Here is a 72,089-nt window from a genome sequence, read left to right on the forward strand (position 1 = left end):
GGTTCAAACTCGAAATCACAGCTAAATCCAGCTGCCTGCTGGGGTCCAGACTGCGTCTGACCACGGCCTGGAACCTCTAAAAATGTTTGAGAAACATTTTGAGTTCCCACAATTTCTATAGCTGTATGCTCCTTCTCTTCCAAATCTCTTCTAGCTATGTCTTCTCTTGTGCGGATGGGTTGTTTCTGGTTCAGTAAATACTTGTTGACTTGCATAAGGACAAATTATTTTGGAGCATTTTTGCCCTACAGGAAGTAATGCCTATCTAGTGAGAATAGAATGGAAACACCCTCAGGATATCCAGATGCTTTGCTTTAGCCAATTATATCTGAACATCAAGTGTCATCTGAACAAAAGAGGTACATAATTTTTTCAAGAATTTCACATAAACTAGATTACACACTGAGGAGGAAATGTTAGAAATTTCCTAATGTTCCTACAGAAACATTATTAACACTACCAATTGTTTTGATCTCCAATACAAAATCCTACCAATGCCAGTTTGCAAATTGTACTCAAACTGTAGTAGAAGGCTGTCATGGGAATTACCAGAGACCTCAGATTAAACTCTTGAACAGCAGATCTAGGAGTTGATGAATCTTGCCAAATCAGAAGCTCTTCTGAGCATATGCAGAAACTTGGGTTTGGTGCCCAGGAGATCCCTTCTTGTCAAGGCTAGAGGATGTGAGTGCTTAACAGAGTCAGTTTTCCACACCTGGACTTGGCATCTAAACTCTATTTAAATCCCACTTCAGAACTAAGAAAGGACATTATATACTTGGTCTGCAGTCTTCTCTTTTTTGCTGTTGGAAAACAGGGAAACTGTTTCACAGTGCTCCTCGAGATATACTGCTAGTACCCGCTTTAGGAAAGGTAGGGATTGTTACCTGTGAGCAGAGATCACACATCAGTGAAGGAAGGGGAGCTGTTCTAGGGACTATGAAGTATTTGTACACTGTGACAAAGGGGACAATGACAAGGACCTCAGACTTACATGGATCTGCTCTTATCTTCTTCTCACACATAACAACCTGAACTTGAGGAGTTGAACTTGAAGAGGAGTAGACAAACACCTAGAGGGCAAATAGAAGGTTTCCTTGTATCCTTAAAGATAGACCAGTGATGATTCTGAATGAGAATTTTGACTGCTTAGGAGCAAATTTGCTTTAAAGTAGGAGGTACACAAACATAGAAAGACCATTTTATAGACAGAAGTCCTTGAAAAGCTATACCTTAAAACAACAGACTGTAGGAGATGAGAAGCTGTAGTATTTTCATTAGACACAGAGGAATCTGAAATACTGTGAGATCAAATGACAAAGAGAGAAACATAAGAACATGGCATGGATAAACTGAGTGGAACAGCAGTCCCTGGAGACTTTGAGTAGGCAGCTGGACTGCTCTTATCTTGCAAACTTATTCAAGTGCTGATTGGAGATGTGTGCATCTCTTCATGAGATGGCTGCAAACTAGGACATCACTCTGGCTTGTAGAAATTTAATGAACAATATTCTCTTGTTGTTGTGTAATGGTTTTTGGCAGATGAACCAACATATAACCCATGGATATGGTTAATTACAATGACTCTGAAAAAATGAAAACTAGTCAGGATTGAATTGCTAGAACACTGCAATCTGTAACATGGTGAAATCAGAAAATGTCTTTAGGAAGCAAAAAAATGTTGCTAAGAGTTAACACCATCAGAAGGGATGTATTTCAGGGAGCTAAAATAAACCCACTGAAGTAGTTTGGTGACCCCAGCAGAAGGCAGTCGGGGCTATGTCTTGGTGGACCCACTTAACTGTGGAACATGTCACTCCATCAGCACAAGCATCTGTTTCAAAAGTGTATGTCATCAAAGAGGCTGCTGAGATGAAATTGCAACGATTAGCCAAACACATACGTCATAAAATATGCATTCAGAGCACAGAACTCAAACTGAAAAAAACCCCAAGTTGTCACTATTGCTCTATAATGTTCCTTAAATAGCAGCTGGGAAAATCAGTTGCATGCAAATCTTAATGAATGAAATCTAAACTTGCTATCTCCAAGTTTCTGAGTGAATGCCACTGATGGGTCATTTACCAATGATACTGTTCAGTTTATTGGCCTTTTTATTCCAGACTTGTGTGTATAAAGCAGTCATTTGTTGTTGGAGGGATGCCGCGGGAGACAAGACTCATGATATCATGATCATCAAGTCTCAGTTTATTGTAAAAGATTACACAGTTTATATACGTTCATTAATTAGCTCATACATATTGCAAAAGCCAAGCTCATGATTGGTTGCTATGTGACTTGTACTATTATCTTAAAAGTATCTTTGTGAATGATACTTGCCTGTCCAGCTGGCCTTGCAGTTTGAACAGCTTAGCACTTCTTTGTTCTTCTCTATCTATTTCTACATACCAAGCAGTTTCAATATCCTGCTTTCTGCACACCATCTACTCTTCAGGGCCATGCGAACTTTGCAGCAGTCACGTAGCCCTCCCTATTTGGATTAATTTTACAGTATCATGTCCCTTGTTGTTCAACCATTCCTCTGTCAGGCTCTCTTCAATTTATGACAATGGCCTCATTTTCACAGCAAGTGTTCCCATATGCTTCTGCTGAAATGGTAGTTTTCAGAGTCTCTAAAACAAGCCTGATTTTCTGAGTGGTTAAAGATGGTTTTTAGTTGTGTAACTTTCAGGCATCCCATATCAGAGAGTTTAGGCTAAGTGGAGAAAGTTAGATAAGATCTCAGGCAGTTACTAAGTCCTGCCAAACCCCAGGGGACAGCTTATTCATCACATTTTATATACTGAAAACTTGGTGTCTTTGCTATCTGGGAGTCCCACAGCCAGTCACAAATCTTGTCAGGAATGAACACTGCAAGCAGCACAAAAAACAATGTGGGGGTTTTCTGTTTGGTTGGTTTGGGTTTTTTTAAGTCTCCAATCAGCTGGACTAAACATCCTGGGCAGCCCTAATGGGGACTGGTCTCCCTGATAACCACAGAAACTGCTGATACTCAAGCAGAGCACTGAGAAATAACCTGCTGAATGATAAATTGCTGACCAATGCAATCACTGAGCAACTGGTTCTTAATTAATATTTTGCCAGTCAATGTTAATTGATCAAGTTTTAGTACTACTTCACTTTGGACAGTCTTTTCTTGCTTTGATTTTATCTTTTGGCTTTGTAGAGCTGTCTTGTCATATTAATGAAAAGCTATTCAGGGCATTCAGGTGGTATTCACATTATTTGAGATTTCTATGGTAAGTGGCATAAATTTCAACCTGCTTCTTTTGTCCTTAACCAGGAATTTTTCTTTGCACTTTATCTTCCTTCTTTTGTCAAGGAGGGCAAGACAGATGTGCTGGTACCTGAGTTTTAGAAACAGTCATTTGACTGACCTGACTAAGATCAACCTGTCACAGGCTAATGGACATCCATTTGGGAGTAGGTAGTGAAGATGAGATTTACTGTTTTCAGACTTTTTTGGGTAGCATGTTTTTGCCAGGTTGTCAAAGTTTTTGCATGCTGAGCTTACTGTAAAGGGACTAACTCCTATATAGCCTGAGAGCAATCACATTTTTAAAGTAACATCTCTGATTTATTGGGCCTACATGTAGAGATGTCACTTTGGAGTTGGTGTCACAGTTCTGGGATATGAGCTCCTATTACTGCCAATTTGCTTCTAATTGGATAAACACCTTACTTACCTTACCTTCTCACACTGTTCTGTCACAGTCTGTAATGGTGAGTGCCTATCCATGGATACTCCTGGGCTGAGCAATAACAGCTCCAATAGGCCACCAAAATCCTGTACACACTATCCCAAATTTAATGGAACACGAGCTGAAACCTGGCAAGCTCTGTTTGATGTATTTGACAGATATCATGTGTTCTGTCCCTTAAAATGCATTGAATTGTACAATTCAATATATGGCTCTGATGCCATTGGGGGAAGCCAAAGGGAAAGGAAGTTACTCTTTTCACAGAAACACAAAGACTTTGTGATTTCACTCCCTTATGAAAATGAGGTCAAAGAGATCGTGTCAGTGAAGAAAGTGCAGAAGCTGTCTTGAATCCACTGGGTGAGCACCCACTGACAGCAATGATTCAAATCCCAAACATTTCACTATTTTCAGCAGACTGGGGTTCCTATAATCCCCTGACAATACTGTAATGGATGAATGCCCAGTTTTAAAATCCAGAGAACAACAGTATACAAGAAATGGGATGTATGGGAAGTACTACATGCCTTCCTTACAATTTACCTGCACTATCTTTATGATGATTAGGCAACATTTCCCTGAGGGCCAACTGGGTTGTATGAGGTAAATAATGTATTGAGCAGGGTGTTTTGATTTTTTTTTTTTCACCAGACATTGGCAGCAATAATTGAATCTGACGTGTTTTACTAGACATTAGTCTCTGGTTCTCTGGCTCTGGCTCGCAAATGTGTCGCCAAGAAGCTTTGCCATTCCTTTATAACTAATATTATTCAGAGTTATAATTTATTGGAGCTTCTGTGCTCTTCTTGTCTTGACTAGAATGTAATAAAATCCAGAAATGTTCATTTCTGTTTATGACCAAGAAAAATATTGTAATGTAGAGAGGTAGAGAGGACAAAATACCTAGAAATAACAGGAGGAAGTTTTAGGAAATTAAATTTATTTGAATAGCTTACACAGGAGTCTTTTTGAAAAGGTCATTTTAAAAAGAGGGGTCTCATATGCTTGAAAGGGCAGGACAAAGTGATGTTAATAATAATGAAACAGATTTGATTTTTGACTCTGTGCTTGAATGTATTTTGTGAGCAGTTAATTCCATTGACGGAGTGTGTCCACAGATTGAAAGGTGAGGGTTTATTGGAAACCTGTGTTTCTACAAAAATTGGTTCAACACTGATTAAAAAAATTATCTATGTACCCTGTCCTTTACCTTTACTTTCTCAGTGGAAATAGATTTAAATTTGAAAAAACTTGTCTTTTATCTAGTTTGCTATTAGTGTACTACTCTCATTTTTCTTTTGGTGGTATCATTAAAAAAATTTGTCATACCTTCTTAATCAATATTCCTAGTTGTAGGACTGCTTCTGAGCTCACTCTCTGGTAATCAGGTGCATGATTCTAAAGCAGTTTTCAGTACAAGTTGTGCACATTGCTGTTCACATGATTCTGTCTATCCTTAATAAAACCTCCTTGTAGACAATCTGGAATTGTTAACTTTTCCACATTGTGTAGAGGACTGACTAAAAGCATGGCACAAACAAGAGTTTTACTTCTATTTGTTCCAGGTCTTTTCAAGTATCATCAGAGACAATCACTAAAAGGCAGTTCTTTGAATCCAGGTTTGTCAGCATTTCAGTCAAAATGCCTTGATTATTGCAAACTCTTTGTCAGTCTCTCAATAAATGTTTTGAAGGCACACTCTTCAAAAAGCAAGAAGCTTTTTGCAAAGGGATGTGTATGTTTTTCTCCACATGTTCTCCAGTGCACTGCAGCCGGAAAAAAATACAGAGATTCAGGAAAAACATCAGAAAACATTTCAAAGCATCAAGTCATTTCAGCCTGGGATAAATGGCAAGTAAAAGCAGCAGAGTTTCTATGGCACATGTCTAGTATCAAGCTGGATTTTTTTCCCATCAGCCACAGCTAGAGGAATTACAGTACAGTGTAGTTCATCCTGTACATGATAATGGGTAGGCTAAGCAACCTTCTACAGTCCCTTTCTATTTCTGTGAGTGTGCAATTGCAAAGACCAAGAAGGTCTACACATTACAATTCAATCTTTTGAATTCAGCACTAGATTTGAAAATATTGCCATGTGACTCTAGGAAGTGGGGATCACTCAATCTCATAGACATTTCTATGTGTATTCAATGATTCCTCAACCAAACGCTATGTATTGAAAAGAATTCTGTTAGCTCAGACAAAATATGATAGACATTGATCAGCCATTGTTATTATTCCAAAGACTTTGGATTAGACTCCTGGTCAATACTCAAACCAAATGTTATATACATAACTGTAAATTATAGAATAATTTTGCACACAAACAACACACCCAGCATACCATTAAAACCAGTTTTTGATAGGCCTAATTATGGAAAATTAGCAGAACATCTGTGAAGTCATATATCAGGACAAGAATTATGCTTAATAAAAGACTGCAGAGTAACATCTATAAATCTCCACCTAATATACTTTACATGAGCAAATATGAGGAGGGGAAACAAGGAACATACAGCTCTTCACCAGTGTTCTTGGTATTTTTAGTGGGTACCATGGTTAATACATGCCCTATCTGTTCTACAGCTTCTGAGGAAGAGATTAGCAAAAAGTTTGTGTCATACCTCAATACAATTCTAGAGAAAACTTACTGATGTTAATTGTGTGTGATGGACTAAATTTGGTGCAAAATCAAACTTTGGCTCTGTATCTGCACTAAAAATATAGCTGTAGAGGGAAAATAGGACATTTTTAACAACTTAGCATTTATTGGACTGAAGAGAGCTTGACAGAGGAATGGTTGTACAACAGGGGACATGATACTGTAAAATTAATCCAAATAGGGAGGGCTACGTGACTGCTGCAAAGTTCGCATGGCCCTGAAGAGTAGATGGTGTGCAGAAAGCAGGATATTGAAACTGCTTGGTATGTAGAAATAGATAGAGAAGAACAAAGAAGTGCTAAGCTGTTCAAACTGCAAGGCCAGCTGGACAGGCAAGTATCATTCACAAAGATACTTTTAAGATAATAGTACAAGTCACATAGCAACCAATCATGAGCTCGGCTTTTGCAATATGTATGAGCTAATCAACAAACATATATAAACTGTGTAATCTGTCACAATAAACTGAGACTTGATGATCATGATATCATGAGTCTTGTCTCCTGCGGCATCCCTCTAACATTGGACAAGGAAAGGTCTAAATAGTGCAGAATGGAAAAATGGTAAACATCTTTCACAAAAATAAGAATTACCCCTCCTTCATAGACCCAGATAGCTTGCATGTGTGTTACAAAAATGTGTAATGGAAACCTGGGAAACAAAAGTCTTTTCAGGCTGAGGATTCCAGCTGTTCGCACACTGTGGAAGAGAAAACAGAGTTTATTCAATGTCTTCAGATGTTTCCAAACTTTCATAGTTCTAAAATTTAAAATCAGTTACCTAATCAATATTAAAGATCTGAGGGAAAATATGTTGACTATTGGATACAATTTAGGTGGTGAGGAATACAAAGGATTCAAACATTCTCAGGCAGAAAGATCTGGTGGCTTAGAGGCAGCAGCAGTTGAAAACAATGCTGGGAGACAGCTCATGTTGGAATGATACATGAATGTTCATTTCTCAGCTGCCCTGATGCAACCTCGCTGGCTTTACTTGGAATGTGGTGTAACTCAAGTGTAGTTTACCTACTAGGCGTGATCATCTGGAAATGAGGACAAATTCCAACTTCAGTGGTGCTAAGATGTAATTCTGTGTCTACAGGATTCACAGCTGACAAAATACCATCAACAATGTGTTTTACAAATTTGGCAACAAAATCATGTGCAGCCTGAGATTAAAACATATGGATTTTATGCTGTCCACTCAAACAGGCATTACGTTTGACATTTTACAGGCAGTAACTTGACATTTTCATATTACATCAGTAATACAAACTTGTTTTACTGAAAAAGCACACATGGAAGCAGTGAGGCCTCTTTTCATCTGACAAGTAAAGGTATTTTTGCCTGGTGTGCACAACATCCCATTGCCACGTATCTGACTTAGATTTTCTGCCATGACTGTGCTGGATATTGTTATCACTGTTCATCCCTCAAACATTTGGTTTTTGAAACACTCCATTTTATAGAAACAATTAAAGCAAATCCCTTTGCTAAATTATTCCCAAGTGCAGATGGTGGTCCATTAATAAAAGGGGCCTAAATATATATCTCACATCAACCCCAACACACTAGGCTGCATTACAGGATAGAAAAAATTCTTTCCTCTCTGCCAGCTCACATGAACAGTCTCTGTTCTGATAAACAAAAGATGGTAACTGGTGCCCTTAGCAATTTCTGAGATTTTTGGTTGATAGTATCATGGAAACTAAAGAAACTTCAGCTTCATTGGTTCTGAAAAGGACCAAGTACTACATGAGTTAAAGCCTCTGGATAATAGCAGTGCAGCTAAGTAGATGTTCTTTGGAAAGCCAAATTCATATGAGAATGAATCCAGAAGTTTTAACATAATCTAGATGAAGTGGTTCAGTAAAACACTACAGGCTCACTTGGTCTATTGTCAGTTTATTGTCAGTTTAAACATTTTTAATTTTCTTCACGTGTAAGAAAAATTAGTTCAAATCACCCATATCTGGATTCAGTATTCAAATCAATACTATATTGCTGAAGATCAGAATTTTAAAAATATTTGTTATAAAATAACAGAAAAAAAAATGACAATGCAGAAGTATAATGCTGGGGATTCAGGGGAGATTAAATGAGGAGAGAAATCAGAGTGTGCTGTTCTGTACATGGATAGGCAGATAGTTTTACATGCCTGGCTTTTAATGATGGTATGAAGCATCTTTCTGCCACATCACTATGTAAGAAGGGAGGGAGGTAGGGGAAATTTACTTTATTCTCTGTCCAAGATTGATTTAGCAAACACTAGCTGCTAAGCCTGTGAGGAACAGACTTCAGCTTGTCTGACTTCAAATGTGTTAAAACAAGTTCTGTATTATAACTGGACAAACCCCAAAGCTGTAGTGCTTTTTGGAGAAGGAAATTTTTCTTCTCTGTGTTTGTATAAAACCTAGTGTGCCCAGAAGTAGCACTTCCTTCTAATAATGAACATGGAAACATGTAACCAGTCTTAAACCAAATCCTGAATTACGCGACCTCAGTCCAAGACCTCTTCCTGCAGTCTTCCCTGTGTCCATGTATGTATTACTCTCTAAAAGTTGCACTCAAAATTGTACTTTTTTAGAGCAATCAATAAGAAAGCCACCACAACAAAATCCTTGTCCTGCAGAGGTCATTAATGGCTTTGTATGGCACGTGACCTTTTGACGGAATAACCTCTGTCCAGCTGCCAAAAGTATCTGATGAGTAAATTTCTTTTGTTTCTAGTGGGCTCCTTATGGATGAAGGTAGCTGGGAACTGAAAATCCTGCCGTGGTTAAGATAGCAACATACTTTACTTATTGTATCTTCCCAGATCTTAGAAACATGTTGATTTGCTTCTCACATCAGATGGCTTGTCTTACATCTCATCTTCTGACAAATTCTCCAATTCCTAGGCATTTTTGGGCCTTTGTTTAATATATTTTTATAGTGTGACTAGCTCAAGACCTTCCCCTCCTCACAAATCTAAATTTTCTTACTGCTTCACAGTCCAAGGTTGGCACGATTATTTCAAATGATCTGCTTTTCAGATGATTCCCACATCATTCCCAGACTGTGAGACAGCCTGTTTATATGATGGAAGATACCAGAGGGAACCTTATACTGATAGGCTAATTGTTTACATGAATGAAAAAAAAAAAAAAATCAAAGTAATTTGACTTTCATACTCTGCATGTTCCCATGCTTCTGTCTGATTGTATCATCCTTGGTTTCCTGTGCTGAGCATCTCTCTGCCAAGTTCACTTCTTCCCCTTCACCTCTTCACTGTGGCCTATACTCCCTGTACAGGACCACCTTAGTTTCTGGAAGATCTCTTGCTTTCTAAGACTTACTATCTCAGTATTCTTGTGGGCAAGACAGGATAACCATAAGGAAGTAGCAGAGTGATGACTCTGAATGGAGAACGGATGATGCAAGCAAAAAAAAAAAAAAAAAATTACTGAACCATGTTAGGAAGCTAAAGGATAGTGCATTTATGCAGCTAGAAACAAGAAGTCATTGTTAGCCAGCCAGTCTAAAAGTCAGGTACCTGTATGTGCCCCAGTTCCTTTATTGGATATCATGGATTTCTCTGCCTCATCCTTTGTTTTTTCAGACTGTTAAGTTCCATGTGAGAGGGATAATTCCTCTGCTTGTGAAAAGCACCTTTTTACACTGCTGTGATATTCTGCCCAGGATATTGGGCTCTGAAACTATTACAGTTTAAGCAAACTGGGAATCTCCCACTCGTGTTGCTTGAAGTTTGTGTTACAGAGTGTCTGAAGGAAAAAATTCCCAGTCTTCCTTTGTAGTCTGGCACGTACGTTTCACTCTTCACTTGGAACTGTTCCTTTCTTATTTACCTACTTCCTTCATTCTCAGAGCTAAATTTAGTTTATTCAGATGTTTCTTTTCTGAGACTACTAGCCTATCTCTACTTAATCTGTCACTCATTGCTTATGGAGTTGGCAAGGAACATCTAGAAAGTGAGGTACTGCTGAAGAGGATAAGAAAGATAAAGCTAGACAATAAAAATAGCAGAAACCTGTCCTGCAGTGGAACAAAATGAGTATCAGTTTAAGTTCTATATTAAATATATGTTTCTGTGAATGTTTAAAAACAAAAATGCAATTGATAGTACATTAATTCTTTTATTTTATAGAATTTTAGGACATTTTGAGAAAACGTGCCCAAAAAATACTGTTGACACTCACCTTATATGTTTCTCTGTGTGGACTCAGCTGTTGGTAATCTTTGTTTGGTTTACATGTTTGTTCTTATTTTTTCAGCACTTACATAATTTTAGACTAAGCTTTATAAATTACATGAGTGCTGAAAAGGTAGAGGAAACAAAGTTGTCTTGGTATGGGGGGAAGAACCATTTCAAAAGTTCTAGTCCAGCTGGCTTCAGCCCTGCAGTGCCTTTTGCATTAATCAGCTTCTCTGTGGTAAGGGGAGAGAGAAAAGCAAAGGAGAGAACAAACATATTTCAGCTGAATTAGTCACAACAGCTGAATATGCACCCGGTTCAGTGAAACTTAAATTGCGTGATTCCATTCCATGTACGACTGGAATCCTCAAAAATGCTCAACCTCCCAAGGCTTGCATAAACTTCTACTGTTCAGGTGCTAATAAACAGAATTGCACCTTGTTGACATACACTTTCACAGGAAAAATTTTAGCAAAATGGGTTTCATTGATCAGTTTTAATGCCCCTTGGTGAGGCTGGATTTTTGTCCCATGCCTGGAGCACAAAGCAATATGTAGCAGCAATGCTGTAGTGGCACAGCAATTACTTTCTGGGGTTCCTCTTGCTCTTTATAAGTAATAACCACAAGTTGCCCCACTGATTCAGTAAGCACTGTCATATTAAAAAGAAACAAAAGGAAAAAAACTGGCCAATGAAATTGTCTGACTTTCTAAGTTTCACAAGTAAAGAGTATTTTCAGTTGCCAGGAGGGCATTAGTCTTCCTGAGCTCTAGCAGCAAGAAGTCTCTAAGTTCTCCATATGGAGCCACACAGCCAGGCAGGCTGGAATGGTTCCTGTGGCAGGGCAAGTAACATCTTCTATAGTAGACAAATGGATCTTAGAGAAGACCCTTTTGTATCATTCCTAGCAATTATTGCTTTCTGAGTCTCTGCAAAATGCACACTTACATGACTTTGGAAAATATTCTTTAAAGTTATTATTTCTTCACATATTCCTGATGCCAAGTCTTTGGTCCAATGACTTGTCACATGTCTGTCTGCTTAGACTTTCATTACTCATGACTGTTCATTTTAGCATTTGTGTAATTCTAATTGCTGGTACTATGTAAGCAGTGCGGCACACTGACAAATCAGCCCAATGGAGCGTGTAAAAGAAACTTAAACCATGATGGAGTATCAGCAGGATTTATTATCCAAAATCACAATAAATTTACATGCTGATAATCAGAGACATAACTTCTCTACTGTAACTAGAATTCCACTATTCTCTCAACATTAAGCCTGTAATACATACCACTCCTGTGGATGTAAGCTGAATGAGGATTTTCTTCCAAGGAATGCTACTAGTCTAAAGAGATTTTTTTGGATATGAGACCCACTACCATTAGACTTTTATATAGCACATCATTAACCTTAACATGCTGTCCCAATTTTAGTGGATTAGCTGTTCAGCAACTCAGAGAAGCTGTTGCAGGTCTTTTCATGAAGAAGAAGAAGAAGAAGAATGAGGAGTCCTATAGTATTACAAATTATAGGACATAATTGGCAAAATATTCAAGTGTCCTCCTGAAAAAAATCTGTGTTCAGCTAAGAACTTACAATAAAGGAAAATGTTTGTTTTCCATTTGGATTTGTTTCTTGTTCGTATTTGTTGTTTTCAATCATTTTTAGATAATGACTTAAACATTGAGCATACAGCATTTGATCCTGGTGTCTTTTGGAAGCATGGCTAATAGGTAGATGTGGCAAAAGGGAAAATACTTCTGAGTTAGGTGACACCAGAGCATTCATGCTATTCTCTACTCTGGCCAACTAGCAGGAATAGGCACTGTTGCTTCTCTTTCGACCGCCACTTTGCTCTCGGGGGTTTCTCGCCGCTGTCCCCCGCCCCTCCCCGGCCCCCCGGGACCCTCCGGCTAGCTGTCCCCTCTCGGGGCCGGGGTTTTCCGCGGTCCCGCTGCCCTGGGCTCACCAGGCAGCGTCTGGGTTAGCACGGTCCGAGCGGCGGCGCTGCCTCAGTCGCCGCTAGGATTCGAGATAAAGAGACCAAGAGAGACCAATGGTATGCTTGTCCAGATAGATTGTATTGCCTGAAGCGTTGCAGGGACCAAAGGCCCTGGGCTATTGCCCAGATACAGTTTTATACAGCAAAATTAAGAGATAAGGTCTTAAACAATAGAGACAGTGTTCAGCTAAGGCACATCAGAACCACCCCAGGGGCCAGGTCCAATGGGAACTGCTCAGGGGTGGGGAGAAGGGGGTCTACAGAGGAATGCTGAAGCGGGACTTTCCCGAAACAGTGGAGCATACATAAATGTATCTTTTACCTCAGTTTACCATTCCCAAGGCCTTTCTAATACAATGGGGCATACATGAATGTATCCTTTTCCTCAGTTTACCATTCCCAAGGCCTTTCTAAAACCTTCCTCCACGCTACCATGCCAGCATGACAGCAACAGGCACTTTGCAAAGTAACTCACAAAATTATATGAACTGTAGAATGAACTGCAGAATGAATTAAACAGAAAGCAATATTGCATCCAAGGAAATGAATGTACCTGTAATGTATTTGCACTAGACAGAGGTTCAGCGACTCCTTATATTCTCTTTTTCCTGACAGAACTTAAACACAGTATCATCTCTGCTTCAGATAGTCTTGGAATTGCAGATAGATGATGACATGTATAATCGGAAGTTGCCCTCTTCTGATGTTCTTATCCAGACATCTCTTTCTAGTAACTTTTTGGTTGTAAGATCCTGGATCAGCTAGAGTTCAACTCAATTTGATATGATACTGCCATTTACTTTTCCATAGATAATTAGTCCCAAAATGCAAAATATCAAGATAGAGGTAAATTAAAAATTACCTCCTTCAAGACAGAAAAGAAGGCTGCAGCTGTTCAAATTACAGTGAATAAAAATGACACAGTTTGTTATAGTAACAATTATTTTGCCTTGAATGCCTCACTTATCCCTATCTTTAAAGGATGCATTGGGGTCAACTTCTTTTTAGAAGTGAAAAAAGGATGTTTTGTGCACCTTCAGTAAGAGTTGTTTAAGGCCTTCACAGGTCTTTCTCTCTTAAGCATTTTGAAACCTTCTGTTGATACTTCACTGAGCCTCCAGGCTTTCCATATTAGTGAAGATTTTGTCTACTTTGCAGCCAGGAGAAAAAACCCAAGGCACTCTGAAATTAACCATCTGCCTTCTTGGAAGCAGGTTAACAACTAAAGAGACAAGTCTTGACTGACTATTTACACAAGAAGATTATGGCTCTGTAAGTAAGCCATAATGCTGGTATAACAGGTTTGGTATATTATCTCTAAGTGTGGAGAGCCTAACAGCCTGCAGAACACCTACTTCATCACAAACTGGAGTTTACAAGAGGTTTTCAGCTGCAGAGATGTAACCGTGTGGGACTTGCTCATGGCGAGTAACACAGGTTCCCTAATAATAGATGCTGCTACAAAGATGATGTACTAAGGTCAGCGTTTCTTTAAAAATTCATAATCTAGAACTTTGCTCCCTCTGACTACAGTAGCAGAACTGTGGCTGACTGGAGGGAGACCAGACTGCTTCCCCAGAATGCACCCCAAAGAAATTGCCCAGGTTGTTTGGCACTCTCAGACAATGGTGTCAGCGCCCTTGCAGGGCCAGCCTGGCTTTCTGCTCTGTGCAAAGGCTTGAGCCCACAAAGTCTCAAATCCTGGTCCCAGCTCTGCTGATAGAATTTGAGGCAATCCTTTGCTGGCAGTTTACAATCAGTATCTCAGTTATTCCATCTGCAAAATGGAGATGAAGACTTCATCTGTGGAACACTCTGAGACCAACTGAAAAAATTGCCAAATAAGAACTAGATTTTATTACTGTAAATAATAGTATCTCCAGGTCTACAGGGATGCCATATTACAGAGCCTCTTTCTTTCCAGAATTATATAACTTTATTAGTTCTTTCACTGTTTTCTTTAAGGATACTTTTGGCAAACCTCTCAGGAATTAAAAAGTTCCAGGTCCCATGCCATATTGATAACACAATGCAAAAGCCTGAACAAATACTTTTCTTTCTATTCCCTCTCCACCCTCCTGTTGCTGAAACAATATGAGGTTGTGTGATAAAAGAAGATCATATTTGCTGTTCCAGAAAGACAGAGTTTTGTCCCTGTGCTACAGCTAGACTGTACAGAAAAGGTCATTTCCAGGCAAAAGACACAATTTTAAACTAATTGAGTTCACACTGGAAAAGTCTTCAACATGGAGAAGTTTGATAATGCAATTTGAGAAAGACCAAGCTCATTTCTAAGGACAGAAAAGAGGCTGACTGAGACAGCACAGTTTGGTTTCTGTTTTATTTTAGGGCCTGATCTCTGTTTAAGTATTTGAGGCAATTGTAATGGTCCATGTTCAACACAGCAAAGAGCCAGGTGCTGCAGCAAGCACTAAATTGTTAATGTCACGAATTATCAATATAGTTTTAAGTTCAATATCTGTCTGTGAAATTCCCATTCCATGGTTATATGCATTGATGGGTGCACTAAGGAATTATGAAGAGCAAGGTAGGACTTCTTAGCTTCAAAAAGTCCAGATGAATGTCATTTTAAAACCCTTTACACTGCTTACATTTATGTCCCTTATATTACTTATGTATGTCTGTAGGGAGCGCTGTGCTCCTGGACGGTTTAGATGAATGGAGACGAGTGATCTCTGAAGGCTGCTCTTAGGATATAAGATTTATTAGGGATGGAGAAAGGTCTTGCTTGGAGCTGCCAGACGCAGCACGTGACAAGGCTTAAGGGGATGGGGGAGGGGAAAGACAAGAGGATGCTCTAGGAGATGGTGGAGGTCCTAAGAAGGGGGAAGATCCAAGAGGGGGGGAAGTTCCAAGAGAGGGGAAGTTCCAAGAGGGGGGAAGTTCCAAGAGAGGAGAGGGGAAGTTCCAAGATGGGGGAAGTTCCAAGAGAGGGGAAGATCCAAGAGGGCATCTGGCCCCTCGGAGACCCCTTATCAGGGGGCTTCAAGGTGGGCTGGAGCAAGACTTGGGCCAGTGGGGTCACAGACACTTGATGTTTCAGGGGAGGGTTACAGGTGTAGGATGAACCATACATTTTAGGGATTGAGATGGAACAGTCCATTTGACTTTTGGACTTATCTGTAGGTAAGGGTATTGTCCAGCCAGTATGGAGGATTGTTTTCATCCTGGCTGTATTATTATGAATAATTATATTTATCCATCCTTCCCAACATCTGTCCTTATGTCAATAATAGAAAATTGAATCTCTAATACTGATCATACTGGTTTTTATCCAGAAAAAGCTCTAATTGGGATTTCAGTTCAGAGACAGAGGAGAAAAGGGGCCGCAGTAAAGAATTATGCTGAGATTGTTAAAGTTCAGTGAATTAGCATCTTAATAGCTTCTGTATGGTCAGTTTTGAACAATCTCTATGCTTTAGGCCTGACCACATTCCTCAGCCTCTTTCCTCCTCTCCCTCTGATCCCTCAGACACCTTTTCTTTAAAAGAGTTATGGCCTATGCAGCATTAGCTGTTCTTAGGACTGCAGAATAGTCCCTGCATATCTCTTGGTACTGCTTGGAGAAGCACTGTAGGCAACTGGAAGAGTCTTTCACTTGAATTTTGTCATGCCTTGAAAAAACATGAAGGTGGCTACCAAGTCTTAGATATTACCAAACAGTCTCACTAGAAACAGACATTGTTGTGGTTACTGAAAGCACTACTTTCAAATATTTCTTTTAAAAAAACCCAACCATGTAAATACAAAGGACAAAATGAATAAAAAATAAACCAGCACACATCCTACAGGAAAATCCTGACATAGTAATATTTTTGACTCCAGATAACTTGCATTTTGAAAAAAAAAAAAAAAAGAAAAAACCAAAAAACTCAAGGAAACAAAAATAACTACTCAATAAGAATTGAATGAGTATTTTCATATTATAATTTCACAAATAAAATAGATGTAAATTACTACAGGATGCTTATGCCTGCCTCACAGAGATATTAGATGGAAAGGAGGGAAGTGTCTTTTTAGGATCTTTTTAAAACAGCAGCAACTTTTCACTTGATGTTTAGCTCTTAGAAATTACAGAAATTACACCGCTAAGAAAAGTTGTTAGAACAAAATGGCAACATCAAACAGGTATAGAGAAAAGAAAGAGATAAAAAAAAAAGGCTGTCCAAAAAACAGGTTTGAATGGAATTGTCTACTTTGATGTTCTTTTAAAGGGAACCCCTTTTCAGAAGTTGTATTTCCTGAAAATCAGGTTAATTTATGGTATCTAATGATATTATCCTTCCTCTCAAACTGAGAGATTCAGCATCAGCAGAGGTTTAGATTTCTGATACATCCCTATGACATATGGTCATCCCTATGGTTTAGCCTTTATTTTTGTGGGTTTTTATTTTGTGAACACATGCCAGACAGAACAAATAACCCCATAAACCTTTTGTCCACTGAGAGGAAGCCATTTTGCTATCAGTCAGCACAAAGAACAAGCAGAGAAGCCAGTGCAAATAAGGCAGGACAGAGCCTACAGGCAGGCTAAACCGAAAATTTGTGTTGTTCCTAATATATGTATAAATAAAAAAAATAAAATCATTATTTCTTCAACTTTGGAGATGAAAACGGTAATATATTTGAAACACTGACCAAGTCATGAGCATTGCTTTTCTAATAACTGTGAGATAAAAAAAACAACCAACTCTATAAAATTATTAAGATCATTCCTTGCTGGAATAGCAAAGGCCAAAGAAAAACAGTCAGAAAGGTTGACTTCCAGAAAGACTAGCAAAAAGATATCATTTAGAATCTGGTCTCTGTTAAAAAGCTGGAAATAAAAATGCTGTTTTGAACTGAGTACAACTTTTCCCAAGCTTTTAACAGACACGACTGGTTTGTTACTGTAGCATAGCTATTATTTAGAGGCTTGTCAAAGGCTGTTTTATCTAGTAGATTCTACAGACGAGTTTTGTGATAAACAGGAGGAGGTATAGAAGTGGCTCTGACTGATGGACACTGAGTTCAGTGTCTCGCAGGTCTGACTGTGTGGTGACATCCCCTGGGAAATGCTCATCTGTTTGCAAATCTGCCTGCATGCCTGCCTGCCTGCAGACAACAGAGATGTGGATGGAAATTACTGCCAGAGACTGATGAATTCCCAGTTAACACAAGGCCCTTGATTTTTCTTGACATAGTGAAGGGACGGCTCTGCTGGCATGCTGACCTCCCTCTCTGGTGATTCAGACTCATATATTCATAATGATGGGCAAACCTCCCATGCTTCTGTTTTGAGCTTAGAGACACATCAGACTACTTTGAATTGGTAAACTTTTTCTTCCTGATTTAAACATGTTTGTTTGCTTTTCCCTGAAGGGAGGTTCAATGTGAAATAGAACATGTTCTTTTTCTAGCTAATCAGAAACATATTCCTGGTGGTGTTGAATGAAGAACATACCCAAAAGGTAAGCAGGTACAAGTGGTCCTTTTGTGCACAGACACAGAGATGCACTCTCAGCAGGCTTCCTCTGGTTTGGAGTCAGATGGAGTGGAGATTAGCAGGAGGAAAGAAATGAGACTTTGGATAACTCTCAGTTTATCATGTGGACTCTGAGTAGGAGAGCTATATAGGGTAAATACCCTACATTTACATTGGGGAATTACCGTTTCCTTGTCATCTCCCTCCTCTTTCTCCTCCCCACACTGAGTTTGATTCTCTTCTCCCTTTCTCTACTTGTTTGCTTCATTCACATGCTTGAAGTATTTCTTGTTTGGTCCCATGTCCATCAGATGACCTTTACAACACACAATGTGAGTTAAGAGCTGCGTGAAAATCTCTGCATGGTCGTTGCTTTCATACAGTTGCATAGCATGTAGGTAGCATCTATTAGTATTTTAAACATGCTGAAAGGATTATGCTGGCTTCATTGCACACAGAGCGTTTCACTACATTTATCCTCTGTTTTTCCAATAAGAGATATGAACCCAGTGATTTCAAAAACCTGTCTTAAAGGATCATTTCTTAGACCCCAGAGTTCACTTACTCAGTGGGGCTGTTTCCCAGAGAGGCACTAATCCTGAAAGAACCCTGATGGGAACAGTGGATGATAAATTTCTACAGCTGTACTGTAATATAAATTCAGGACAAGAAAGTTAAATGCACTTCTGTCCTGTTTTTGCAGAGGTACCTCATCACAGAGCAAGGGAAAAATAGCCCAAATTCTTCTTGGCTCCCATACATGTGGGCTTTGAAGGCAATTCTTAGTTCCACATGCCCGGTGATCAAAAAGATGACAAGACTTCAGAGAAGCAAAAAATGGCTGGGAAGAGCAATACCCAGAGGAAAATGAAGGTGATAACATATAAACTGGTAAAAGAATGAGAAATGTTTAAACACAAAGAGTAAGATGGGTAATATTAATATAATACGCAAGATAGAATAGAATCACCAGGAAAAAAAAAAAGACAAGAAAAAGGTTGGTATTAGGGAAAACTTCATTAAACCGAGCTCTGTTGTTTAATAAGTAGATGGGCAAATGCAGTAGTGGAAACCCTGGGAGATTTAAAATGAGACAAGGAGAAGTACCATCAGCATGCAGAAGGGAAGATTATTCTACTGCTGGGAGGTGGAATGAACCATTCATTAGAACATTCATCTGTAATATCTTAATTGGCAAAGTGACAGCAAAAAAAAAGAAGTGGGAGGTAGAGGCTGATGCTTTATTTTAATTGAAAAGAAAAAGGAGTTACACCAATTAGCTAGGAAAAGACAATGGGGACCTCCCTGATACTAATTCTAATGAATTCAGTCTATGACAACTCAATGAAATATCTTCTGTCATTGTGTTATTCAGAGAGAATATTTGCTATTAAAATTTTATTGCTATCCTTTAAAATTTTAGATTTTATTATTAGTATGCTAGAACTTTCTTCACAAAATATTGACAAAAGAGCAGAATTTTCTGAGAATCTGAGAATTATTTAAGTTGAAAAGAACCTCTGAAGGCCATCTAATACAAGTCCCTGCTAAACGCAGATCCTTCTTTGAAGCTAGAACAGGTTGCTCAAGGTAGTACACAGCCAAATCTAGAATATTTCCAACAATTAAAATGGTAATATTTCCTTGAGCCTCCTGCTTCAGTGTTTGATCTCCTTTGCTGTGAATTTCTTTTTCTGGAATCAAATCAGATTTTCACTTGCTATGTGTCTTCTCTTGTGCCATTAAATTGTCCCTTAAAATGACACCGTAACTATAAGATATATAAAATGAAAGTTAGAAAACAATAAGGACAGATTAAGGCATATTTTAAGATTAGGAAGTCTTTACAAGAATTTGAATTCTTCAGAAATCTCTCAGCCATTCTAGAAACACTTTTCTAGAATGAAAATTTCTTTCTGTCTGCCTGTAGTTCTGTAATAATTTGTGAAAAATTTCTTTTAGTGGCTTTCTCTGACCCCAAGCTCATAGTAGTAAATTAAAACCCCAAGTAAAATACCAGTAAACAGATCCTTGAATAACACTGATCAAGTAATGCATGTCTAAACATTAACTGAAAATAAATTAAGAAAAAAAATGGTGTATTTAAGATGACTAAGAGGGTAGCACAGTGTGGCATGGTGACATACAGGTAGTAAACCTAATCAATTTGTAAGTCAGGTTGATTTACAAAAAAATATAATGAGACTGAAAGCAGGCAGTGAACAGTGGTAATAATTATGAAATTCCCTATTGAGACAAGTCCTATTTCTTGGCACACTGGTCTTGGTTAAATTGGTCCATGGACAACCTAAACAAGAATCACCAGACAAATGTCAATATTTGAAGTGAGAGAACAACAGGCATTTTGGATAGCAAGCACATTTTCTTTGGGTCACCCACCTTTACAGCTCCATGTTGTTCAAATATCAACAATATATATTTTAAGAGAATATGTATGTGTCAGACTAGGAGCACAGGTCTGTCAGAAGGATCATCCAGCAGTTTAGAAGAAGTTGCGAGTCTTTTCTCCAGCCTAAAAACTGAGGCATCCTAAAACCAGATTCTTTCTTTTTTTGTTTCTTTCTTTATTTTTTTTTTTTCAACTGTACTGAAATACTGTGTTTGTTCTTTCTAAACTACCTTATGACATTTCTATATGAGCTATAATACAATAGGTTTTGGACACATTGATGTAAGCTTACTCTGGTTAAGAATATATCAAATTCTACATTTACCTCCACTATTCATGTCTGTGCCTCAGAATTTTTCAGGGGCTTCACTCATATGTTACTGATAATTTTCTCCACTTTCGTTTGCAGGGAGACAGCCCAAGGAGCTTGGCCAGAGAAGTGTCTCAGGGATATTTACAGGGGTGCTCACAGGGAAGAGACACGGGGTAAATGTATGGAGATGGTACTGAAAACATCTTTGTCATTTTAATAAGGAATAAAGGAGTGCTCATGCTCATCTCTCACTGACTTTCCCCACATTCAGTGACTGAATTCAGATTTTGTTCGTATCAGTCTGGGGATTTAATAATCTGTCACTGCCTAATGGCTCTGCATGCAATCAAACACAGATATTGTGCTATATAGAATTCACCATAACATTTTATGCTGGTTATTGTTACCACTGTGTCTGTCAGCTTGAACACGTGCTGTTTGGGGAAGCAACTGCCAGTTCTGACATCTGAATGCAATCCGCAAAATTATAACCATGCATCACTCAAAACATCCATTTCCAAGACACAGTCCAAGCATCATCATTTCCTTGGTTGGTTGCCTGTTAGTATCATTTGTACTAAGATCTTGGGGATAAGTAGAAAAAGTTTCCAGATCTACAGCCATATACCCTAACTCTCAGACCACAAGAAAAAACATTACAAGTGAGGGGGTGAGGGGGGGAAATTACATTTTTTAAGCTATGAAATGATTCTAAAGGTAGGAAAAACAAAGCCTTAGTTTTAGGGAGTTTGTCCATATGTTGGGTAGAACAAAGCAGAGAACTATCTTGATTATCTTTTTGTTAAGCAGCCAGCTAAAATTTTGCATGAAAAATCATAAAGCCAATTTTGCAATATTTTCTCAGTTTTGTGTGAGGGGAAAAAAAGAAAATTCTCATTTAAAAAAACCAACAAATCTTAGATTTGTTAAAAAGTTTTCTTTCTCTTTTAAGGACACATGAACAACACACTACTTTGAATAGACCTTCAAATCAATACCTAAATAAGAACATTTAAGTGATTTTGAGAGTAAAAGTGAGCACCATGGATTTACTTGGGGAAGGTAACAAGAAAGGATTTAGCACCCATTTGAAATGTGGACAATCCTCCATCATGTGACATGGCAACAGGGGAAAATAACTTTCAACCCAAAAGAGACGTATTTGGCCTGTGAAGTTTCCTACCTTGTCTAAAAGCAGCCCTTGTCCTAAAGCCACCCCTGTGTATCTGCTAATACAAATAATGGAGATAGCTTTGTACAGAAAAGAGGTTTAGAGGGTTAAAGGTTTTGAGCAACAAGGAAGAGCCTTCTTATTTGTAATCATAAAAGTAAAAAGCTCATGTTCTTAATCCTGCTTTGGTTGAAGCTTTAAAATACTTTCATGCTGGTTTTAAGGCTTCATTGCTACAACTTATTGTTGCAGTTCTGCCCAACCTGTTAAATACAGGCTTAACTGCAGCTGCTAAAATATTTGTAAAGTCTTACCTCACAGCAAAATGGACTTGCACAGATGAAGACCAGGAGGAAGGCTATTAGTGATTCAAATTACAGGTCTCCAGTCCCAAATTCACTAGTGAATAAACAATTTGGTAAACATCAGAACTACATAGGCTGCTGAAAATCCTCTCTTTTTACTAGCACTAGGATGAATGAAGGTTTGTTAACTGCACCCTTGGTATGGATCTGGGTACTCCAATTACTCTGGCATTGAGTTAAATTACCTTAAGTGAATTGAATCTGCTAAGTAGAAACTCAGCATCTTAGCTTGGGTAACTAATCTAGTCTTCTGCTTTCTGGACAAACTGAACATTGATGTCATTCTTCTGAAATTAATGGCCTCAATTATTTGGGGTGGCTGCTGGCCCAGTGATTCAGCTGGACTTCATCTGAAATGTCTGTGAAAATGAAGTTTTCAAAAAGCATTTATTTTAAGATAGACATCATTATGTCACCTAGTAAAACTAAAAAAAAAGCACCCACACATCTCTGCAAGAATTAACAATGAGATCGTCCTTTCAAGCCATCACATTGTAAGAAAAACTTCCTGCCAGGAAAGTCAGGAAACATTTGGCCAGAAAGACATATCTTATGCTGAAGTCTGGGAGCTTCTTTCCAAGTGGAATTAATTCCACTACTCAAACCTTTCAGCTACTCAAGAGTGAATATGTAAGCTAAATCATCATCATCATGTTTCCCAGCTGCCCAATACATTGAAATCTCTCCAGCATTTCATGGAAGAATGTTTTCTCTTGTCCATACTGAATAAAGTTCTCAATAGTTAAAAAAAAAATCCCTTTCTGAAAATATTCTGCCTGAATAATTTTAAAAGCTTTTTTACACAAGTTATGGGTTTCACCAGAAAGCCCACAGCAATAATTTTTCACTACTTCAACACAGAGAATTTCAAATGTTTTGTTCTTTCACTGAGACTAGGAGGACACAGGTTCAGAAAATTGATTTCATTATATTTTTCAGCCATTGCAACAAAAATGGTTAAAAATCCAGAACAGGTTAAATGTTCATTCTCAAATAAATGAGAAACAAGATAATAAAATACCTCAGACTAAACATTTACATGTTGTCTGCTTGGGCTGGAGTGCACGGACATTTGAGTTCTTTGGATTTCTGGTGGAGTCTTATGCTACAGCAAAGCATTTGGCTGAACTGCCAATGGCACCAGTTTACTCAGGAGGTTGCAGGCATCATTCCATCATTTCAAGATTCATATTGTCTGAACAAACATAAAAAATGTGGAAAAGAAGCTGAAGAATGTCAATGCAGCAGAGAATGAAACTGGACTTTGTGCTAGCTGGATGCCAATGCAGCATATTTCCCATCACACCCACACCTACTACTCAGATTGTGCAACATGCATTTTCTAGGAAGTGCATGTTCATCTGCTGAACATTTCAGCCTGAAGCATTTGGATTAGGAGGTTATAATGCCTATCAAAAAGGTTGAACTGCTTCCTCACATTTTAGCTGGACTAACAGCAAAATAATTTTAATATCAGGGAGTATTCATCTGAATTTCAGGCTACAAACTAAGTCAGCTTTTTTTTCCTGAGAAGTAAACAACATCAGAGACTTAAAAAGTCATAAAGCTCAGTGCTACTGATAGTTCCAGACTTCCTAGCAACATATGAAAAAATCCAATTCTGTTGTACTAATGATGGAGGAGACAAAGAAAGGTAAAAATCTTTTTTCTGTCTGCAGGTTGGATGTAGCAAAATTAAATTCTGCATAAACAGTAGAGCTGCTCCTTTCTTCTTCTCTGTCCCCTGGCCAGGTCTTGAGCCCTTCCTCCAGCTTTCAGAGATAATGCCAGCCCAGGAGACAGGAGAAGGAGAGAAACTTGCTGTAAGAATTGGTGATATTCCCCCTATAACAGGGTGCCTACCAGGATCCCCCTCAAAAAAGAGGCAGGTGGGAACTGGACATTACTGGGAAGCAGATCTTCCTGAGGCTGTGACTTCATTTTGGCTTAGTGCCCTGAGCATCTCAGTGAAAAGTGCTTGGTATATTGATCTGTTTCTAATGCTGAACCAGACCTAGGCTGAGATGGGTGTGCAGCCCTAGGGTGTCTTATCTCAACGCAACGTCTAGACTTTGCTGTTCATGTCATCATTTAGCTGCCATTACCATCTTCCTTGACCAGCGTGGGACATTTATTGTGTCCACTGGAATTGACCAACTGGCCAAAAGGGCCTGTAAGCTGGATGTTTGTACAGGGACTGTCTCCATGGGCCACTGTACCAGGGGCTGCTGTGTGTTACCTCAAAAATGCAAAAAGTGAATAAAGAAAAATTGCCAAGAAAAGGTTAGTAACACAACTGGGTCTACATTGTCCAAAGCCCAATATTACCTTGCTGTAAGAAATTGAAACCAATGCGCTTCTATGAGGCAGTTGAGCAAATGGGAGTTTTCATAGGCTGGATAGAGACTTCTTGATGCTGCTCAAGAGGAATTGCAGGAAAATCCCAAGTGGATATAAGAAAATATAGACAAGGCAGAATTTACTGAGAGACACCTTAGCTCCAGGACCTCTTCCAATGATACCCACAAATTAAACTATGGGTGATTGGATATCTCATTTTCCTTGTAGAATCCTGAGGGATAATACACAAAGCCAGCAAAATACTTTATGCCCTGGTGTCAATAAGTGACACATCCCTCTGTGGATAAGGTGTGATGGAGTAGAAGTGCCAGAACACAGAGAGATCCTTGGCTTAAACACAGTGGATCCTCCCAACATCTATTTCTCTTCCTGGGTAGCTAATTATTTTGACTAGAATAGCTCTCACTAGTAACAATAGTTATATTTCCTACTAATATTTGTAGTGTGAAACAAAAACGGTCAAACATTTCAATTGCTTTTATCACACAATCAGCATGCTTGGCAACAAGCTGCATGTAGATTCATAAGAGCATTCAGCTACTAACCCTCCTCTGAAATACTTATTTTAGTGTTAGTTTTAAATTCAGTATGTACTGACCAAATTCTTGTTTTGTATTTTTGCATTCCCTCTGAATTTTCTCTTGCATATATTGTTACTCCTTCTGTTCTCTCCTAACCTATTTTGAAATGTTATTGTTTGTCATTTTATAGCTGCTGTATTTCACCTCAAAATTGGCTGCATTTCAGTTGTGGTCACTCATTACATCTAGTTTATCAGTCTCTGAAAGACTATGGGGGAAAAAGTGTTGAAAAGGAATAAAAATCACTATTATTATTTTGGATGAATAGATCTTTCCCTATAACGACATGCCATAAAGAAGACTAGGATAATTAAGTTTAATGAAGACTATTCACCATTTCTACCCACACTGAAAATAATAGAAACATTTATTTTCTGAGAATGTGAGAATGTTTGCTGTCTCTGGACATTAGGCCCAAGAGATGCATGGCTGCAGCTAAGAAAAGTGCTGGTTAATAACTTGAGTCTTGAAAACATGATGTGCCTGATTAATAAGCCATGAGATTTTTGCTGTGACTGTTTGAATCTTCAGCAACTCACATATTTGCTACACACAGCCCCCAAAGAAGAGTGTTAGAGGCTAAAACATAGAAAAATCAGTCAAATTTAGTGCAGAAAAGCCAAGAAGATCTGGCAAGAGATCCCACACTTCTCACATCCCTCTGCTGCTAAAACATTCAGCCTATGTTCTACTTCCTGCAGCTTCCTTCAGGCTGCAGAAAGGACCATTTTTTAAGTGCTGAAAATGTAGGTCCCTGAAGAAAATTTAGATGCCAACGAGTTAGCAAATTTGTTGAAAAATCCCAAAATGGGATTGGACAGCTGATCACGAACAGCAGGAATAACAATGCCCTTTGCCTCAATTAATTTAAACAACTAATTTAAACTCCTGTCTGCTTTGGATCATATTTTTTGTTCAGAATGAACCCATGGTCTATGAATGTATCCTTTTCTATCCTATTCTGCCAATAATTTGTTGACTGCCCCTCCTGGGGGCAGGGGACAGTTGCATCTCATTTCCTTGGCCAGGGAATTTCCTCTTTTCCAGCAGTGCATCTGCCAGCAGCCATCACATGAGTATTTCAGTAGTCTGAAAGATTGCATGTCACAAGAGTTAGCTGGCCTGGATTTATTACCCATCAAAATCCTGATTAATTATTATGTAAGCCTGAACTAACATGAATACTGGCCTCCATTATGCATTAGATATGGATAAAACCCATTAGAAATAACCCTAACAGTTCTCAGGTAATCAAATTTTAAGGATGATCTCATTACCAACACACAGACTGTTTCATCACTTATTAGTGATTTTGTTTTAGATAGTGTTTGGGGAGAGTGTTTTGGGGATCCATTTGGGCTATGGAATTCTTTACGGGGGAGCAAACCAAGTTTTAAGATCATGTAGGTCAAAGGAATAAAAAGGCCACTTCTTCAGCCGAGTTATCTTCAAAACCAAACCAAACCAAAAGCAAAAGAAAGCAAAACAAAACTGTCCTTTTGCCTCCCATATATTAACAATGACCATTTCATCTATCCACAGGGGAAAACAGATACTGCTTATTAGTACTTTATATATGTCCTAACACCTGCTGAATACACTTCAGTATTTACAGTGAATCATAGACACTTTCTTTATCATTTTTGCAAACCAGATTATTTTCTTTGATGCTATCAGCAGCTTTGTCATAATATAATACTTCTCTATTCTCATTTTTCAACATACTAAAAATAAACACGCAAGCCAGAACTAATAAAAAATCCAATAGAAGTATAAATAGGAATACATTTTTCAGAAACTTCTTCCATTCTTTATAGAAAATAATTCTGTATGCATCTGGTCAGAGAAAGAGCATGTTGGTGGTCTTGGACTCCCCCATTGCCTACCTCAAAGTACAAATAACAAGAGAAACTTGAGAAGCACCTATTCACAAAGAAATGGCTCAAACCGAAACAGAGTTGTGGCAGATGGCTTGCACATTTCAGAGGAAGCACAATGAATGATTTCAGTTTGGAAATTCTGCATGGGACTGGATGTGTGCTGATATGTACAAAGCGGTGAGAGGAAGGGATTCAGACAAAGTCCCTGTATCTCTGACTTCTCTGGTGGTTGGTAATGTGTGTGGTATTCAGTAGAACATCAGCAATCATTCCAGGCTACAATGCTTTCTGGTGCCCCCAAGCAGTGCTTTGCAAACCCTGGGAAGATTTCCTCATACATCTGTTCATGGTTGTCACACGAATGAGCTATTTTTGTCATACCTGTGGACAGTAGTTATTTTCATTCTAGTTTATTTACTGTGTAAGTGGAAAAGGAATCCTTTTTTAGTCACTATTCAGAGCAACATTCTAAATTTTTTTCCACACAAGCCCTCTGCCTATCTTGGTATCTGGACATTTTAGTTCTCTTTTAGGTTAAAGGCAATTACATTGCTCATAACTTCAGCATCACTACCATACATACCATACCATACATAGATCTTCATAAGCAGAAAAAAGAACTTATTTTCAAAGGTGAAGAGCTACAATGCAGACCCCACAACACACTCACACATGCAGACGCGCATACACACACTTGCCTTTAAATAGAAGGCTTAAAATATTTTTCATGAAGCATTATTGGGATTTGGAACTTCAAGCAAACGTTTCTGAAGACAGGCCAGCTTTTAGAATTCTTATTAGATATTCCTCATCAAAATCTAGGAAATCTGCTTCTATTGTCTTTGCTGCTTTTTCTTCCTCAACTTTAATCTAGTCTCTCCCACTTTTACATCTCGTGAACTGTGGAACAGACCTTCCTAAGTCATGGGATTCATGATATAGGAGAGCCAATATAACTGAAACATGCTGGGATTTCTCCTGTTTTGCAGGCTTTGTAACAGTCTGCAAATTCAGCTATAGTTTCAAGCCGACTTTATTTCCTTACTCCTCCTGCCAAGTGTCTCCTGTGAGACAGCACACTGTCTTTCATAATAATGGTATGTTTTCCCCAGTGAGCATCTTATAATATTCTGGAAGCTGTATATCACGTTCCGAAGTGCTGACAATTAGTTTGTGTGAAGGAGAACACCATGCAGAGAAAATCAGGAGGCAGTAGTCCTGTGAACAACCACTCTTTCACAGAGATTTTCTTTTCATTTTTGGAAGAAAACAAGTTCTGAAGCAGAATTCATTGGCTCCTATCACAAATTGGATTCAGAATTCCAGGGTGATGTGAGGTGAAGTATAAAAGCTTTGCCATTTTTAGGCTATAGGAAGCATTTACACATCAGAATTAGGCAACTGGCATACGCATGTTGTTAGAGGAAAATGCCGCGGGAGACAAGACTCATGATATCATGATCATCAAGTCTCAGTTTATTGTGACAGATTACACAGTTTATATATGTTCGTTAATTAGCTCATACATATTGCAAAAGCCAAGCTCATGATTGGTTGCTATGTGACTTGTACTATTATCTTAAAAGTATCGTTATGATCGATACATGCCTGTCCGGCTGGCCTTGCAGTTAGAACAGCTTAGTACCCCCTTTGTTCTTCTCTATCTACTTCTACATACTAAGCAATTTCAATATCCTGCTTTCTGCACATCATCTATTCTTCAGGGCCATGCGAACTTTGCAGCAGTCACGTAGCCCTCCCTATTTGGATTAACTTTACAGTATCATGTCCCTTGTCGTTCAACCATTCCTCTCTCAGGCTCTCTTCATCTCCCCCGTTTTCCTTTTGGACAAGAAGGTGTGCATTCAACATTTTCTGCAAAAGCTGCTGCATCAAGCCTTGTAAGCAAGTAAACACACAGGGCAAAACAAGCAAAAGTATCACAATTATGCTTAGAACTATTATGCCATATTTGATGATGTCCCTCAACCATGGTCCAATCCCCAATCCTTTCAGCCAGCCTTCCAAGCCCAATCCGTCCTCCACCTTCAACTGTTGAGTTAGCTCGGTCAATTTTCGTATTTGCTTATGGATGGATGTAGAGTGATCAGATAAGTTCATACAGCACATTCCTTCAAATTCCTCACAACCATGACCTTGGGCTAGCAATAGGAAATCTATAGCCGCCCTATTCTGCAGTGTGGCATGTCTTACTGAGTCTACATCCAAAAGCATGTCACTTAAGGCCTTCGATGTAGCATTCGTCTGTTTAGCTAGCCAGCATCCCAGCTTGTTGAGTTGAGCTAATGCTCCTGCTGAGGCAACACCAGACGCTAGGAAAGAGGCAGCAATAATCGCCTCAGGGGACCAAAATCTAACATTATCTTGACAGTTACTGGCAAAGTTATGTACACTGCGTCGCAATCTGCTGCCATGATGACGCCGAGCCATGTCTAATATCATTGATGTGTTGGGTGTCAGCAATGACAATCTTCCTAACGAACAAGGGCCTCCCTTTATTCTGGAAGGTATGCCAGCCCAAGCTCTGTCACCACAAATAAAGAATATTCCTCGGGGCAAAGAAAGCGGATTATTTGTTGACTTTGAAACCTTTTTGGCCGTGTACTGACACCAGATACTACTGTTTCTGTAAATTGGCAAAGTGGAATTAACGACAATTGCAGACTCATTGATTCTCTGTTGCTTGCTTGTCCAGTTAAAGTACAAACAGCAATCCATGCCAACTGCCCCCAGTAGCTCTAGCTCCTGGGGTTCTGCCGGGGCAATCGGTAAGTAGGGCACCCACCTGTCCCAATTATCTACAGTAGTATTCAAATTTAAATTATCGCAAGTTGGAACACGTGTAGGACATGGCCATGTATCCAATGGTAGACCGACTAGGCAGGTGGAGAACGGATTGCCTGGAGAAGATAAAGCAAGACAGATGGACTCTTGCCCTGTTAGATTTGCCATTGTGACCCATACATTTGTTTTAGGTTGAGGTGGGACGTATGCCTGCACACTTAGCAGCACGGCTGCGATGACGAAACCTCCTACACTGCGTGTCCCATTCCTCTGGGTCAACTTGCCACTGAATGGGGATGCCAATACCATTCTGACAACAGGAATCTATAATCCCTGTCCTTTTAACACCTAGAATTTTCTCTACTAAGTGCTGTACCCTCCAAGCTAGCCTTCTTAATTCCAGGTCTTCTGTATTTTCTATTAATCTCAGGCTCTCCCTGATAGGCTGACCTGTTAGTCGTGTTAAAGCGCGCTGTGGTGAGTCAAAGCTCCACTGGCGCTGACAGGTAAGACACCAGAATGCAGAGGTAAGGTGGTGCTGATGAATCCACCAACGATGAGAGCACCCTCCACAATATATTTTTACCCAAGATTGGTGGTCATAACTATTGCAAGTCAAGCAAGCAAGCGGACAAAAGCGGTCAAAGTCTCTAGCTAACTGAGGCAAGAGGCAGTCTTCAACTTCTCTCTCCGAGTCAAACAGGAATTTAATCTGAAACTCTTCTTCTAGTTCATACAGGATCCTGGAGATCGTCCTCTGTAGGCGCTGCCTCCTTCTCTGCTCCGGGCTGGTCATTGGTGGGCCGCACCCACTTAGCTGGGACCCACACAGTACCTGTTGGCGTAGAAACACACAGATAGCCCCTGCCCCAGTATAATACTTTGGCTGGACCTTGCCAAATCCCTGTTTTTGGATCTCTATACCTGACTACCATTTGCGGAGGGGTAGGGGCTTTAGAGGCAAAATGAGTAATTGCTGCGGGTAACCCCCCATCTCCAAAAATACATAAGTGATTAAGCACAAACAGGCATTTCAATAACCTATCCTGCACGCTGACTGTATCAATGTATTTTTCCAGATATTGTTTAAGAGTTCCATTGGCTCTCTCTACTATTGCCTGTCCAGTAGGGGAATTTGCAATCCCTGTAACGTGTGTGATGTTCCATGTTTGCATAAAGCGGGCAACACGTTTACTGCAATAAGCAGGGCCATTATCAGTCTTGATCTTCTGAGGCACTCCCATAACTGCGATACAGCTGCTGAGATGTCGCTCCACATGAAGGGCCCGTTCTCCTGTCTGAGCAGTAGCCCATATGTAATGGCTGTAAGTATCAATAGTCACATGGACGTACTTCAAACGACCAAAACTAGGTACATGGGTGACATCCATCTGCCAAAGTTCATTAGCTTGCAGGCCTCGCGGATTTACTCCTATTCCCAGGCCCACTCCTCTGTTGTGATGGCTACATATGGGGCAAGCCTTAACAATAGCTCTAGCTTCTTGTAGTGGAATACGGAACTCCTGTGATAGGCCTTTGGCATTCTGATGAAAGATAGCATGGTTCTCTCGGGCCATTGTTTGCCGTGGAAGTACTACTTGATGAGCAATTGACACTGACACTAATTTGTCGGCTCTGGCATTGCCTGCTCCCAGTCCTTCATTCCATTTGTGGCTGCGGACATGTATGATAGAATATGCCTCCCTTCTGTTCCTTAAGGCGCGCTTTAATTGAAGAAAGAGCTCGTAAAGGCGCTGATTTTGGACCTCCTTGATGGCAGCATCTTCAATCCTTGATGCCACTCCTACGACATAGAGTGAGTCAGAAACAACGTTCAGCGGCCCCAACAAGTGAGACACTGCCCAAATAACTGCCCTTAACTCCAATGTCTGTAAGTTGTCCTGAAATGTTGCTTCCAGTATCTGGTAATGCCATTGTTGTTCTGTCTTCCAGACCACAGCCGCTCTGCGTGATTTGCGGCCTGCGTCTGTGAAAGCTGTAATGGCATTTGAGATAGGCTTCTCCTTTCTGAGGGGTTTCTGTATCCATGTCCATTTTCCTACCCATTGTAATTGTTTGGGTGTAAGGGGTCCTGTACTAACAGTAGCTGCAGATGAAAGCAATGCTTCGGCAAGGGGTGCAGAGTTTAGAAGGTACCAGTCCAAAGTGGGTTTTTCCATGGGTATATTGATTTTTACTGGTTCTGAACCACTTATCTCTAAAATACGAGTACGTCCCTTCTTGATAAGTGTTGCCAGGCTGTCGACCTTGGAGGTTACTGTTCTTTTTTGCTGTAATGGGGGTGAGATCCATTCTAGCACCACTGTCTCCCCCGTTTTCTTTTCATGCTGGGTGACAGCCCCTAATAGGTGGTCCTCAGTGTTCCAAATGGTCAAATGTAAAGGAAGATCAGGATCAAGACGTCTCACAAAACCAGTAGAGATGCAGTGTGTAATGTCGTGTAAAGCACGACGTTGATCTGACGTCAGATGAACTGGAGTGCAGGGATCGGTTCCTTTGAGGAGTGGGCGCAGTTTGTCTAAAAGGATATTAGGAATTCCAGTAACTGGCTTGAGCCATTGTAGGTCGCCCAAAAGCCTTTGCGCTTCATGCAAGGTGTTGACTGATGACTGGATAGATAGCTTCTGTGGTGTAATTCGCTGTTGAGTGATCGTCCATCCCAAGTATTTCCATGGAGCAGAAAATTGAATTTTGTTGGCTGCAATGACGAGAGAAGACTTCTCTAAGGTATGCAGGATATCATGGATTTGAGAGTCTAAAAAGGGGGTTGCTTGTGCGAACAGAATATCATCCATGTAGTGATAGATGATGGTATCGGGCATGCGTTGTCGCAGTGGCTGAAGTGCTGCATCCACATATAGCTGACAAATTGTAGGCGAATTACGCATTCCTTGTGGCAAAACCGTCCATTCAAATCTCCTGGCTGGCTCGCCATGATTGAGGGCAGGGAGAGTAAAGGCAAACCTTTTAGTATCTGCAGGGTGCAGAGCAATAGTAAAGAAGCAGTCTTTCAAATCTATAACTAAAATGGGCCATTCTTGTGGTAACATAGCAGGATTCGGCATCCCAGGTTGCAGTGCTCCCATAGGTTCCATCTGATCATTTACTGCTCTGAGATCATGCAAGAGCCGGTAATTGCCCGACTTTTTCTTGATAACAAAGATCGGAGTGTTCCAAGGGCTTGTGGATGGTCTAAGATGTCCCTGCTTGTATTGTTCATCAACCAACAAATGTGCCTGCTCCAGACTTTCCCGTTTCAAAGGCCATTGCTTAACTACCACAGGCTCGTTAGTAGTCCATGTAAGTGGTAGTGGGAAGATCCAAGCAATGGCCATCACTGAAAAGAATGATCGTTGGTAAGGACGAGGCCCAGCTGTGCCAGAACATCACGGCCAATCAAGCATTGAACAGCAGGTGGTAAGGTTGTTATAGAGAGCGCTGCAGACGCCTGTCTCCCTTCAATTTCAACAGTCAGTACTGGGGTGCGGCTTGCGAGTGTCATTCCGCCGATGCCGCTCACCGTGGTTGCTGTGGGCTGGGTGGGCCAAGACGCAGGCCAATGACCTGGGTCAATAATGCTGGTATCTGCGCCCGTATCCAGAAGTCCTTTAAGCACAATGCTGTGTCCCTGATGGATCAAGCGACAGGATTTCCTGGGGCGGGTGTTGAGATCCAAGGTAAGCAATGCGAGACCTCCTGTTGAGCCAAATCCCTCTGGAGTCCTGGGGACTTGGGATATAGGTTCCAATCCTTTGGTCATTTGTGGCAGTGGGATTAACTGAGCAATCCTTTGACCTTTTGGTACTGTCACGGGGGGATATGGCGTATGAGCAATGATCATGATTTCGCCGCAGCAGTCGGCATCGATGATCCCTGGTTCCACAAAGAGGCCTAAAATAGAGGCTGAAGAGCGGCCAATAATGAGTCCTCCCATAGCTTGTCCGTGTATTCGTAAGGGGCCATGGATTCCAGTTGGAATTTTATGTGGTCTTGAAGTTAGGAGATCAGTGTCTACTGCGGCTGCCAAGTCCAGGCCGAGGCTCCCACAGGTGGCAGGCTGGAATTGCTGAGTGGCTTCATTTCTGCAGCTGCTATTTGTGTCCCGGCGCGGCCGCTGATCGCGCTGCTCCTGAAGTTTCCCTGCTTCCTTTTGCATGCGTTAGAGTTGTGGGTGTTTGATTGGCATCTGCCACACCAGACTCCTGTTGCTCCGCATTCCCTTAGAGTGTGACCTAAGTTTCCACAGCGGTAGCATTTTACACGTGCCCCCCCGGTAGTATTAGAATGGGGGCGCCCAGCCGTAGCCTGAAGGGGAGCAAGGGCTGCTAAGACCTGATTTTGAGAGGCTAAAACCTGATTTTGAGAGCTTGCCTGTTCTCGTAATCCCTGTCCTATCTCTTGCAAAGCATTAACCAATAGTGCCTGAGTTCCAACTGGTACTGAAGCAGCCTTTTCTAGCAATGCTTGGACAGTCCAATCCCCAGGGATAGAAGTAATCAAATTTCTAGTTGTGGGATTGCTATTCTGGAGTATGCACTGCTTAAGTAGGGCATCCTGCATATGATCAGCCACCCCTGCTTTGGACAACGCCTCCATTATTTTATCTACGAATGTGCCAAGAGGCTCCTCCCTGCCTTGTTTAATCCCCATATACATTGGAATTCCACCCGGGGTCTTGACTTTGTCTATGGCTCTTCTTGCCACCACTGTGGCTTCTCTTAATTTGTCAGGTCCTAGTGCCGCCTGTTGTTCTAAGCGTACATGATTACCCTGTCCCATGAGTTCGGCTACAGTAAGCCCTGCCAAAGGATCCCCCTGAGCCCTTGGTAAATTGGCACTTCTCTCCACTTCCTCTCTCCAGCGTGCCTCAAAAAGTAAGCGTTGATGCGGCGTGAAGATCAATTTGGCCATTCCCCTAACATCGGAAGGCAATAAAGTGTGAGCATTAAAAATAAAATCAAGCATTTGCCTGGCAGGCTCACTGGCAATACCATAGCTCCCCACAGTGGCGCGCAGCTGTGTCAACAGTTTCCAGTCCATGCTCTGGACCTGCGCAGTGTACCCCCCGTCGCCATTCGGCGAAAATATCACCGGAAACGCAAGGGTTTCCTGTGCTGCCGTGAAGAGCTCAGCGTCCCCCGTCTGCATGCCCTCCTGTGCAATAGCAGCCCATAACTCACGTCTTCCCTTAGCCATGGCCTCCACAAGGTCAGAATCTGCCCTAGGGACAGGCGCCTGGCCGGGAGACGGCGGATGCCGCGAGGAGGGTGCTACGGTAACATTTTGAATTGCCAGAGGGGGACGCGATGGTGGGGGTAGAGGGGGAGCTGATGGCAGCACCTCAATGCCACTAGTATCTGTGGGCGGTGCAGGCATTTCAGGAGCAGAGATGGGGACAGGGAAATTTGTAAGGACCGGAGGGTTAGGCTCACTAGAAGAAAGCGAGGGTTCATATTCCTTATTTTTCTCCCGGGCTGTCCGTATCCCTTCCACCGCCTTCTTTTCTGCCTGACACATTAGCAATTCACTATGAACTACCCGCCAAAGCTTACCCATCTTCTTACCCGTTTTATCCTCATCTAACACTAACTCCACCAACTTATCCCCATATTTCCTCCATTCGGAAAGATCATGAACACTATGGGGGTTAACGAAAAAGCCGTAAGACTCAGCATGATGCAATAGCGAAGGGAGATCCTTATCTAAGTCAATCCCCCTAATCTGCCTTTTTCTAAGAGAAGCACTAAATAAATCATATGCTGCTTGCCTTTCCATGGTTACGTCGGTACCGTTGCTGGCTCCTTCAGGCTTCGGCAGCACGTATCGGCTGAGCCCGCTTCTACGGTCACTCAGGGCGCGGAGCAGAGCGTTTCACCTCTTCTCTTTATTTTCGCCGTCCTTCCAGCCGCAGGACCCGCACTCCAACGCAGCACCCCTCTCGCCTTAGGCTCGGATCAGGTCCCTGCTTTCGGGCGCCAGTTGTTAGAGGAAAATGCCGCGGGAGACAAGACTCATGATATCATGATCATCAAGTCTCAGTTTATTGTGACAGATTACACAGTTTATATATCTTCGTTAATTAGCTCATACATATTGCAAAAGCCAAGCTCATGATTGGTTGCTATGTGACTTGTACTATTATCTTAAAAGTATCGTTATGATCGATACATGCCTGTCCGGCTGGCCTTGCAGTTAGAACAGCTTAGTACCCCCTTTGTTCTTCTCTATCTACTTCTACATACTAAGCAATTTCAATATCCTGCTTTCTGCACATCTTCTATTCTTCAGGGCCATGCGAACTTTGCAGCAGTCACGTAGCCCTCCCTATTTGGATTAACTTTACAGTATCATGTCCCTTGTCGTTCAACCATTCCTCTGTCAGGCTCTCTTCATCATGTAAGCAGAAGCACACCTTGCATGCTTTCTTCCAGATTTATTTAAACATGTCACCATGCAGAAAAGCTGCAGCCTTTCTTGACCACATTAGAGTTTTACAGTGTCTGTGGTCAGAAGATAAATGGGCAGAAGACCGTGTCCTTAGTTTGATTTACAGGGACATTTTACACTATTCCCTTACCAAAGCAGGGTTTAAAAGGGGTCTATATCTGCTGGTGTGTTTTTCTTTCATTTGATATTTGTTTAATATCTGTTCACCCCCCCCATCCCTAACCCCCTCATCTCCAAGTTGCCAATCCTCCCTTTCCCTGCCCCTTTCCCTGGAACCTTCCCTGTCATTCATCCTAGCCACCTCCTCAGCTTCCAGATGTTAGTTCTGCCCTAAACTCCTCCCCTGCTATTCCCTTATTGGTTACTGTTCCTACACCCGTCCTCCTGAGTTCTGTATAAAACCTCTGCTCCTGCCCCCTAGGGGGTCTTGGGGCTCACTGAATAAAACCATCCTGTTCACCCCCATGTCCCGTGTCGCCTTCGTCTGTCCCCGCGCGCCACGAACTGAGACTGCAGAGCTTGCAGGGGGAAGCGGCCGCCCGTTCTCTTCCCTCACCGCCCAGCATGGCACGGCTCGGAGTGCCGCGGCGAGAGGAGCGCATGCCGCACCACAACACTCCTCCTCCTCGTCCTAGTCCTTGTCCTCATCCTCCTCATCCTCATCCTTATCCTCCGCATTCTCATCCTCCTCCTCCTCCACCTCCTTCTCCCCCTCCGCGCCCTCATCTTCGTACTCGTCATCATCCTTCTCATCTTCGTCCTACTCCTCCTCCTCCTTCTCATCATCCTCCTGCTTCTCCTCCTCATCCTTTGCCTCCTCCTCCTTCTCCTCCTCATCCTCCTTGTCCTCCTTGTCCTCCTCCTCATCCTCCACCTCCTCATCCTTGTCATCCTCATCTTCTTCATCTTCCTCATCCTCCTTCTCCTTGTTATCATCCTGATCTTCCTCCTCTTCATCCTCCTCCTCATCCTCCTCTTCCTCATCCTCCTTGTCATCCTCCTCGTCCTCCTCATCATCCTCTTCATCCTCCTCCTCGCCCTGCTCCTCCTCGTCCTCCTCCTCCTTGTCTCTATCCTTCTCCTATTCCTCGTCCTCCTCATCCTCGTACTCTTCCTCCTCATCATCCTTCTCCACCTCCTCCTCCTTCTCCTCATCCTACTCCTGCTCCTCCACCTCCTCCTCATCCTCCTCCTCCTTCTCCTCCTTCTCCTCCTTGTCCTCATGCTCCTCGTACTTGTCCTCCTCATCCTCCTTGTCCTCATCCTCCACGTCCTCCACTTCCTCCTCCTCATCCTCCTCCTCCTTTTCCTCCTCCTCCTCCACCTCATCCTCCTCCTCCTTCTCATCCTCCTCCTTGTCCTCCTCCTCCTCCTCATCTCCCTTCTCCTGTGGTAGATAGGGACAGGCGAACGGAAGTTTTCGGGATGTGATGGAAAGCAAGACCCTTCCCCCTCATCCTGTAATATGTAATCCATATGTAAACCCTCAAGACATGTAACCCCACCTAACCCAGTAGTTTTCCACTCCTTACTAATCCTAGAGACCCTACCTTCTTCCCTTGACATAGCAAAGTCCCCCTTGACTATTTAACCTCACGAGATAAGATAATAAACGCCATTTGACCATCCACCACGTTGGTGTCTGTGTATGTCTGTGGACCGAGTGGCCTGGGCGAGGCTGGGCTGCCGTGCTGTCCCTTGAAACCAGGTCGCCTTGCCTTCTCATCTGAAGGCAACATATCTGATGCCGAAAGCCGGGAAGATTCACTCAGTGGCGGGTATCGCCTGGACAAGAGGCAGCGGCTGGAGCGGTGAGACTGACTCTCGGCAGGGGAGATGTCCCCGAACCAGTGATCATCATGGACGCCATCGTGAAGGTCATGAGTGCGATTCATAAGCAGTGGGGAATTAAGTGTAGGCTCAAGGATTTTTATCTTGCTATTGCAAGGCTCCTAGAACTTGGGGTGATTGAACGGCCCGTGGATTTATTACATCCGGAGGTATGGGAGAAATGCACGGCCACACTGGCCAAGGATACCAATTCCTCAGGCAGTGGCGAAAGTCTCAAGGCATGGGGCAAAATAGAAAAAGGCCTGCACGGAGCGCTAGAAGAACAGGAAACATGGAGTGCTGCATGCACATGTTTATTAGTTACACCCAAGCTAGGGGTAGGAGCAGCAACGCAAACTGACGCTGAGGGTGATCTGCCCAGGAGCGGGGACCCAGGGGGGGCCCGACGTGTTTCCCCCCTCCCCGAGCCAGAGTCCAAACCCCCCCACAGAACCTTCCTAAAAATCCGTGGGTTCCCCATCCGTCCTGCCGCCACCGATCAGCGACCTGGTGCCGTAGGTGCAGCAGCGTGTGGAATCCTTTTGGCAGGGACTGGCGAAGGAAGCCAGAGACGCAGAAACCATGGCTTGGGAGGAGACACAGGCAGTGCCTCCGCCCTACCCAGCCAAAGATGGTGCCGGCGGCCAAGAAGATGGGCAGGGTGTGGGTGCTCTCAGCAGGAAAAGCCTGGAGGTGCGGAGTTTTGCTAATGCGCATATGTGGGAAAAAGAGGAGGAGAGCGGCAGACAGTGCAGACTGTTGCTGTTCGCTACCGACTCCGGGCGGGCATCGGCAGGACACAGCGGGAGGGGGAGAGAGGCGGCGCCGCTTTTTTCCCCTTCGGCTCTGAGAAGCTCAGTTCTAGCGCGGGAACAGACGAAATGGCGACACGGGACTTGGGTGCAGACACATGTTTATTGTGGGAGTGTGTCCCCGAGACACCGGGGCAGCGACCGGGGGTCAGTTATACCCCGTGCCGGGGGCGGGGGGAACCTGAGCTGCGACCAATGGGACGGGAGGCAGGGGAGAGGGGCAGGGAAACCCCGGGGACAGCGATGGGAAAGGTGGAGAGGCAGGGACAGACCGCGTGGCGAGGGGGAAGGCAGGGGGGCAGAGACTGGACCGCATGGCAAGGGGGAAGGACAAGGGAATGCAGGAATGAGACAAGGTACCGCGGAGGGAGGGGGAACGCACGAAAATGGGGGAGGGGGAATGGGGGAAGAAGGGAAAATTACAAACTCCCGCAGCTCACTCTTTTGTATTAACATAAAGGAAAGGGAGTTCTGAGGTAAAAATAAATTAGCAAGGTTGCAAAAAGACATCAGAAAGTGATACACCAATCATAGTTACAATGAATGGGGCAAAAATCTTTTTTACATTACAACTGAAGATAAAGGGTACTAAATTATCATAAACACATTCTGTATTGAGGATGAAAGCAGGATTCTTGATGCGATGCTTGTGGTTTTCAAATTCTAGCAGAGCAGAAGCAGGCAGCGAACAGCGATGTGGTTTCTCCAATTTGATTATTGGGTTGCAAAGTAGGCATAATATCTTGGGTATTAATTAAATGGGATGATCTTTCTTTCTATAAAATATAACTCAACAAACAGATTATTCCAAAAATAATCAAAAGCAATAAGAAGAATTTGTAGCAAAATAAAAGGGAACATTGGGTAGGGTACATTAAGGAATAGGATAGGAACATCAGACAATCACTTAATTAGTGATTGTCATGAATAATAGGGGGAATCGGTAAGGAGTGGACTAGGATACCACCATCTTAGGGGGAAAACAAAATTACGGATTCCTGGTCCCAGGTTTTGACTCCATTTCCTTGGAAGAAGGTCCCTCCCGATCCTTCCCCCCGGAGGAAGAGCCAGAAGAAGGATTGGGGAGTATCCAACCCCATCTCCCCACAATATGGACTAGCCTCGTGCAGGGATGGTGCAGGGCCATTGGGAGAGGGGTGGGGCCAGCGGGAAAATGTGGGCGGAAAAGTAGGGTCAAGGCAGGAAAATGGGTTCCAAGTAGCGTGGCCAGCGCCATCTTGGGAGGGGGTGCCGGGTGCATAGCATCTCACCTGGGGAGGCACGGCCAATGCCACCCTTAAGGGAGGATAACAGTGTCTGGCAGGGCGCTTGGGGCGGCTCGGCCGCTGCCATCCCCAAGGGAGGAGGTTTGAGGAAGATCACGGGGGGAAGGGGGAGCTTCACGGAAGCTGAGGGGGAAAACTACAGGAGAGGGGCCTGAGGCGGCTGGAAGCTGACAAAATGTGTGGATGTGAAGGGCCTCTCTTAGGATGTTAAAAATTCTCCCATAGCTAATGTGTCGCTGTTTACAATTCTGTCCCATTGGTGTCCTTTCAACCCCCCCTGCCCCCATAGCCCAGAATAGGGAGGAGAGGATAGAAAAGGCAGCTTTCCAAGAAAGAGAAGAATCTTTCCAGTATGAGTTACCCCAAAAATACTGAGCGAGGTTGAGTCCTCCTTGAAAAAGAAAAAGCCTCCTGGCCACCAGGGACATGCAAGGCTACAGCCCCCGTCTGGACGCGGACGGTGGTTAAAACTCAAAAGAAAAAAAGGTAGCTCAGCCACCTGCCAGGGTCCCACACCCTGCTCTGACCCAACTTACCCTCCGGGCTCAGGCGGTGAAATCTCTACCTCTCCCCTCGGTGGTGGAAAATCATGCTAAACTGAGGACGTATTCTTTTGTAGTTTGGCTCTCCCAGAGACCTGGGTGTTCCCGTTAACCCAGGGTTCGTCCCCTGAATCTCTGGGTTCGGCCATTGTCAGCCTCTGGTCTCCATTCAAATGCCATCCCCTGACAGGCCACTCTTCGAGCTCAGTCCATCGAGCCTCTGCCAAACTCTCCTCTTTGTTCCTCAGGTAAGTCTACCCGGATCCCGGCCCCTGCAGTCCGGCTGGCCCCACAGCGCGGCTGCTCCCGGGCAGATTAGAGAGCACACTGGCAAGGATGAAGAAGGTCCCGGAGCTTCGGGTTTGTTTTCCGCTCAGCAAATCCACTCCTCTTAGCGTCTGCAGAGCTATTTGTGGCGGCAGAGTTCCTTTCTCTCTCCCCCCTTTCACAAATCGATGGGAAGAACCATCCTTGGCTACCATTTGTTGCTGCTCACTACCGACTCCGCGCGGGCACCGGCGGGACACAGCGGGAGGGGGAGAGAGGCAGCGCCGCTTTTTTCCCCTTCGGCTCTGAGAAGCTCAGTTCTAGTGCGGGAACAGACGAAATGGCGACACGGGACTTGGGTGCAGACACATGTTTATTGTGGGAGTGTGTCCCCGAGACACCGGGGCAGCGACCGGGGGTCAGTTATACCCCGTGCCGGGGGCGGGGGGAACCTGAGCTGCGACCAATGGGACGGGAGGCAGGGGAGAGGGGCAGGGAAACCCCGGGGACAGCGATGGGAAAGGTGGAGAGGCAGGGACAGACCGCGTGGCGAGGGGGAAGGCAGGGGGGCAGAGACTGGACCGCGTGGCAAGGGGGAAGGACAAGGGAATGCAGGAATGAGACAAGGTACCGCGGAGGGAGGGGGAACGCACGAAAATGGGGGAGGGGGAATGGGGGAAGAAGGGAAAATTACAAACTCCCCAGCAGACCCAATCGGGAGCCACGCCTAATGCTGCTACCATTTAAGGGAGAGACCTCTCCCTGTGGGAGGCAGGGCGAGCCCAGGGGGCGGGAGTGGCACCACCCCCGGAGGGAGGAGCGGGGCCTTAACCAGACAAAAAGGCACCGAAGCCCAAAGTGTGCTGGCATTCGACTTCTGGCTGTGAGTCCAGCAGCAGTAGCTCTGGCAGCTTGGAAGAGATGACGGAAGCCGACTGGGACTCTGAAAAGGAGAGAACAGAGCCAACATGATTTAAAACAAAAACAAATAAAGCTTTAAGCTGCACCAAAAGGCAATCACAATACGAACCAGCCCAGTTTACCAACTGGAGAAAAATAAAAATAGCTTGTGCTGAATGGGTCCTCACAGCCACAATTCAAGCTTTCCCAGTAAGGATCACCGGGCCGGAGGGGAATCAACAAAGGATATATATACTCCGGTAAACCCCAAAGACGTACAGGCAATTGTCAAAGCCATTTCAGAGAAAGGAATTAACTTGGCCATGGTCTCCACCCTTGTTGACAGCCTTTTTGGTAATGATGACTTAATCCTCTTTGATATTAAACAAATAGATGGCATGCTGTTTGGCAGTGCAGGAATGATTGTGTTTAGACAGGAATGGAAAGATAGTTGTACAAGGCTACTAGCCCAGGCATCTGGGGTGGGGCAACCACTGCACAGCTCGAGCTTATCCAGGCTGATAGGAAAACATGATGATATGATCACCCCTCAGCAACAAGCCGCACAAATGTGAGCTGAGGAAGTCAGGACTACCACTCGAGCCGCTAGGGAGGCTATTCATGCCGCCTCTCTAGTCGTGGCCAAGCCATCACCATGTTCCACCATAAAGCAGGCAGAGAGTGTGAAGAGAGCTTGACAGAGGAATGGTTGTACAGCAGGGGACACGATACTGTAAAATTAATCCAAATAGGGAGGGCTACGTGACTGCTGCAAAGTTCGCATGACCCTGAAGAGTAGATGGTGTGCAGAAAGCAGGATATTGAAACTGCTTGGTATGTAGAAATAGATAGAGAAGAACAAAGAAATACTAAGCTGTTCTAGCTGCAAGGCCAGCTGGACAGGCAAGTATCATTCACAAAGATACTTTTAAGATAATAGTACAAGTCACATAGCAACCAATCATGAGCTTGGCTTTTGCAATATGTATGAGCTAATTAACGAACATATATAAACTGTGTAATCTGTCACAATAAACTGAGACTTGATGATCATGATAGCATGAGTCTTGTCTCCCGCGGCACCCTCCAACAACTGGCGCCCGAAAGCAGGAACTTCATCTGAGCCAAAGGCGAGAGAGGTGCTGCGTTGGGGTTCGGGTCCTGCGGCTGGAAGGACGGCGAAAATAAAGAGAAGAGGCGAAACGCTCTGCTCCGCGCCCTGAGTGACCGTAGAAGCGGGCTCAGCCGATACGTGCTGCCGAAGCCTGAAGGAGCCAGCAACGGTACTGACGTAATCATGGAAAGGCAAGCAGCATATGATTTATTTAGTGCTTCTCTTAGAAAAAGGCAGATTAGGAGGATTGACTTAGATAAGGATCTCCCCTCGCTATTGCATCATGCTGAGTCTTACGGCTTTTTTATTAACCCCCATAGTGTTCATGAACTTTCAGAATGGAGAAGATACGGGGATAAGTTGTGGGAATTAGTGTTAGATTACGATAAACCAGGCAAGAAAATGAGTAAACTTTGGAGAGTGGTTCATAACGAATTGTTAATGTGTCAGGCAGAAAAGAGGGCGGTGGAAGTGATACAGACGGCTCGGGAGAAAAATAAGGAATGTGAACCCTCGCTTCTCTCCAGTGAGCCAAACACTCCGGTTCTCACAAATTTTCCCATTCCCATCTCTGCTTCTGAAATGCCTGTACCTCCCATAGACACTAGTAGCATTGAGGTGCTGGAAATTGAGGTCCAAATTGCTTTATGGCAATGGGACTGGGATCCCAAATTCACTTTGTGTGAACGGGGATCAGGTAGAACGGAGCAGGCGCGGGGCCAGACAGAGCGGGGACGGCCAGCACCGAGCCGGAGGCGAGCCCGGGGCGGAGCGGACATCAGCCGAGAGACGGAAGGCTCCTTGTTGCCGAGCAACAGCGCAAGGGGGGAGAGGGGCGTTCCTGGGGGCTCAGCCGTGCTGGAGCCGGAGCAGGCGGGGCGCGGCCGTGGCGGGGGTGTCTCTTCTCCCATCCACAAGGTGACACAACAAGGACGGGAGCGAGGTGGCGCCGCCCCTCATCTCCCCGCAGCGCCTAGCAATGGCGGCGGAGATGGTGGCACAGTCCTGGTTGCCATGGCAGCGACAACGCCGAGAGCAGCAGCGCCGCCGATGGCGGGATCGCAACACTACAGCAAAAATTTCAACAGCATCTTCCCAATTTCTTACAAGAGTCAGAAAACGTAATGAAAAAGTATAGCAGTACTGAGTATTTTCCAAGATACCAAGAAGGATGTACATTATGTGAATCAATGTTATTTCAAATATGATATAGATGAAAATCACTGTATAAAGATAAAAATGTTAGTAATGATTTAATTACCAAAAATGTCTCTGAAAACAAAGAGTTGGGAAAATGTCATCTGATGGAATTTTAGTATTGAGTTTGTAATCTCTGTCTTTGGGTTTTTATAGATAATAATATAAGTAATAGTGATTTTTAAGTTTTATAGATAATACGATAAATAGTGATTGTTAAGTTTTTGTAGGTAATGATAAGTTGTGATTGTTACTAATGTTATATGAGTGCTTTAAAAGGATTGTCTTAAACTATTTTAAACATTTCTTGTTAATAGGTTGATCATAAAATGTGAATTGTCTAATTTTTGTGATAAGAATTATTATTAAGGTATTAAGGTATTAAGGTGTTGTTATAGTATTTACAGTCAGTTTTCATATGTTTTATTGTTTCTTTAGGTGATTGATTACAAGATGTTTTTTCAGGATCCTGTGTTTTTGATTTTTTAACTACTCATGTGTTTTCTTTATCCAATCTTTTATGCAGCTGCAATTCATCTTCCTTTAAAAATTCATTATCCAAATTCTAGTTCAAAATTTCAGACTTCAAATTTTCAGATTTCTAAAGAAAGGGTTTGTTATATTTAGAGAATTTTTATCTTGAAAGAGATTTTGGAAAGGTTCAATTATTTGATAGTTTGATAAATTTTTAATAATAAGGTTTTTTACTTATAACTGTTATTTCTAAGATTTTGTTTTATAATGTGTTAAAACATATCCTCCAATTAGAGTTTGAGCTCTGGCCAAGCTCTGGCTCTACGTGGATGGTGTGATTGACCCAGGTGTTTTCTGCATCAAAAAGTATTCAAGTCCTTTTGGCTTGACAACTTGATCATGTAGGGCAGCTGAGCCTCAAAAGGAGTTTTGGAGAGACATGATCCGGACATGTTTTATCCAAATCTCTGTTGTTTTAAGGTTTATCAGCTGCTTCAGACTCTGGGATGACAATTTGATAGTGTAGCACTTGGTAACTGTGATTTTATATGTAATATTAATTGTGTATTATCTGATTGATTTTTATTTGTTGTTAGTTTCTTTACTATATGCATTGTTTTGTTCTTGATGTTTTTTCATGTTTATAACAAAGATGTTGATATTTCCATTTCTTCATGCAAATTTTAGGAAACAGAATTGGGAGAGGACCCTCCAGTCCCTGTGGGGGGTGTTGAATTTGTTTGTGTTTTAGCAGGTGCAGAATCTGGATAGATTTCAGTGAAGAATGTTAAACTTATCAATTTCAAGAGAACACTAATCTCTCCACAAGTAAATCAGAGGATGCACAGCAAAAGTGGATTGTACAAAGATTTGTGTTTCACCCACAGAAGATTGTAGACTTTGGGTTTTTTCATAAGTGTGTTTTTAATTATGTTATAGACTTTTTTACTAAGTTTTAATGAGTTTTAGTAATGCCTGTGATTCTTCTGTTCATTTTGCCATTGCTTTTCAATGGCAAAAGAAAAAGAGGAACAATCAATTAGATAATCAAAAGCATAACATTAAGTTTATCATAAATGTAGTTTGTATTTAGAATTAAGTTTGTTCCTTTCATGTTAAACAGAACAATCAAAAACATGAGAAATATGAAGTGGGGTGCACTTCTGTAATACTAACCTCATTTTTCACCCCATGAGTTGCTTCAGTGCAAGCTCTCACACAATTGAAAATCCTAGCCTACTGGACAAAAAAGTAAATTAGTATTCCATCTAAAATGTTAAGTGAGCTTGCCACAAATATAGGTAGTATTTGTCATGCAGTTCTGCAAAACAGAGCAGCTGCCACTAATTTACTTCTTCTAGCCCAAGGTCATAGTTGTGAAGAATCTGAAGGAATGTGCTGTATGAACTTATCTGATCACTCTACATCTATCCATAAACAAATACAAAAATTAACCAAGCTAACTCAATAGTTAAAGGTAGAGGATGGATTAAGTTTAGAAGGATAGCTAAAGAGATTAGGGATTGGACCATGGTTAAGAGACATTATCAAATACGGCATAATAGTTCTAAGCATAATTGTGATACTTTTGCTTGTTTTGCCCTATGTGTTTACTTGCTTGCAAGGCTTGATGCAGCAGCTTTTGCAGAAAATGCTGAATGCACACCTTCTTGTCCAAAAGGAAAACGGGGAAGATGAAGAGAGCTTGACAGAGGAATGGTTGTACAACAGGGGACATGATACTGTAAAATTAATCCAAATAGGGAGGGCTACGTGACTGCTGCAAAGTTCACATGACCCTGAAGAGTAGATGGTGTGCAGAAAGCAGGATATTGAAACTGCTTGGTATGTAGAAATAGATAGAGAAGAACAAAGAAATACTAAGCTGTTCTAGCTGCAAGGCCAGCTGGACAGGCAAGTATCATTCACAAAGATACTTTTAAGATAATAGTACAAGTCACATAGCAACCAATCATGAGCTTGGCTTTTGCAATATGTATGAGCTAGTTAACGAACATATATAAACTGTGTAATCTGTCACAATAAACTGAGACTTGATGATCATGATAGCATGAGTCTTGTCTCCCGCGGCACCCTCCAACAAGAGTGAAAGCTTCACGCAGTTCGTAGACCGCCTGCAAGCGGCGATAGACTCCTCTACCCTGCCTGTGGAAGCAAAGGGTCCTGTGGTAGCTGACTGCTAGTGTCAGTAGTGCAACTCCTTCACCAAGGACATTTTGCATTCCCTGCTGGTTGGAGCCAGCCTGACCGACATGATCAAACATGTTGTAAGGGAGGAGCATCTGACACCTATTCAAGCAGCTGTCCGCACCCTGACCAGTGCAATGGCATGTTTCAAGTGTGGTCAGGCAGGCCACATCGCAGTGAGCTGCCCCCAGCTGGCACAGCAGTCCATGGCGGTCCCCCCATTCCAAGCACGCTCCAGAGGGCCCTGTTGGGGCTGTGGGAAGATGGAGCACCTTGCTAAAGACTGCAGGTCCCGGCCCCAGGTAAACGGGAGAGGGAGGGGTCGTGCGGGCCGCACTCAGCCTCCTCCCGCCGCGACTGCAAGGCAGCCCATCTATGCCAACCCCAGTGGGGCGGGGGGTCCTTATACCCCATAACCCCAAAGGAGGTGGCCAGCTTTGTACCCCCACCAGCGACACAATTGCAGAGTTTCGCAACACCGCCAGCGGCACCTTTGTATCCACTATCGCCACAAGCCGCGTCTGTGACACAGGGTCAGCAAGGGACGCCCCAGAGCGGGACCCCTGGGTGGCCCTGGCCATGAAAATAGGGAAGAAGCCCCTGATGCTGTGGGGGACATACTGCCTTTATGGCAGTCAGGATCCCCATGTCGTAGGGCTTCAGTTTTGGGCTCAGTTTTTCCCCAAGCGCTTTGGCCCCAACATTGGCAATGTAGAGAAGTCCCCCCAGTGAACAGAGTGGGAGGGCTGTCCCAGGCATGGAAAAGCACCCAGTTGGTAGCTAGAACGCTTCACATGAAAAAGGGACCAGAACAATCTACCCCTACATTCTGCAAAACTCTCCACCCCTGATAGGAAGGGACATCCTTGCTATGTTAGGATTCAGGATCACAAATTTATCATGAGGGCCACTGCCATACACCCACTGCTGCTGATCAAACTGACTTGGAAATCACCACACCTCGTATGGGTCGAGCAGTGGCCCCTGTCAAAGCCTCGAATGGCAGCCTTGCTGGAACTGGTCGACCACGAGCTGCAAAAGGGTCACATAGAACCCTCCACCAGCCCATGGAACACCCCTGTATTCATAATCCCCAAAAGGTCTGGAGAAGGTTATCGTCTCATCCATGACCTGAGGGAGGTGAACAAGACAATCCAACCCATGGGTCTTGTTCAGACATTGCTGCCCAAGAACTCAGCCATCCCTGAAGGGCAGCTATGCACAGTGCTGGACATAGAAGATTGCTTCTTTTTGATACCCCTGCCCACTGAGGACAAGGAACGATTTGCCTTCTCTGTTGTGTTCCCAAACGGTGAGCGACCTAACCTCTGCTTCCAATGGAAGGTGCTACCACAAGGTCTTGTGGACAGCCTGACCATATGCTAGATCACTGTGGACAAAGCACTGATGCCAGTCTGACACTCCCACTCCACTGCAATCATCATTCAATACATGGACTACATCCTCATCGCTGCACCATCAGCAAGCCAAGTGGATCACTGTCTTGGTTTGACAAGACAGGAGTCTGTGAAGGAGGGTAAAAGCCTCCTGTGCAATGGAGAAGGTAAACCCCCTCCCTCCGAATTACCAGGATTTTTAAATTAAAAGGCTCTCAGGCAAAGATATGGGAATGGGAGTAACAATTCTTTACTAGGAGAAACTAAATAACAATTTAAAAAAAAAAAGCAAATGCAATTGGTACAAACAAAACTAGTGATAAAGTCCACAACCTGACACCCTGAGGAGTCGGGGTGTTGGTAGCAGTCCAGTTGAAATGACAGCTGCTCCTCTTGCAGTGGCTGATGAATTGCAGCTGAAGTGGTAATCTTTAGAAGGGTATAGTTTTCTCTGAAGATCTGGTGGCAGTTGGGCCGGTCTTCCTCTGGGAATCCAGCAGTAGAAAAAAAAAAAAAAAGAGCTGTCTCTCTGGGAATCCTGCCGAAGGAGCTGCTTCTCTGGCAATCCCCCAAAGAGAGAGCTGCTCTGTCTCCCAAAAGGTACCACTTTATACAATAAAAGAGTGCTTGGCTTCCCCCTCTGGGTGGAGCATCTCACAATGGGATGGTGTAGCATTACCAGGCCTGCAGTGAGTCAGTCAATGGCCCATTAACAAACTATTACCTCTTTGGAGCAAACCATTGTTCTTGGAAGAGATAATAAACCTGCCCAACCTCCAACAGATGGAAAATAGAATACAAGCTTATTTTACAAACCAGGACATTATCCACCCCTTATTCTATTTCCATCTGCACACCATGAAATCTTACACCCAGTTCTCACTTAAGACCAAGTTTCCCTGTGGTACACAGCGGGTCTCCCCATCTTTCTGCATTACCCACCAAGTGTAACCAGGTCCTTGAGCAAAGACAATCCCACGAATGGGTTGGTCTTTGCCTGAGGTGGGATTAATCCAAACAGTTTTCCCTAAAATACCTTTCATATGTACTACAGGGACCTTATCTCCATCTACTGTGTGTAAGGTTTCTGACTGGGCAGGGCCAGCTCGATTGACAGACCCTTGGGTGTTGACCATCCAGGTTGCTTTTGCCAGGTTAATTTCCCAGTTTCTAAATGTTTCCCCACCAAGTGCCTTTAGGGTAGTCTTAAGGAGTCCGTTGCACCATTCAACTTTGCTGGCAGCTGGAGCATGATAGGGAATATGATATATCCATTCAATACCATGTTCTCTGGCCCAGGTGTTGATAAGGCTGTTCTTGAAATGGGTGCCGTTGTCAGACTCAATTCTCTCAGGTGTGCCGTGTCTCCACAGGACTTGCTTTTCCAAGCCTAAGATGGTGTCCCGGGCAGTGGCATGAGGTACAGGGAAAGTCTCCAGCCATCCAGTGGTGGCTTCCACCATGGTCAGCACGTAGCGCTTGCCTTGGCGTGTCTGGGGCAGTTTGATGTAGTCAATCTGCCAGGCCTCCCCATACTTGTACTTGGACCACCGCCCACTATACCAGAGGGGCTTCACCCACTTGGCCTGTTTGATGGCAGCACAGGTCTCACAGTCATGGATAACCTGGGAAACACTGTCCATGGTTAGATCCACCCCTCGATCTCGTGCCCACTTGTAGGTGGCATCTCTGCCCTGATGACTTGAGGCATCATGAGCCCATTGATCCAGGAACAACTCCCCCTTATGGTGCCAATCTAAGTCTATCTTTGACACCTCTATTTTTGCTGCCTGATCTACCTGCTCGTTGTTTCGGTGCTCCTCATTAGCCCGACTTTTGGGGACATGGGCATCTACATGACGGACTTTCACCGTTAGCTTTTCCACCCGAGAGGCAATGTCTTTTCATATATCAGCAGCCCAGATTGGCTTTCCTCTACGTTGCCAGTTGCCAGTTTCCTCTACGTCTTCCCAGCCAGCCCAACAGAGCATTGGCTACCATCCACGAATCAGTATAAAGGTAGAGCTTTGGCCACTTGTCCCGTTCAGCAATGTCCAGAGCCAGCTGAACGGCCTTGAGTTCAGCAAGTTGGCTTGATCCACCTTCTCCTTCGGTAGCTTGTGCAACTTGGTGTGTGGGGCTCCATACGGCTGCTTTCCACTTCCGGTTGATCCCTACAATGCGACAGGAACCGTCAGTGAAAAGAGTGTAGCAGGTCTCTGCTGGTAGTTGGTTGTATGGTGGAGCTTCTTCAGCCCTTGTCACTTGTACCTGTTCCTCATCATCAGTGAGACCAAAGTTTTCACCTTCTGGCCAGTTCGTAATTATCTCCAAAATCTCAGGGCGATTCAGGTTTCCAATACGGGTGCGCTGAGTGATGAGGGCAATCCATTTGCTCCATGTGGCGTCAGTGGTATGGTGGGTAGTAGGAACCTTTCCTTTAAACATCCACCCCAGCACCGGTAGTTGGGGTGCCAGGAGGAGTTGTGCTTCTGTGCCAATTACCTCTGAGGCGGCTTGGACTCCTTCAAAGGCAGCCAAGATTTCCTTCTCTGTGGGAGTGTAGTTGGCTTCAGACCCTCTGTAACTTCGTCTCCAGAATCCCAGTGGTCGGCCTCGAGTCTCCCCAGGCACTTTCTGCCAAAGGCTCCAGGACAACCCATGGTTCCCAGCTGCAGAGTAGAGCACATTCTTGACATCTGGTCCCGTCCTGACTGGGCCAAGGGCTACAGCATGAGCGATCTCCTGCTTGATCTGTATGAAGGCTTGTTGCTGCTTAGGGCCCCAGTGGAAATCATTCTTCTTTCGGGTAACCAGATAAAGAGGGCTCACAATCTGGCTATACTCGGGAATGCACATTCTCCAGAAACCTATGGCACCTAGGAAAGCTTGTGTTTCCTTTTTGCTGGTTGGTGGGGACATAGTTGTGATCTTGTTGATGACCTCAGTGGGAATCTGGCGCCGTCCGTCTTGCCATTTCATTCCCAGGAACTGGATCTCTCAGGCAGGTCCCTTGACTTTGCTCTTCTTGATGGCGAAGCCAGCTTCTAGTAGTATCGGGATGATCCTCTCACCTTTCTCAAACACTTCTGCCGCTGTGCTCCCCCACACAATGATGTCATCAATGTATTGCAGGTGTTCTGGAGCCTCACCCTCTTCTAGTGCAGTCTGGATCAGTCCATGGCAGATGGTGGGGCTGTGTTTCCACCCCTGGGGCAGTCGGTTCCAGGTGTACTGCACGCCCCTCCAGGTGAAAGCGAACTGAGGCCTGCATTCTGCTGCCAGAGGAATGGAGGAAAATGCATTAGCAATATCAATGGTGGCATACCACTTTGCTGCCTTGGACTCCAGCTCGTACTGGAGTTCCAGCATGTCTGGCACAGCAGCGCTCAGCGGTGGAGTCACTTCATTTAAGCCACGATAGTCCACAGTCAATCTCCATTCTTTGTCAGATTTGCGCACAGGCCAGATGGGGCTGTTGAAGGGTGAGTGGGTTTTGCTGACCACCCCTTGGCTCTCCAGCTCCCGAATCATTTTGTGGATGGGGATCATGGCATCTCGATCCGTCCGATACTGCCGGCGGTGCACTGTCGAGGTCGCAATTGGCACACGTTGTTCTTCCACCCTTAGGAGTCCTACTGCAGAGGGGTTTTCTGACAGTCCAGGCAAGGCGTTCAATTGCTTAATGTCTTCTGCCTCTACAGCGGCTATTCCAAAAGCCCACCTGAGTCCCTTTGGGTCTTTGTAATAGCCATTCCGGAGGAAGTCTATGCCTAGGATACATGGAGCATCTGGGCCAGTCACTATAGGATGTTTCTTCCACTCCTTCCCAGTCAGGCTCACCTCGGCTTCCACCAGAGTCAATTGTTGTGATCCCCCTGTCACACTAGCAATGGAAACAGGCTCTGCCCCCACATGTCCCAATGGTATCAGAGTACACTGTGCACCAGTATCAACTAAAGCATCATATTTTTGTGGCTCTGATGTGCCAGGCCATCGGATCCACACTGTCCAGAAGATCCGGTTTTCCCGTGCCTCTCCCTGGCTAGAGACAGGGCCCCTCTAACACTGGTTATTATTCCTTTCCTGGGCATATATACTAGAGGTCCCTTCAAGGGGGTCTGACAGATCGTACCCACAAGCTTGGTCATGGGAGGTTGAGGCTACCTTCACTTTGGTGGAACTCCCCCGGTTAGAGTTTCCCTCCTTGAGTTGACGGACCTGTGCTGCCAGGACAGAAGTGGGTTTCCCATCCCACCTCCCCATGTCTTCCCCATGGTCACGCAGGAAGAACCACAGATTAGCCCTTGAGGTGTACCCTCTCTCTCTAGCTGGGGATTGTTGGGCGCTGATTCTGGGGCCTGTGACTCTCACGGGTGCTGTATTAACCTTCCTTATCTCCTCCCTCATCCCCTCTTTAAACTCCTTAATCACAGCTGAGATATGAGCCTGCATTGGGCCATTAATCATACTCTCATAATTCCTAAGTTTATTGGCAACAGAGCCCACTGTCTCTCGGTTAGCATCAGCATCGATTGTTGCAATGAAAGTGGTGTATTGAGATGGCCCAATATTTGCTAGACTCCACAGCATTTGTCCTGTACACCTGACCTTGTCGGGGTCATTATTGTGTTGTCCATCCCTCCCAAAGAGTGCCTCCAATACTGCCACTTCCCTCAGCTGTTGGATCCCTTCCTCGAGGGTCTTCGAGCGCATTCTATGATGGTGCTCCTGCATTCTCTCTCTGTGGACAAACCTCTCCCTGACACTCATTAAGAGCCACTCCCAGAGAGAAAGGGATCCTGGTTCCCTTACAAAAATCTGATTTATACCTGAGTCCTGGGTCAAGGGTCCCAAGTTCCTTGCCTCACCACCGTCCAGCTGCACGCCTGTACCCATAAGATCCCGAACCCAGAGTAACCAGGTAGTATAAGCCTCACACCCTCATCGCACAATGTCTTTATGCAGACTACGAAGACTTTCGTACGTCAGGGACTCGGTGATGATAGCAATCTCTGGCTCCCCTGTGGGTTGTGAGGTTCCTCCATTCCTGTCCCTATCTGCAGGGTGCTCTGCTTTCACCTTAGACTTCCTGTTTCTACCGGGGCAACTGCTGCTGGCTGTGACTGCCTTTGTGGTTCAGCTGGAACCTGGACAGTTGTAACATTTGTGGGTTCCACAGCTGTACTATTAGACTGTCCCTCCTCAAGGCAAAGGGCCGGTTTGTCACCAGCTGGGGAAATGCACTCCTTCAGCATCTCTCGTATCTCCTTAACCAGAACCCTCACCCAATCTGGGTGGTTCATTTCTGAGGTGGGCTGTGGGGCAGGGTCAGGCTCTGGAGCAGCAGCATCTCGAGTCTCTGGGGCAGTGTCAGGTTCTGCAGGAGCATGCCTAGCCTCTGGTGTAGGTGTGAGGGTAGTTATCCAGGTTAATCTTCCCTTATCTCTGAGTGCTAAATATAACAGGCCTATCAGCAACACCACCCATTGTATGATATCATTAGCACTTAGAGAGGATCATAACCCTTTGAAAACTGGTGGAGCAGACCCAAAAAGATGGTTAAAAGGTTGGGAGAAAGTTTCCCCAGGTGCTATTTCCTCGCAGTAGGTAGCGTTATTAAAGTAACCCCAAAAACATACAGTTAATGTGTAATAGCTATGAATCCATGTACCTGCCTTCCAGAGGAAATTAAAGATCCATGAATTCCTCACCCAATTAACCCAGAAACCAAACTTGATAACAGACACAGTAGCCTTAGTTATAGGACCCATTTTTAGATAAGGGTTTGCAAATGGGAAAAGTATAGCTACGATCACATGCCACCCAAACCAAGGTAAACTAGACCACATGGTGATGCTTAAAGATGTTTCTACACACAACAAAAAAAAAAACAAATTACTTAAGAACTGTTAATCCTTTTTCCCGCTCAATGCCCTCGAGCCCCACGTTGATGCACCAAAATCTGTCTTGGTTTGACAAGACAGGAGTCTGAGAAGGAGGGTAAAAGCCTCCTGTGCAATGGAGAAGGTAAACCCCCTCCCTCCGAATTACCAGGATTTTTAAATTAAAAGGCTCTCAGGCAAAGATATGGGAATGGGAGTAACAATTCTTTACTAGGAGAAACTAAATAACAATTTAAAAAAAAAAGCAAATGCAATTGGTACAAACAAAACTAGTGATAAAGTCCACAACCTGACACCCTGAGGAGTCAGGGTGTTGGTAGCAGTCCAGTTGAAATGACAGCTGCTCCTCTTGCAGTGGCTGATGAATTGCAACTGAAGTGGTGATCTTTAGAAGGGTATAGTTTTCTCTGAAGATCTGGTGGCGGTTGGGCCGGTCTTCCTCTGGGAATCCAGCGAAGGGGCCACTTCTCTGGGAATCCTGCCGAAGGAGCCGTTTCTCTGGGAATCCTGCTGAAGGAGCTGCTTCTCTGGCAATCCCCCAAAGAGAGAGCTGCTCTGTCTCCCAAAAGGTACCACTTTATACAATAAAAGAGTGCTTGGCTTCCCCCTCTGGGTGGAGCATCTCACAATGGGATGGTGTAGCGTTACCAGGCCTGCAGTGAGTCAGTCAATGGCCCATTAACAAACGATTACCTCTTTGGAGCAAACCATTGTTCTTGGAAGATAATAAACCTGCCCAACTTCCAACAGATGGCAAATAGAATACTAGCTTATCTTACAAACCAGGACACTATTTTCCAAATTTCAGTAGGGAAAGTGCCTCTTTCACCTTCTCTTATAACTGAGGTAGCAACTGACTGCATTCACAGTTGTGCCTGGATACAGCTAAGGACCAAGGAAACATTGTTTTGTGTAGCACCAAGTGCATCAATTATCAATTTGTGGTCATTAATATTTACCTTTTCCCAATTTAATAATATGTTGAGTTCCCAAGGCTGATAAGGATGACTGTAGTGGTTATTGCAATTTTGCCAAATCTCTAGTGGTGGTAGCCAATTTGTTCATTATTACCTCTGAATCAATACTGTTTAAAATTCCCAATCCTGTTCCCACAGCACCAGTTATGTCTCTTAGCATCCGTCTTTTAGAAGGGTTCTGCTGTCATAGCCAGGTTGTCCAACCCTGAAAAGAAGTTTCCAAAAAAGGTGAACAAGCTGACTGAATTTCTGAGACATTAGTTTGCATCAGCAACTTGACTTGTTTAAGAGACCATGCCGGATTAAGCAATACTTGTTGTTGACCTGTTTTCCTGATTATATATGGTCCAATTTCAAAAATTTTCAGGCTAAGCATTACCAGTGGTTGGGTGGTAGGTGTCACAACCTACCACCATTAACATCAAGTTCTCCCCAGTATTTAGTACTGGTTTTGCCACACATGTTCCTATGGGAAAATTGTACATCAGTTAGGTTTAACCAGCAATTCTGGTTATAAGTCTCACAAAGCAAAATACAACCATGGGGTTGTCTTGGTTTGACAAGACAGGAGTCTGTGAAGGAGGGCAAAAGCCTCCTGTGCAATGGAGAAGGTAAACCCCCTCCCTCCGAATTACTAGGAGTTTTAAATTAAAAGGCTCTCAGTCAAAGATATGGGAATGGGAGTAACAATTCTTTACTAGGAGAAAACTAGATAACAATTTAAAAAGGCAAATGCAACCGGTACAAACAAAACTAGTGAAAAAGTCCACAACCTGAGGATTCAGGGTGTTAGTAGCAGTCCTGTTGGGGTGATTGATCCTCTTGCAGTGGCTGATGAATTGCAGCTGCAGTGGTAATCTTTAGAAGGGTATAGTTTTCCTCTGAAGATCTGGTGGCAGTGGGGCCGGTCTTTCTCTGCGCCGGGGTTGCCTCCGAGCTCCGCCGCCACTGCCTCACCGTGCTCCGGCTGCTTCGCTGCGAGTGCCGCCGAAAAAAGAGCTGCTTCTCTGGCGATCCCCCAAAGTAAAGAGCTGCTCTGTCCCCAAAAAGGTACCCCTTATACCATAAAGGAGTGCTTGGCCTCCCCCTCTGGGTGAAACCTCTCACAATGGGATGGTGTTACATTTACCAGCTCTGTAGTGAGTCAGTCAATAGTGTATAAACAAACCATTGCCTCTACGGGGCAAACCATTGTCTTTGGGAGAGATAACAAACCTGCCCAACCTTCGACAGATGGCAAATAGAATACAAGCTTATCTTACAACCCAGGACAGGGGTCCAGTGCTGTAACTGTGTACAGGTTCAGCAAAGGATTCAGTGATTAATTTACATGTTATAGCATCGTCACCCCATGCTACCATAAAGGGAGGGAAAACATTGTCTGTCATCCAACTCTAGTGGGGTGCTTACACCATGGTATGTAATTACTGCAGTTAGTATGGGTTTTGCCACAGCATTTATTTTAAACCAATAAGTCAAACCTTTCAAAACTGACTGATCTGCCTGGTCGTTTTGCCAATTACATGTTACATAGGTTGGTTTAGTTAAAGTAAAGTTGTACCAGCAGTGAGTGGATTCTTTTCTTCAAAGCTTTGCAATTTCAAGGTTGCTGTTATTGGGGTCTAAAGGATAGTTACCTACATTCTTCTGGCAACAACAAAGTATGAGGGGGGGTGTGTTTGTCACATGTCCACACTGCTGTAGGGCAAAGCTTTGCTGTGATCTTGGGGTATAAATTGCTTGTTACATTTGGTTCTAAGATTTCTGGCAATTGCAATGGTGAAAGCTTTCTTGTAAAGAGATTTTTCTAGTTTTCTGAATCCTACCTTAATTTTTTCACCTATTGCTCCACTTAACACCCTCATCCAATCTTTATGGTCCTAACCCCAGTCACTTGGGTGGTAAGCTTCAGAGTCATTCAGTACTACGGTCGCAAGGCTTGGGTGGCGGTCCCTGGGGTAGAGTCCCAGAGCACTGGTGTATCTGATGGTAGCTTCAGACCATAGCCACTCAGCCGAGCTTTGGCCATCATTTTGTGGTAGGATGCAGAGGAGTGTCACTATATCATGGTTAATCAGGCCTTCATTTCCCTCTGAGTTCTTCTGTAAAAAATTAAACACAACAGAGTCTGCCACCAAGAGGCAGGTAATTAAAATGATGGAATTATCCAGCGGGTATTTATCCAATGTTCTTTCCCCAGAGCATTGGAAGCTACTCATGCATATTTATTCAGTGGGGTTTTCAGCACAAGTGGTACTTCCCCTACAGTAGGGAAGTCCACCAAAACAGGTTGTGTAGGGTAATGTGCTGAATTTTTAGGATCATCAGGTCCTCTAACAGGGGATAATGCTAGGAGCTTTAGGACAAAAAGCAGTGACTTTGGGACAGCCATTTACCCCCATCTATCATTCACACCTTTTGCAATTTCCCTTAGCTGAAGATCCCAATTACCCTCCTGTGGTTTAAGGAGTTGTTTAAGGAGACAATTAGTTCTTTCCATGATCCTGTTAGCTTAGGGGTAGTAAGGGGTGTGAAAAGTCCATTTTATTCCTTCACCCTTTTCCCATTCTTGTACAACTTTAGCAGTAAAGTGAGACCCATTACTAGACTGAATTTCCTGTGGTTTTAGGAAAGTTCCAAACCACCCCTGCAATGCTTTAACAGTATTATCTCCTGTAGCTCTGTTAAAAGCTTCAGCTTGGACTAACCCAGATATAATCTCCACTCCTACTAGCACAAAATGTTTACCACCTGATTTCTTGAAGGGACCGATATAATCTACCTGCCATGCATCCCAATAAGCCTTTACCTTTTCTTAAGTGCAAAGGGTCATCTTCTAGTGGGTCATCTTTCCAGTCATTTGTGACAGTGCTTGCAAGCTGATATGCATGTTTTACACATTTCCCTGGTAACAGGCCAACCCCAAGCAAGAGATTCTTTGTACAAATATTTTGCACCTCTGTGTTGCCTATTTACATGCAGCCATTCTAATAGGCGATCCCAGTCCTCTGTGATTTGTTCCTTTTTTAGGGGACTTAGCCTTGCTAACTCATCACCTTTATTTTTCCATTCGCCTGCTGGATTCCCATCTGTCTGGTGAGAGGCTACCCACCCCATTGCAAAGTTCCCTGGACTTGCAATATTTAAGATTTCTTGTCACTTTTCCTTTTGCCACACCAGAATTCTGTTAACTTCCCAATCATTTTGCTGCCAAAAAGGAAGCCACTCAGTACAGCCTTTGTACACAGCATAGGAAGGAATGTAAATGCAGACAAGAGGCATTCTGTGCCTCATGCTAGAAAACACTCCAGTTATCAGATCCTCAGTTTGAGTACTGCCTTCCCCCTCAGTAATTATCTACTCCCCTGAGGAAATGTGGAGAGCAGCTGCTCTATACTGCCGCAGCTTGCCTTCTCACTTAGCAGAGGCATCGGTGAAACAAGAATTTGCTGATTGTTCAGGGGAAAAGGGAGGGGCTACTTTGATTACAGAGCCAGGTTTGTCTTGGCTGCTATCCAAGTTCTCAGTTTCTTGTATTGCTTATTTTTTTACAGCTCCTTCTGTTATTGAAAAGATGTTACAATAATGTCTGATCTGAGCATACCACTTTATGACTGAGACCCTCTGGGCCACCCCATCAGGAGAGGGGGTCCCAGTAGTGGCTGTCTTAACACCTTTAAAAGGGCCTCTCAATACAATTGGCTGTTGTCATGCAGTTTTTTCCACTTCTATGAGAGCTGAGCTAACCACAAACAATCCCTTTTCCCAGGTTAGTGTATAATTTCTCTGCAACTCTGAAACCAGAGGAATAAAAACCAACAGGCCTTGTTGGACCCTCAGGACCCTGCCGCCATATGTGTACTGATAGCCCTGAGAAAGCAAACCTCCATTCCACCTGGAAAGGATCTGTAGGATGAATGGGAGCCAGTGCTTGATGAGATGTTTCTTCAAAAATCAGCAATTGCAATACTTCCTCCTGGGAAGGAATCAAATTCCATTTTATCCCCTTCCTCAGCAAGTCATAAAGGGGCCTGGCAATAATTGAGAAATCTGGAATGTGTTTTCTCTAAAACACTAGTAATCCTAAAACCTGTTGAAGTCTTTCCTGGAGTGAGGCATTTTAATCTGATGTAAAGAGGTTAAGGTATCAGGTGGAATGCATGTCATACCTCCTTTCCACCAAATTCCCAAAAACTTCACCTCCTGGAGTGTTTTTGAATTTTCTCTTAGGGAATTTCTAAATCAATACTTTCTAAATGGGAAATTATCTTTTGCTGGGTATCCCCCGCTACCTGTATTTCATCCCCCTCCCCCCACCCCCACAAGAATATCATCAGTTTGGCTAAAGCGTGGTGAGCTAAAGTGGGGGAGTGCTTGTACCCTTGGGGAAGTCTAGTGAAGATGTATTGCTGACCTTCCCATGTGAAAGCAACGTACAGGCATCCCCTCTCACCTAACCAGAGGCCCTTACACCATTGGTCAGTTGAGCTTGTTTCCCCCAACATGTCTCAAATTCTAGACTGGCGTCAGAAAAATAATACCAACCAATTGGATCACCAAAAAAGGGAACTCGCAAATATAGATGCAAATTGTAACTCTGATATTATCCATTGGTCAAGACCAAAAGAGGTCGTGATTACCCTTTTCTTGCCCTGGGTATCTGTGGCCAAAGTTCTAGGTGAATTGGGCCACCTGGAGCGTTGGGTAGCAAAGCAAGCCAATCTTACTTCAGCCACACTTAGTGTCAGATGAGGAAACAACAAGGCAGGCAACCCTACAAAACAGAGCAGCAGTTTATTTCCTCCTCTTACTCCCCCAACATAGATGCGAGGAATTTGAGGGTCTGTGCTGTATGAACTTGTCATCAAAGGCTGGGGACATGAGAAAATCGATCGACCAGATGCAAGCTATGATATCAAAAGAGAGACTGGTGATTGTCTGGAGAACATTCTATCAGTCTGGAGATTCTCAGGCTGGGTCAGTTCTCTTGTTAAATCAGGACTTTTAGTTCTGTTTGTCATAATTTTAGTATTAACTGCCTTCAGTTGCATTCGGCGTATAGTGTCCCAACTGCTGGCAAATGCTGTGAACATCCCAGGCATTATCTACGTTGAAGTTCTATCTGCCCCATTCTCTCCAGAACCAGAGAACACTCCGTGGTCAGCCACTGCACCCACCTGCCAGCCATGGTTCAGAGACACCTACCTGGAGTCTGAGTTCCTTCCTTGAACTGACTTTACTTAGTTTTAAAAAAAGATTTTATTTTTCCTCTTTTTGTTTATAATTAAAAAGGAGGAGATGTTGTGTTGTGTTGCTCGGTTCTGTTAAGTGGTTTAATCCTGTACCCCTATGTAAGTGGTCCTGTGTTGCTTCTCTTTCGACTGCCACTTTGCTCTCGGGGGTTTCTCGCCGCTGTCCCCCGCCCCTCCCCGGCCCCCCGGGACCCTCCGGCTAGCTGTCCCCTCCGGGGCCGGGGTTTTCCGCGGTCCCGCTGCCCTGGGCTTACCAGGCAGCGTCTGGGTTAGCACGGTCCGAGCGGCGGCGTTGCCTCAGTCGCCACTAGGATTCGAGATAAAGAGACCAAGAGAGACCAATGGTATGCTTGTCCAGATAGATTGTATTGCCTGAAGCGTTGCAGGGACCAAAGGCCCTGGGCTATTGCCCAGATACAGTTTTATACAGCAAAATTAAGAGATAAGGTCTTAAACAATAGAGACAGTGTTCAGCTAAGGCACATCAGAACCACCCCAGGGGCCAGGTCCAATAGGAGCTGCTCAGGGGTGGGGAGAAGGGGGTCTACAGAGGAATGCTGAAGCGGGACTTTCCCGAAACAGTGGAGCATACATAAATGTATCTTTTACCTCAGTTTACCATTCCCAAGGCCTTTCTAATACAATGGGGCATACATGAATGTATCCTTTTCCTCAGTTTACCATTCCCAAGGCCTTTCTAAAACCTTCCTCCACGCTACCATGCCAGCATGACAGCAACAATTCTCCGCTTTTCAATTAATAAGATGAACGGTGCCTTGGGAGAAGGTAAAACTGTGGCTCTTAAACTGCAGTGTCTTTCTGCTTGTCATCTTCCCACCAATCACTTTCTATGGCGGCAGCAGCGATGAAAACCAGTGTGGAAGCCTTTGGCTTCGAGGTGATAACCTTGGAGACGATCCGCTTCAGAATCCCGAATGCTAACAGAACTAAAAACAATGCAACTAGAAAGTAAAAGATGTCTTTTAAAAGAGACACTGCCCACCCAGAAAGATCCCAGTCTTTGAACAGATTTTTAAACCAATCCTCATTTTCTTGCTTCACATTCCCAATGAGGCTTCTCATTTCCTGAATGGACAAGTGGACACTCTGACCTTTAGATGACAGATCAAAACAACACAACCCATCAAATTCTTTACATCCATGACCATGTGCCAACAGCAGGAAATCAATAGCTGCCCTATTTTGGAGGGTAGCCTTTCTGGTTATTTCCTCGTCTTCTAGGAGGTCACTCAGGGCTGCTGATGTTAAATTTGCTTGCTTTGTCACCCAGCATTCTAGATTGCCTAATTCACTCAATGCTTTGGCTGCTGCAACCCATGGTAAAAACACAGAGATGGCAACTCTTTTGGATTTTGCCCAATGGTAAATTTCTGCATCACAATGTTCATCAAATTGACTTGCACTCCGCTTAGTAATTTTTTTTTCCACTTTTTGCTTGCCCAATTGGAATTTGGGTCATGTTGGGGGAAGCAAGGGTCAGATGCCCAAAAGTGCATGGACCTCCAATAAGACAAGAGGGGATTCCTGGGTACGCTCTGTCCCCACAGATAAGAAACATTCCCTTGTCCAGCTTGTGTGGACGGAAATCAGTGGTGAATGTAAATTTCAGCTTGTAGACAGCTGTGCACCATTGACCTGCTCTGAATTCTACCTTGTACTGTTTGACATGCTCATATAATTTTACTTCTTTGGTTGGGAAAAATCAAATTAAATGCAAAATTCAGCTTTTGCAGAGCCTAGGAGTTCTAATTCCTGTGGCTCCCCCTCAGCAGTGGGCAAATGTGAAATCCACCCTTGCCACAAAATGAGGGGATTTTGCACTTGTGCTTCAACTTGTCCTGCACCTTTAGGTATTTTATTTTCGTTCACCTGCTTTTGCAAACGGACCAGATCAATTGGAAACTCATCCTCCTTACTTGGAACCCCTATTAAACATGTGGACATCGGATTTTCTGCTGAGGCAGTGGACAAACACATATGATCCTGTTGCAAGGCTTGGGCTAGCGTGACCCACACATTTTTCTTGGGCTGTGGAACAATCCATGCATCCACCGTGGAAGGGTAGATGGCCATTCCCTGGAACCAAACGATGAGCAGGAATGTGGAAATTGACATTCTGCTAGTCTGAAAGAGAGATAAAATCATACAATAAAGTGAACTAACTCTGAAAAAGATACAATTTGCTCTGCCAGTATAAAGGAAAATTATTCTCCCCCCTCCCACTTTCCCCCCTTGTTGAGGAGGCCCTGCAAACCCTGGAGTCCTTGGGGTTGCTGCTGCTGAAGCAACCACCCTTTCCCGTGGTTTTATCACTGAGTCCTCTGTCATCAGCAAAGCTTTCCTGGTGCACTCCTCGATGAGCTGATCGAGTGTGGGGGGAGGCGATGATGGAAGAGATAGGATGACTCGCTGACAGACTTAATTTGCATTTGTGGTGACAAGTTCTAATGTAAGTTGGTCTTGGAGCTCTGGATTTTGCACCCTTTTTTCCACAGAGGCTTGCACTTGATCCACAAAATCCATGAATGGTTCTGAAATAGACTGCTTCAAGGCGATATAAGAGACAATAGGTTCTTTAAAAGGCATGTTAAAGAATGCACGTTCTGCTGCATCCCTGGACAGGTCCAACACTGCTCTGGGAATGCCTGCTGCTTGCTTTTCAGCTTAGCTCCAATCACCTTCACCCACTAGATGTTCTAAAGTGATTTCCTCATCCACTGTATCTGTGGAAAGGCTTGGACTTTGCAGAATCTCTGGGAGGAGATCTGCTGCAAGTCTTTTCCACGTTCTTTCCCACAATCTAAACTCAGACTGAGGGAGCAAGCAACTGAAAAGACGCCTCAAATCAGTGGGGACAAATGTCTTGGAGCATAGAGTAGCTTTTAAAATGCTCTTAAAAAATTCACTTCTTTCCCCAAACTCACGCTTCGTTTTGCAAAGTTCCCTAATACTATCATACGAAAGGGGCTCCCATTTGGCATTCTGTCCCCTGGTATTATAAATCACAGGGGCCAGGAACGCAGGGTCGGTTTCTCTGACTGCTTCCTGGTTCTCCGCGCTGACAGTCTCGGTGCTGCCATTGCCAGGGAGACCGGGAGAGGGAGAGGGAGGAGGGCCAGCTTGTGTGGGAGTGGCCGCAGCCGGCGGGGCCATGTGGAGCGGGGCAGGGGCAGGAGCAGGGGGTGGTGATGCAACTGCGAGAGAAGGAGATGAGGGCTGAACTGGGGGCTGGAATGCTGCAAGGAAGGAGGGGTTGGGATCGGGGACGAGCAGAGGGAGGAATGCGAGGGCTGGGGGTGTGTTCTGGGCTGGCACAGGGAGCAGGTAATGCTGGGATAGAGAAGGGAAAACCACGTGGCGCCTCCATCTTGTGGGGGCAGCACGGGGGGGGGAATGGGGGGTGCAAAGCATGGATTTTCAGCTGCGGGAGCAAAAGCAGGAGGTGGAGAAGGGTTAGAAACTAAATCTACATCTGCACGGTTAGTTTTCTCGCTGCAGGGGACGCGGGGGGACACAGGGGATGCGACGGGGCTCTTTTCTGCTCCCCGGGCGCCCTGAGTGTCTGCACTCTTTCACAACATTGTAAACGACCAAAAACATTCTCATAAAACCTTCTTTCACTGAGGGATCTCCTGCCTTTGTCCTTTCACTCAGCACTACACCCACACGCTTCCAAAATCGTCTTTCTCTCACTACTTGCTCTGTTACCTCCAGAAAACTTACTGATAACCATCTGACAAACTCTTTCACAAGGCTCTTAGGAAATTTGACACCTGCACTCTGCAGGGGCTCCTGAACATGTTTATAAATTTCTTTCTGCTGTTTAGTCAGCCTAACACCCATGGCTGGCTTCACAGCAAATCTCAACCAATTACTGCAGCAAACCCCAAAGTTCTAAAGCTACGACGGAGACTCCCGTCACGCCTGCGCGCTGGCGTGTCCCCCCATGTGCACACAGGAGCCAATGTCTCCTGGCCGGGCCCCTGCCCCCCAGAAACCGAGACTCACCCACCGCCGTCCCTTAGACACCACTGCAGTAACGGTTCCCGAACCCTCGGCCGGTCTCCCGGGTGTGGAGAGGTGCCGTCCGACCCGTGAAGACCTCGCCGGACATAAATCGGTGTCTGTCTCCACGGCAACAGTCCCGCTGGGCTGTGTGGAGAGGCAAATGCCCCACCACCAGCGTGATCCCAGAGCTTCTCCCCGCACAGCTGACAGCCTGCATGGCGGCTTATTCGCAACGCTCTCCGCTCTGCAGCTCGTGGTGACACTGCAAAGTGTCTGGAAAAGCTCCTAGCCAGTGCACTGTCCATGACGGCTGCGGCAGGCTTGCTCAGACCAATGCAAAGCCCAACGTTGGTGCGCCACTTGTTGCTTCTCTTTCGACCGCCACTTTGCTCTCGGGGGTTTCTCGCCGCTGTCCCCCGCCCCTCCCCGGCCCCCCGGGACCCTCCGGCTAGCTGTCCCCTCCGGGGCCGGGGTTTTCCGCGGTCCCGCTGCCCTGGGCTTACCAGGCAGCGTCTGGGTTAGCACAGTCCGAGCGGCGGCGTTGCCTCAGTTGCCACTAGGATTTGAGATAAAGAGACCAAGAGAGACCAATGGTATGCTTGTCCAGAGAGATTGTATTGCCTGAAGCGTTGCAGGGACCAAAGGCCCTGGGCTATTGCCCAGATACAGTTTTATACAGCAAAATTAAGAGATAAGGTCTTAAACAATAGAGACAGTGTTCAGCTAAGGCACATCAGAACCACCCCAGGGGCCAGGTCCAATAGGAGCTGCTCAGGGGTGGGGAGAAGGGGGTCTACAGAGGAATGCTGAAGCGGGACTTTCCCGAAACAGTGGAGCATACATAAATGTATCTTTTACCTCAGTTTACCATTCCCAAGGCCTTTCTAATACAATGGGGCATACATGAATGTATCCTTTTCCTCAGTTTACCATTCCCAAGGCCTTTCTAAAACCTTCCTCCACGCTACCATGCCAGCATGACAGCAACAGTCCTGCCCTCCCTTACCTCCACCCATCCCAATGCCAATCCTTTCCTTCCTTCCCCCCTAGTCCCTAGAGCTTGCGGACTCATCCCCATAACCCCACCCCGAGGTCTGACTGTCACTCGACAGCACTTCCCTTCCACCTAGAAAAGTTCCATCAGGGGCATTGAGTGATACGTCAAGACACTGGGATCCCCTCCTACCAATTTCCCTATTAGTGCCTGTCCATGACCATTTCACTGGTTTTCACTCCACACAGTCATTCCCATTGGTCCATGGAAAAACCATCCCGTTGTTTACATCCCCTGTTAAATATTGTTGCACTGTGCAGTTCGGGGCTTCTGCAGGCTGTTTGTCCCTGGGTCAGGAAGCTCTCCAGAGTCTCCTAATAAATCTGGATTGAAAACCCCTACAGAAGTCAACTCCTTCTTCTGTCACCACTGCTCAAGTCTCTTCTACAGCTATGAGCCAGACCCAAAGCCTCCCTCCTAACCCCCCAGGGAACTGGAAGGGGGCCCTTGCTGCTTGCCATATCAGGTCAAGCCAGGCAAATGCTGAGCCATCAGCAGGGGAAGACAAAGTGGCACTGCCGCACTGTTGCAGATTTCTACAATCACACCTCATTTTTAAAGATTTATGTCACTGAATCACAGGAGACGAAGGAGAGCAAGACCCATCCATCTTGGCAGCATTCATCTTGGAAGAACACTTGCATGTATGGAATTTTGAAAGTGAGATTCCAATTATAGCAATGAATGCCTGGATGAAAAGGACAAGTCTTGTCCACAGGGAGGAAAGCACAGAGCCCCAGTGTTTCAGGGCCAGATGAGTGGTGGCCATCAAAAGACCAAAGTCAGCTAGACCTGTCTTTATGTCAGCATTCATCAGGAAGCGTTTTTTGGGTATACAAAATTTTGGATCTAGAATCCCAGTTTTGGCCATGGGCTCCTGGAGGAGAATGACAGTTCTTTTCCATAGGAAAGAAAAGCACAACATCCAAGTGTTTAAGGAGAAGATGAGAGGTTGCTCCCATGAGGCCATGGCCAGACCAACCTGTCTGTTCTGGCAGCTTTTGTCTGGAAACAACCCTTGGATAGATGGAATTTTGGCAGTGGAATTCCAATTTCTGCCATGGGTATCTTGATGAGAATGACAGTTATTTTCTGTTGTAGGATTTCTGAGAGAGAGAGAGGACACAATTTGTACTTGGAGTAAGAGTTGAGCTACCCTCAGACTAGGCCTCTGATAAGTGGCCTTGGTGGGGCCTGTGAAGCCTTTGGCATAGTAAGAAAACAGTTGTTGCACAGTTAGAAATTACTTTTACGTATCCACAGTGTTAATAGGTTTTCTGGGTGTGAATTTGGGTAGAGCTGCAGTGTGAAAATCTGGCCACCTTGAGACAGAGACAAACAATGTTTGCTGACCAATGATAGTGTGCTCGCAATTTGTAAACTATTTGTAAACTATACTGAAGTGTATATAAACTGCCATCTTATAGACAATAAATGCAGAACGTAGCTTTAACTATATTGGCTCGACCTGCGTTTTTGTCCAATCCAGCTTCCCTCATATTATAAGAAGTCGCTAGCTTTTTCTGGTGCCCAAACAGGGACTTGGAAGACTCTGATGGGTTCCCAAATTGCCTTAGGGGCGACGGGGAGCAGTTTCTGACTCGCGTGAGAGGAAGACTCAGATCCCAAATCCTTCTATAAGTAACAGGGGTCAGGATGCTGGAGCAGTGAAGTCTTCACATTCTAAATTGTGCTGGCCATGATGAGGAAGACGTGTTTCTGAATTGCTCGTTTGTGACGGGGAACATGGGAGCACAAAATAGGCACAAAAGATTCTGCAGTTCCCACATCAACCAGTGGCGTGGGTGTACGTAGCAAAGCAGGGTGCTGGACCAATTGTCTCTGCTGGCTCGAGAGAAAGCTAGAAGCACCTCGCATTGGTTGGAAAGGTAAGTCGCATGCAAAGAGAGAAAAACTGAATATGGATGGCAATTTAGAAGCGGCCCTGTGGCTCTTTTTGTATATCCTCTCTAAGAGAGGGAAAAAAATAAAAGAGTCTGACTTAGAGCAGTTGGCTCTCTGGGTGAGAAATAAGGAAAATTACAGAAGTCCTCACTCATCTTTAGCGAAATGGAGTGGCAAGAACTAGGGCAATTACTTTGGGATTCTGCCATTGAAGGAGGAAAAAATAAAAAAAACAGCATTAGAACTCAGAGCAGTGTGGAAGGAAGTTTTTGCGTACCTTGCAAAGCATGTCTGCTGAGAAAAATGCTGCAGAAGCGGCTGTGCAAGCATTTGAGGGGCCTGGGGCGGAAAAAACAGAAGTGCAGAAGCCATCATAGGTCGAGAGGATTTTTGGTGTTTATAATATGCGGCCGATGCATGGACAAAGAGCCCCCAGTTAGCTCGTCAGTGCAGGAAGTCATAGCACGATGGAGGCAGTAGCAGGAGCCGGCCGCACGTCTGCAGTGGAAGTGGGCATGTGGCTCTGCTGATGGTCTCGCAAAATGAGAGGCAGCAGGAAGTAGCCCTGCTATCCCACTCTGTGGGTGGAGCGAAAGCCAAGGAGACAGTTGGGGCTGGCTCAGGAGACGTAACACTGGGGCGGAGACCAGGGCAGAGACGGGACCGAGGTGGCCCTGCCCCTGCATCTCCCGGGAAATGCAGCAGGGGCGGCCACACCTGCGTGCACTGGAGAGGTGGCTCAGTGGCTCCCAGCACTGGAGGCAGAGATCCCCGTGTGGGGTGGGGGGTGGAACAGCACGTGGCCACGGCTGTGAAACAGCAGAGGCGAGTACACAGACAATGGCTGTACAGCCTGATGCAGGCAGCTCACACCACACCGCTGCAGCGCTGCAAGGTCCCCTCCCACCAAATTCTGAGTCAGACAAGACAGATTCAGAGTGCCCTGATTTTAATTGCCACAAAAAGAAGCGCACACAGAACAAAGTGCAAAAAACAAATACATTACAGCACAATGTGGTATTTCATCAAAAGTTACCAGTGGTTGGAAAGACCCTTGTGCTTATTGAAACCAGTCGAGGGAAAGACATTCTTTGTGAGAACCCCAGCCTTGCTCTGGGGTCTCATATGGTGGTGAAATCCCTCCTCCAACCCATGCTTCCAAAGAAAAACTCCGCAGGCTTTAGCTGTTCGGTCTCAAGATGATTTATTGCTAGTTATCTAACAGATTATGTTTTTGGGCTGCGGCTGTTTGATCAGCGGCCTGGGTAGAGGCACACACACACTGACATCCTCTCTGTCTTGCGGTGGTGTGTTTTTAATTTGTTTTTTGTTCAATATCTGTTTTCCCCCCCCATCCCTAATCTTCTCCTCTCCCCAGTTGTCAGTCTTCCCTAGCTCTCCCCTAACCCCCTCATCTCCAAGTTGTCAATTCTCCCTTTCCCTGCCCCTTTCCCTGGAACATTCCCTGTCATTCATCCTAGCCCCCTCCTCTGCTTCCAGAGCATTCCCTGTCTGTTTAGTGAGACTCGAAACCCTATTGCTTATTTTGTGTTATTCCACTCCCCTGCTTCCCCTGACAGGTTTGTGATGGGTTAATTCTGCCCTAAACTCCTCCCCTGCTGTTCCCTCATTGGTTGCTGTTCCTACACCCGTCTCCCTGAATTCTTGTATAAAAGCTCTGCTCCTGCTCCCAAGGGGGTCTTGGGGCTCACTGAATAAAACCATCCTGTTCACCCCCAAGTCCTGTGTCGCCTCCGTCTGTTCCCGCACCACCGACTGGGACTGCAGAGCTTCGCAGGGGGATTGGCCGCCCGTTCTCTTCCCTCTCGCTGCCCAGCACGGCTTCCGCTCGGGGAATCGCGGCAAGGGGAAGCGCATTGCCGCGCTACAACACTGTCTGCTGTCTTCTTCGTCTCTCCCCCCGCCCAGGGCTGCTGCTATCTTTTATATGATATATTACGTATTACATGTTTATAGTTTTCCCCCAATACCTACTACCTATATGGCCAAGTGTTTTTCTACTCTAAACCAATCTGTGAATTCCAACATCACCAAGAACATGGAGGTAAGGAAAAAGAAGGAGGAAGAACAGGATCAGCCCACTTTCCTCCATCTTAGAACTTCTGACCCCCATGTACAAAGTGAAAACCCCCCTGTACATGTGCTAAAACCCCCCTGTACAATACTAAAAAAATTTCCCCTCTACTTTGTAATTACTTATACTATACTATTTAAACTTTTGTGACTGCTTGTTCCACCTCCAAAGTTGGTAACTCATTCCATGGCTCAAACTCAAAATCACAGCTGTTTTTCAGCTGCCTGCCAGGGTCTAGAATTCCTCTGACCAAGGCCTGGAACCTCTAAAAATGTCTGAGAGACATTTTGAGTTCCCACATCTCCCCTCTCTGTTTGAACCAGAAACACCTGCTTTGCCATGTTGTTCAAGGCTCTTTGAATGCACATGAAAATGCATGGCAGAACAAGTAGAACTACAAACCCTAAAAGAATATAAAACACTATTTTAAAAATTTTTTTCCACAATGGTGAAACATTAAAAAAGCCAATGAAATCATCTCACCAGAATCCTGTAAGTTTCTTTTTTCTCAATTTGCTGATACTACTTTGCATCTGTTTCATATTTTCACGAATAGATTTTGAATGATCAAACAAGTTCATGCAGCATATCCCCTCAAATTTTTCACATCTGTGCCCATGTGACAGCAGCAAATAATCAACTGCTGCCCTGTTCTGAAGCACCGCTTGTCTTGCACTGCTGATATCTGTTAACATGTCACTCAGTGCAGACGAAGTGGTACAACTGTGTTTACTCAACCAGCATGCTATGTGGTCCAATTGTGTCAAGGCCACCCCTAACGCTGTTTGGGGTGAGAAAATTGCAACTGCAATTCTCCGAGCCTTGTCCCAAGTACAGACATCATTATCACAATTTGGCTATATTGTTCAAAGAATCTTTTTTCTTTCCTGTGTGTCTGCTCCTTTAAAGTTCTCAAATCAGGCGTTATCAATGAAAGTTCCTCAATGCTGCATGGACTGCCCTTGACTTTTGCAGGGATAGCAGGCCAAATTCTGTCCCCGCAAATCAAAAAAACACTCCCTTTGGTAAATTGGCTGGGTGTTGAAGGGATAGTTTGCTCGTCACTTTGGTGTAACTGCACCAGGATGACACATTTCTATAAAAGAACTGATCTGGAATGATATCTACTATATGATTATCTATCTTTGCCACTCTCAATGGATTGAATTTGATAGCAAATTCCATTTTTGTTGATCCAAAAAATGTCTAACTCTGGAGGTTCAAAGTGAGCCACAGGAAGGAACTGTGTCCAAACATGCCATCCCTCCACAGGATCCGAAAAGGACTTTGGAACCTTTTGGAGGGATGTCCCCTGGAATTGGTCATTCCTTCACTGGCATGTTGAAAATTGTTTCCCCAGTTCTGAATGGGTCAGGCAAATGCTGTCCAGACCCGCTGCTTTTGCCAAAGTCTCTCACACCTTTTCCCTTGGTTGTCTCATGGGAAAGCCTGTCCCATTGCCCAAGGCAACAAGCAAGGGAATGAAGCACATGAACACTATCTGTCTGAACCCCATGTCCATGTCCCCAACCTCTGTTAGAAACCCCGCAATGCAGCAACATCCAAACAACACTTGGTTCCCCAGAAAAACCCCAAGTCTCTGAGTTGCCAATCATTGTCCAACGAGATGTCTGCAGCATTGCTGTCCATCTTGGTCTGCGTGCTTGCTTCTCTGCTTCTCTGGTCCACGTTCACTGGCATCTGCACACGATAAGGTTTCACGTGCCTTGCCAACACCCACTTCGGTCCTCGTTCTATAGAAACACAAACTAAACCCTTGCCTCAAGTTATTAATGTAAATGGATTTTCAATTTGTCCTGACTCTGGGTTTTTGATCAAAACTAAAAAAATTTCCCTTAGCTCTGCTTGTGCACTGTTTGTAAAATGTCTGACAATTCACATACAAAACTTTGTTCAACTGCATGTGAGATGTTGCTCCTGCCTCTTCCTTTTCGGTTTATCCAAATGCATTTCAAGGTATGATGTATTCTGTGGTTTCTCCTGTATGTCATGATCCAAAAATTGCTCCTGGAAATGTGTGAACTGAAACATAAATGTGAAAACATATCAAATGAAACACAAATGTTTTCAAGCCTCTCAAAAGATGCATATTTTGTGACATCAGTTTGCACAGCTGAAGACTTTTTCAAACCTCTCAAATTGGTCATTCCTGTAGATACAGGATGCTGTACAAACTGACACTCTGAAAAGCACTGATGATTTCCTTTGCCTGACCTTTAGAAAGCGAAAGGATTCCATCAATGTTTGTATACTTTTGTGAAAAAATGCATGGCTCAATTTTTCTTGCTCAAAAATGTCCAGCAGTGTTTGTGAGATGGACACTGGAAATCTATCTACATGAACATTCACTTTTACTAAAAACCTCAGAAATGAAGAATGCATTCTGATGTGCATAACAAAA

The 72,089-nt window shown here is 44.1% G+C and overlaps 2 protein-coding genes across 2 annotated transcripts; both read right to left on the reverse strand.

Moving 5' to 3' along the window:
- Positions 1-25,212: 25,212 nt before the first annotated feature.
- LOC146765445 (syncytin-2-like) lies at positions 25,213-30,266 on the reverse strand. Its single transcript, XM_085560016.1, has one exon. The coding sequence runs from the start codon at positions 30,261-30,263 to the stop codon at positions 28,896-28,898; it is 1,368 nt and encodes a 455-aa protein (XP_085416142.1). The 5' UTR covers positions 30,264-30,266; the 3' UTR covers positions 25,213-28,895.
- Positions 30,267-33,972: 3,706 nt separating this feature from the next.
- LOC146765446 (endogenous retrovirus group K member 6 Gag polyprotein-like) lies at positions 33,973-39,975 on the reverse strand. Its single transcript, XM_085560015.1, has one exon. It carries the CDS (start codon positions 35,748-35,750, stop codon positions 33,987-33,989), a length of 1,764 nt encoding a protein of 587 aa, XP_085416141.1. The 5' UTR covers positions 35,751-39,975; the 3' UTR covers positions 33,973-33,986.
- Positions 39,976-72,089: the final 32,114 nt, after the last annotated feature.

Source organism: Lonchura striata, chromosome 24, assembly GCF_050655825.1.
Source record: "Lonchura striata isolate lonStrDom1 chromosome 24, ASM5065582v1, whole genome shotgun sequence".
Lineage (NCBI taxonomy): Eukaryota > Metazoa > Chordata > Aves > Passeriformes > Estrildidae > Lonchura > Lonchura striata.

Excerpts from the sequence above, each read along its gene's own strand:
- LOC146765446 (XM_085560015.1), bottom strand. The coding sequence starts at position 35,750 with ATGGAAAGGCAAGCAGCATATGATTTATTTAGTGCTTCTCTTAGAAAA.
- LOC146765445 (XM_085560016.1), bottom strand. The coding sequence starts at position 30,263 with ATGGTATTGGCATCCCCATTCAGTGGCAAGTTGACCCAGAGGAATGGG.